This window comes from Triturus cristatus, chromosome 3_1 (assembly GCF_964204655.1).
Source record: "Triturus cristatus chromosome 3_1, aTriCri1.1, whole genome shotgun sequence".
Classification (NCBI taxonomy): domain Eukaryota; kingdom Metazoa; phylum Chordata; class Amphibia; order Caudata; family Salamandridae; genus Triturus; species Triturus cristatus.
Genome location: NC_140583.1, coordinates 189,012,736 through 189,084,824, shown reverse-complemented (window position 1 = coordinate 189,084,824; position 72,089 = coordinate 189,012,736).

The window sequence follows — 72,089 nt, the reverse complement described above, 5'->3', positions numbered from 1 at the left end:
CAGGGGCTACTCCCTGCCCTGCCGATGTATGGCTTCCAAGTACCACCACTTCCAGCTGGCAACCCATTTTGGTACCCAGTATTTACAGGACACCAGACTTATCCACCATTCTTACAAAACCCTATCCCTCAACCTTTTCGGGGCAGAGGCGGGGCAGAGGCAGAGGAAAAAGTAGAGGAACCGACAAACATGTCCAGTGGCAGGGAACGGACAACCAAAGTAAAACACAGAGCCAAACATACAACTGTACCTGATAGTCAATCTCTCAGATAAGACACTGGATGATGACGAGAGGGCAGCTCTACAACTGGGTTTGGGCTTTTTCCCCACCCCACGAGAGGATTCTTTCCACCTCACAAGCAAGCTACACCAGTTCTTCTGAAAAGTGAGACCCCACTCCTTCCAGAATGAGATATCTTCAACCACCACAGTCTCAGGTTTTAGACCCAAGTCCACCTTCCCTCCAACTGCAGCCATGACTCCCAGTGAAATGCTCACCTTCGAAATAGCAGTCCTGAAGGATGTGAGAGCTTTGAAAAAGAATAACAAATATCACAACCTCCCCAACAGATTGAAGATTGCCCTTAACAAACTTACTCAGAACGAATCCATTGCCCTAAAACCTGCTGATAAAGGTGGAGCAACAGTAATTATGAACGAAGAAAAATATAATCGTGAGTGCCAACGACAACTGGCCAATACTACCCACTATGCAAAAATGAACACAGACACTACTAGCAACCTCCTGGGAAGGATACAAAATCTAGCTCACTCAGCTGAACATCAAGACTGGATTTCGAAGTAAAAAGACAGCATTTCTGCTAAACGAAAAACCCATGATCCCGTACTTCTATGTACTACATAAGATTCACAAAGAGACACGCCCACCGCCGGGAAGACCTATCGTGTCAGGAATAGGTTCCATCCTAGAACCACTTAGCCAATTCTGTGACTTCTTCCTTCGACCCATAGTCCAGACTACACCATCCTACTTGAAGGATACAAAAGATGTGCTGAAGCTCATTGAAAAAATCGAGAATCCAGGAGAAATCACCTTTCACATGACTTTGGATGTGGAGGCTCTCTATACCAACATCCATCAGGATTCCACCTTGGAGGTAGTGGAGAGCCTCCTCAGAATAACCAATCTCCCTACCGAAACACCGGCAGAGTTCATCATGGAATGTGACACCCTTGCACTCAAGAACAACTTTTTCGGATACAAGACCCAGCTCTACCACCAGATACAGGGGACATCAATGGGCAGCACATTTACTCCCAGTTTGGCCTGCCTGTACATGGCAGACTTTGAAGCAAGATACATTCTCTGCACCACCAACCCCTTCATGATAAACATTCTGCTGTTGAAGCGATATATAGATGATGTCTTGGTCCTCTGGAAGAAAGATTCTGAGAGTTGTGCCTCCTTCACAGAATGGATTAAAACTCTTAACCCTTATCTCAAGTTCACGAGCCATGTTTTCAACTCAAAAATCCCTTTCTTGGACCTCCAGATCAGCCTCAAACAAGGCCAACTGTGAACTAAAACCTACCGAAAAAGCACGGACTCTAAGAGCCTTCTCTCATTCACGAGCTACCATCCTAAGGCCCTCCAGGAGAATCTCCCTTATGGACAGTTCCTCCACCTCCTACGGAACTGCGGTAACCTTACAGACTACCGAGAACAGGCCAAAGGTACTCAGGCACAATCTTCTGGAAAGACAATATCCACCAAGGATAGTGAGCTTTCCAGAAAAGAGGGCCAGCAGAAAAAACTGAGAAACTCTCCTGGAAGATACTGTGTGCACCAAAGAGACCATCATGATGTGCGTCAACTCTTTCACTCCTCTCTCCAGCAAAGTGAAATCTATCATTTTAAAACACTGGAGGATCCCAAATGCGGGAAACCTGACACTGGAATGTCCATGCTTCGCATTCAAGAGAACACAAACCTGAGGGACCAACTAGTACACACTAGGCCACGGACAAAAAAACAAAACACTCTCTGGAACCTCCCACCAGTCACAGGACATCATCCATGTGGGAGTTGTACTGCATGTAACTCCACCAGCCACTCGAATGCCCTACAGATGGGCAGCTTTAGATGGATACAAAGGCAACATACAAATTGTAACACAAAAAACTGTATCTATCTGCTTGCGTGTCCATGCACTTTGTACTATGTTGGCATGACCACAAGACCAGTCAAGATAAGAATGGGGGAACATACGAGTACCATCAGATGTGGCTACCACTTTAAAGAGGCTAATCACTCCACCGCCGACCTGAGGTGGACTGTGTTGGAGTCGAATCCGTCCTGGAGCACAAGCACTATCTTCAGACGTGAACAACGGTGGGTGATCTGCCTCCAGACCAATAAAAATGGGCTCAATGAAGAGATCCCTGGACTGAGATATAGACACCCTCACTTAATGTCATCTGTTCCCTCATAACACTCTGGGGTTCAGTATTGGCCACATCACTACTCAGGGGCATATCTACAAGGCGGCGATATAAAATTATCGCTGCTTTTGCGGCCGTTTTCGGGTGAAAAGCGGCGATAATTTTATCGCTATATCAGCAAAGTCATGCTATTGTGTGAAACCTTGCCTTAGCGCCTGAATTCCTAATGCCCATCTTTGCATCTTTAATGAGATGCAAAGTGGGCGTTCCTCCCTAGGATAATGGGAGAAATGTTGCAAAGCGACATTTCTCCTATTATCAAGCCTCACTCAAAGCAGCATAGCGACAAGAAAAGTAGCGATAACCTCTGTTATCGCTACTTTCTTTACGCCTGCTTTGAAACTGACTTAGCCATGATATTCTATGTAAGGTGGCTATCATGGCTAAGTATATGAGGCCCTATCAGCAAGCTATCGCCAAACTTCGTGGGATTATCGCTGGGTTTCCAGCGATAATCTCACGTTTGGCAGTTAGCGCTAGGATTTTTATCACTTTTGAGATAAGCATTGCTAATAGCACGCTATCTCAGCGATAAAAATCCACGCTAGCCGGCGATAATTATCCTAGCGCTAAGTGCGCTTAGCGATAATTATCGTCGGTTGTTGCTGATATTCCCCTCAGTTTGGTACTTATATTGAATAACCCACAGCTCATCCCTGAACCTTACCCCCACCACTATATATGTAAATTTATCTGATCTTGCTAAGTCTCTGTTTATTAGACATCAATGGAATGTTTATTTTATTTATTGTTCATACTGTGCTTTTTTATTTTATTAAATTTTTTATTGAAAACAACAGAGATCTACATGTACAATTTGCCTTCTCAATATCACTTCTTTACATTTAATCGATACACTTGCATACACATTAATTCACATATGCCTTCCCACCATCACATGTCATCAGGTCACTCTCTTATTCTGGGGGTGTGCAGATGTCTCCCCTATATGTGTACAATTTTCCCCAGATTCTTCTCCATTTTTTGGGGCATTTCCTATAAATAAATACAGCCTTCTCCGCTACCATGACTATATCCATATCATTACCCCATTGCATTACAGAACGTATATTCTCAATCCCCCACTTTTGCGCAATGTTTCTCTTGGCTATTATCATGCCTGTCGTTGCCCATTGCCATTCGGCGTGAGTAAGATCCGTACACATTAAGAAGACAGCATTCAGGCTCTAGCGGGACACGTTTCCCCGTAACCTCTGTAATGGTTCTTACCACTGTCTCCCAGTATGGTACAAGTTTCACGCAGCCCCATAAGGTGTGGTTAAAAGGTACCTATGTCACCACACTGTCGTAGGCAACCTGGATCAGGCGTCCTCCCCATTTTGGGTAAAACCACCCTGATATTATAGGTCCTATGTAATATTTTGAACTGCACAAGTCGTAGTCTAGAGGAGATTGCCACCTCCTTTGGCGATGCTATGGCTTCTCGCCAGTCAGGGTCATCCATATCTCCAACCTCTAACTGCCAGGACTCCCTGAGTCCTGGCTCTGCCCGGGTATTGATGATTTTCTTATATATTAGTGAAGTTGCTCGTTTACACAAATAGTCTGTGAGCAATCGGTCCTCTAGAGGTGATGACTCCGGGAGAGTCTCGGCAGGAGGAAGGACCGCCTCTATTGCATGTTTAATTTGCATATACCTGAACTGCCCTCTTGGGGCCATTGTGTATTGTTCTTGCAGATAGGCGAAACTGACTACCTCTCCATTACGCCAAAGGTCCCGCAGTCGGGAGATACCGATCAGGTCCCAGTTTTGAAATCCTTTACTGTTGCATAATGTTCCTAGCCGGCCTGTGTCCCATAAGCGTGTGTGTTGTGTAAATGTGCCTGCCAACCCCAGGTGTCTGTTGACCGTATGCCATATGCGAATAGTGTGCATCGCTGGGCCCATGAAGTCACAGGCTCTTTTTGGGTTGTAGAGTGCTTGGTTAATCCCTCCGCTCCCCAGGGTTATTCTGTCTAAGTGATATGTGGGGTCTGTGTCTGGTACATGCAGCCATTGGTTGATTACTGTGAGCTGCGAGGCCCAGTAATACGCCTTTACATCCGGCAGGGCTCTCCCGCCATCGTACCAACTTTGCATTAATTTATGCGCAGCTACCCTGGCCGGTTTGCTGTCCCGCAGAATGGCTGCAACCTCTGAGTTCACTGCTTTAAAATATGCGTCAGGGACTAGATATGGTGTATTATGCAGGGCATATAGGAATCTGGGCAGAGCCATCATTTTAAAAAGGGCCGCCCTACCAAGCAGCGTGAGCGGCAGTGCCTTCCAATGTTTAATATCCCATTTCAGTTTTTGCACAGGAGGCTGAAGGTTAAGGGCAAAAAATGAGTCTTGATCCAAGGTGACATGTATGCCCAGGTATTTAAAGCTATCCATGACTACCTTAACCGTGCAGCCTCTCGGTAACCGTGGGGCTGCTCCATGAAGGACATATAATACTGATTTGTCCCAGTTGATGGCATATCCCGATACTGAGCTGAACACAGCACAGATATTAAGTATTGCATGGAAGGATCACGTGGGTGAGGTGATATATAGTAATACATCATCGGCATAGAGGGAGATACGATCCTCCCATTCCTCCCGCCACTTTAAACCTCGGATCATGGGGTCCTACCTTATCCAAGCTGCTAATGGTTCTAGGACCAATGCAAATAGTAAGGGCGATAATGGACAGCCCTGTCTCGTCCCTCTACCCAGGGTGATTTCCTTTGAGATGTGACCATAAGCAACTACGGGCGCTATGGGGTTGGTGTAGAGTAAGTGTATCCATGAACAGAATTTCGGTCCAAATCCTAAATGTTGGAGGACCGCGAATAGGAAGGCCCATTCGACTGAATCGAAGGCCATCTTCGCATCCAGAGAGAGGAGAGCGGCATTCTCCAGTATAGTGTCTTTTCTGCACAACATACCGTGCAGGCGTCTAAGATTTAGGGCAGTGTTTCTACCGGGCATACAACCAGACTGGTCTGGGTGAATCAGTTTGGTGAGATATGGCGCAAGTCGAAGTGCCAGCGTTTTGGCTAATATTTTCCCTTCCACATTAATTAATGAAATCGGACGATAAGATGTGCATTCCTCCACTGGTTTACCCAGCTTATGTTTGGAGACAATAGTAGCCAGCTGTTGAACTCTAGGGAGTGTCCCTATGTCCCGACTTGTTTCATACATACGTAACAGGTATGGGGCTATTTTGTATGCTATGTATTTATATAGTTCTATTGGAATACCATTTGGACCGGTGGCCTTTCCAGATTGTATTTTGGTGATAGCTACCATGAGTTCGTCCACTGTAATGTTGACTTCTAAACTGCCAGTTTCTTGGGGTGTGAGACGCGGCATATGAATATCCTGAAGGAAGGCAAGTGCTTCCTGTACAGTGGTGGTATTCGTGGAAGTGTAAACTCGTTCATAGTGTCATGCTAGTGTATTAACTATGAGTTGTGGGTCAGATTTAGTCTCGCCTCCATCCGTTTTAATCTGCGCTATCCATCTATGTGCTTGTTCCCTTTTGTCGGGCCATGCTTAGAGCTTGCCCGCTTTATCTCCAGATTCGTAGATCCGGTGTTAGGTAGATGTCATACGGGACATGGCATCATTCCAGAGATATTTTCGATATTCCTGTCTTTTTATGCGTAGTGTGTGACTGTTCCCATCTGTGGGGTTTGCTGCCTGTTGGGATTCCAAGTGTATACTGTGCTTTTTAATCAACTCCTGTAATCTTCTTTTTTCGCACATGTAAAGCGCTCTGATACCCCCGGGTCTAGCCAGCTCTATATAAAACCTTTCAAATAAATAAATAAATAAATAAAATAAGATCTGTAACAGTCCCACCCTTACACCACCTGGGATTGACCATGCCCAATAAATTGCCCTTATAGGACCTATAGTTCATCATAGCTATGACCAATGTTTAGGGGAAACCCTGCTGATGTACTTTCTGTGCCAATTATCGTACTAGTTGTACCAACTCATTGAGCCACTCCTACTATACATCAAACTATGCTGAGATCCTTTCTCTGCTTATTTTAGCAGGGATAAGGATGAATTAACACTAGGATTTTAACATTTGCATAAGTTATGTTAGTATGGTCTTAGCCCATTTGCTAAGGGGCCTGTGAGAATTTTGTACCAGTCTTTATGATTAGGATGCTCTTTCTCTCTTTTCTCTTAGTCTTCTTCACGGTACACATCACTACAAACAACCCCCACCACTCTAAGATGGCCGCTAGACATGCACAGTACCGTCAATTTGACAGGTCATCGCTCTAATCTCTCCACAGTCGGAACGAGTCTAAAGCTAACCGCATCTCCTGTGGTATTAATTCTTCCGGGGACTCGGAGGAGAGTAGGTGTTGTCGATCTGGCTACATACCGAAACCATGAGTACAGACCAAGTCGGCCTCTACACGGACGAACATGCTCCTCTGTCGGATATAATTACTGACGTGTTGTAAACTATATAAATACTTTCAGGTAGCACCCATATCACGCGGCACCTCCGCGTCACCCGATGATGCTGGAGTCTACCGAACTTTAGGTAAGTTCGATACTCCTGACTCCTTTTTGGGACCATCCTTATTCCCACTATGATTAATGACATCTGATATTGTTTTGTAAACACAGTGTGTTTGGGCTCACAGCCATGGTGATAATTTGACATAGCTATATCATTCACCAACAGCCTCCACAGCTATTATCATGCATATATTGAGGGGGCACTGGTTCTGTGTTTGTAAGTCCATGTATATATGTCCATGTTTGCCCACACTGCAACGTTACACTGTACGATTACGATGTATACCTCATGCAACAACAATACCGTCATATCATTCAATCGAAATCCCCAAATGGGGTAAGATGCGATATGACATTGACCATGGATATTCAAAACAACCAGGATTTTATGCTAAATACAAGTAACATATACCATCTTGAAACATTTTTGGGAGCTTTTGTCTGAAGGTTATATAATATATATACCACTCAGCTAGACTGTACAAAAACTGTACAGATGGCAACACTTGAGTCAGCATCGATATATGTTTTAGATTTCCCTGATGCCTTTCCAACAAGATACATATAGATTTTAAGCTCCAGACCACAGCATCAGTGTCATCTATGGACTGCACTATGCCTACTCACTCCTGTGGGTTCCATACAATGACCATCATTCTGAGTCTTACTGTTAATCATGTTTTAATTCACTTGTACATAATTTTGTTTTTATACTTCCACCTTAGTCAATACTACACATGATTGGGGTACAATGGGAGAGTCTTTCGACCTTGGGATTTCACTGTTGGAACAACAGCCACTCTAGAAGTGCCTTTAATATTCCAACTACTATGCTTTCTTTCTCCCTACAGTTTGGACCTGGAACAACACAACACACACACAGTAGGTAGAACGAACAGGCACTGCTTAGTGTGGGGTAGTTTATCCACAATATGTTTTTATGTTTTTTTTGCCCTTAAGAAGCACCCCGGATCCTTATGACCAACACAGGCACAAACCATGTCGACATATTTATTGAGGGGTGACCACCACCAGGTCCCACTCTTGAGACAGTAAGTGCAGTTCTCTTACCTGTTCGCACACTTGTTGACTACCCGGTTTCCTTTGAAACCCAAAGGTAGCCCCAACCTACCATAGGTTTTTTATTCCTGGAAGGGTATTCCTGTCAATAAACCTTTGTGTTTGGATATTTCTTTACCAGTTTTACCCTTGCACAGTACACCCCACATCAAATCCCCCTCACTTGCACTCATTTATATAGCAGCCTCGAAAAAGATCTCCACCAAAGCGACCCATCAAGGAACACGTTGTGCACTGAAGCCCCGACCCAACGAGGAGCATCGCCCAATGATAAAGCATGACATCCTCTAGGGGATGTGTGAGGGCAACATAAACAGTCTCATTGACTGTCCGCTCCCAATACCCCTGCAGAGGCACCCTTTAAACCTTGGGAATTCGTGCCTCCCTTACTCTCTAGTTTTACTAAGGAACACTAGCCCTATGATTGAATTTTGTAATTGCCTCTAGGACCATGGGCTTTTGGACCTCTTGAACCAGCTCTCTGTTCCCCCTGAAAACCTTTCCCTTCCGAAGGGTTCCCATTTGAAATGTGGAGCAGCTACTGCACAGACTTTGAAGGACCTTTGCCACGACTTGAACCCAGGGGATTGGGTTCTTGTCAGAAAGCACATGAGGAAAAACTGTCTTGACTCTCAGTGGTGTGGATCCTACCAAGTGATACGGGTGACAAACACTGCTATGAAGTGTGGCGGGATACTGAACTGGATCCACGCTTCCCATATCCAACGAGTCACAGGTCCCTCCGGTGAAACAGTTCCTCTCCCAGAAGTATTCCCAGCCGTGACTGAGGGGTCACTGGAGAGGACAAGCCAACCTGTGGAGGTTCCTGAAGAGTCTGGAAGCACACCAGGTCGACCTGAGGGGGCGGTCAAGCTACACAAGACCCTTGTATGGAGTCTGAGGGCGACTGTAACATTGCGAGTGGTATAGAGTCTAACTCAGCAGAAGAGATTGGTGTGACAAGTGGTCATGTGCAGTCAAGGAAAGAGAGATGCTGCATATGAAACCTGGCCTGTGAGATAGAGGAGAAGGAATCTCAGACTTGCACCTGAAAGAGAACATGCACCAATAGTTGAATCTTCAGAGTCTGATATGAGTGAAGCCTAGCAAAATACAGAAGGTGCGAGAAGGTCCAGGAGAGCTTGAGTGATGTGTCAGAGATATTCCTCTCCAGAGTGGACTTATCTGGTTACAGATGCTGTGGAGGGCGAGGTCCAAGATTTTGTTCCTAATTGTCGAGATCTTGTTGAAAGATCCTGGAATCAAGGCTAATGCACTTCTGTCATTGAATGTACCTTTTCAGCCAAGGTTAAGTGGTTTACGGACTCTAATTCTGGAAGACATTATATTCCCAAGCTTCAGAGCACCACAGTCTCCTCACAAGTTTGCAGCATTGAGGGCTGAACTGTTACAACGAGTCACTGAGGAGATTGGCTCCGACCTCATAAGGGATGTAAATTGAATTTCGAACTATAGATAAGTTGCTTGAAATTAGATAACCTAGGCCTGAGTGGAAGAAGAACAAAAGTTAGGGACTTTCACCAAGAAGAAGAAAGAGGGCTAGGGAAGGCTTTTAAGCTGTGTAAATATTGTACAAGAGACTGTGAAAAGAGTTTCCAAGGTTTCAAAAGATGGTTGCTCGAAGACTATATTACACATGAATAAGAGGAGGAGAAAAGAGACTCTGGGGCATATGTACAAGGAGTTAATGCCACTGTAGCATCAATTTATTGACGCTACGGGGCTTTTTTTTATCGCCTTATTTATAAGTTGCTGCTAACTGCAGTTAGCGCAGTTTTCTTGCATAAACATGCAGTTTTCAGATCGCCACTTCTGTTAGTGAGATTTAACTAAAATGAGATGCAAGGTGGGCGTTCCCGTGTAAAATTCCCACAAAGCCTACTTCGCGATATTTACAATGATTTATCGGTCTGACAATACTTAAAAAAACTCACGTTAAAGCCAGTTAGCGGCTGGATTTTAAGACCAGAAAAAAGCTTGACTAAAAAATGGTGCAAACACACCTGTACACAAGGGAAACAATCACAGACCCTCATTTTCTCATCTAATGATGCCATGGAGGTACTACTCTTGCAGCTTGGTGCTCCAAGAAGACCACAACAACCACCACCACTGACCCGCCACCAGGACCACCACAGTGCAGTGCCACAGAAGAGAGCAGGTGTACTGTCAACTCCTCACCCTGATAGACCTCCGTCCATAGGATGTGATAGCCCACTAATCACACAGATAGCCCCAAGGCCGCATGCACCATCACACCGCTGCACAAATATCCCTCTGCAGACAAACCTACTTGCAGTACTGCACATGTTGGCCTCTGGTACCTTTCAAACAACCACTGACAGAGTGGGTGGAGTCTCACATTCATTCTTCTCCAGGTTCCTCCCCAAAGTCTTGGATGCCTGACGCCATAGCACCTACAATTCCCCAACAATGCACAGGAAAAACTTGACAACAAACAAGGCTGCTATGACATTGCTGGGTTTCCACATGTGTTTTGGGCAATTGACTGCACACATGTTCTAATTGTGCTATATATACAGGAACAGGAAGCACACACATTCCATTAACGTTCAGTCAATTGTGGACCACCTGGGCCTGTTCATCAATGTTGTTGCAAAGTTCCCTGGCAGTGTGCATGACTCATGCATATTTTGCCGATCGGTCATCAATCAGAGGTCGAGAAAGGCACTTATGGAAATGGACTGCTCGTTGGTAAGTACAAACTGAACACAGCATATACTTCAAGTACACAAACATGTAGCTCAAATATGAGACAATGCACAGGTAACCAATGTAATACAACATGCCTTGGAACATGCTCAAACTATATACACAACCACACAACGCAAATTAATCAAGAAATTTGGAAGACAGCCCAACAAGGGAAGAGCCATGAAAATATCACACAAACCAGTATGGCATACTTGTAACATAGATTAAGCAGAACTCATCGGACAAAGTTTTTATCAATCAATGCAGTACATGACACAGAACATATGCTTCTGCTCTGCCACATACATATTGAAATCAACACATGTACCATATGTACAACAAGATGACAGTTCACCCTGCTCTCACTTGGAAAGTTCACAATTAGCTGACATGCAAAAAACACAGTCAGCCATGCACCATGTAGTGGTTGTATCTGCATCATGGCTTTGCTGAATTAGAGGGGCACTAACTGCCCACAATTAAAATCAAAAGTAGCTTAGAACATCGGTCTGTGAATGGGGTATGCATAGGAAGAGCATATAAACTATACAAATCACATTCTCAACACATGTTATGCATCTACATGTATACCCTGGTGAGGTGTAGCAATCTGATGCACAAAATAAATGAATCATAATGTGTGCAGTTTGGGAACAGACACATACAAGTGTAAATTGATGTGTCATACCACAACATGCATACATGCAGAGTCTAAGTCAACTCGTGCACAAGGACATCAATGCATATGTATGTTGTCTTCAAATGTCCCAGTAAGTCAAGTCCACCAGGTAGCAGTGCCACTGTCACCTAGACACTGACCCACCTTTGTGGCAAGCTGGAAGTAAAGATTCCACAATGAGTCTAACGTGTATCAGACAAGGAATTTCACTCTCAGTTACCCTCAGCACAATGACGAACAATGATGTCCCCAGATGATATACCAACATAGTATTTAATCAAAAGTCAAGGTGGAAGCCTAATCAGGAACATTTGCCTATGGTGCACTCTCCACAATATGTGCACAGGAGACGTTCTGTTTGTGCAACAGGCCTGTTAAGAAACTATCTTGTGCCTTTTAAATGACTCATACATCCTGACAGTCACAACATGGAGGCAATACACAGGACCCGGACAATGACAACATGTTGATGTGTAGTCTGTCAGGTATAGGGAAGTTCATTTCACAGATGCTGGTAAATTGTTGGAAACTCAACATGACAAACCAGAAAGCACAAACTTGCACAATGCACACACACCAAAAAAGGCACACTGCAAACACAGCAGGCACATATAGTAATGGAACGCATACCTCTTTAATCTGTTTTAGGTGATCAAGGATATGCACTCATGCCATGGCTGATGACACACACAGGCCCAGAGAGACTACAACGTTGCACCATGACACACAAGGGCCATCATTGAGAGGACATTTGGAGTCCTCAAATCCAGGTTCCGGGGGCCTAGATGTATCGGGGGCAGACACCTGTACCGTCCTGAACTTGTTTGCAAGATCATAATGGCCTGTTGCATTCTGCACAATATTTGTGTACGCACAAACACACCATTGTATGAAGACCAGGAGGAGCAGGACAACCCATATGATGGCCAGGACGAACAGACAGATGCTAGACACACCACACAGTCTGATGCTGGAACAGCAAGAAGAGATCAAATAATATGTAATTTTGTTACTTAATCACAGGAAACAAAATCACATGTATATTTCTTTCAATAAAAAAAGATTGTCAATTTGTCTAATAAAATATCAATACACAAAAGTCGTCTATGGTTGTTTTAGTACGTCATAAGTTCATATATCTGTCAAGTGTAAGGTAACAAATAACATGTGCCACTCAGCTATCACATATCGCACGTAAACACAACATACAACAAAGTGCTCAATACCATGTGTTGATGATAGAATGCACCACATGTTTGCCTCTTGAATGGCAAGATTTGCAAGCATATCACATGTCCCATAATGTCCATGTAAAACTGTTAGGTACAAGCAGGTTTTCTGCAAGTACAACCCCTGGTCTTCCTCTCTTTCACTTACAACTATTACTAACAACTCAATACTATAGCAGGCGTCAATATAGAACACTCTCTCTGACTCACTGATTCAGCAAGCACAATCCTTGCTAAGCACAGCTGATGAAACACAGGGTATAGCATGGAATGCAAACTATGCAATTCTAAATACTGATGCAGGGGATGCAAGTGGACACTCTAATTTGCCTCATCACATGTCCCCTGCATCACAAGTCTTATAGAGCATATGGACCTGATTCTTGACTGTGACGGGCTGTGCAACATACTCTTGCTTAAATACGTTGAGATGACATCAAAGAGACAGGATGTCTAACCTGTAACATCAGTGTACTCTTTGTGTGTATCCTGCAATGTACACTAACATTTGTACATTACCAATAGCAGCCTTCAATTATGAGCACAGCAAGTTGCAACATGCATAGTTTGCATGTCACTGATCACATGAGAGGATGAATACACAGGACACCAATCATGTTGAGATCAAGATATATGCACACATCATTGAAATTGCCATTTGGCAAAATAGCTTGCCTATCATGACATACTGTACCACCCGACATCATTTTTGTTTTGTACACTTCACGTGATCAACTGGCTGACAATCTCTGTTAGTTACACAATGTGGATCAACAGCATGTCAAAGCCTGTGACATACCTGTGTGTAGTTCAAAAACAGATTTTAGCCTTAAATATCACGTCTATTGAGGTGTGATAGTAGATTTTACAATCATGAAGCAGTGGGGCAGGTCGTAGTATGTTATGTCACTCAGACCGTGTCATGGATATCCATTAGGCCACCAGTGTTAAATCGACATGTGTTGTGGGTAAGACAGGCTTAGCAGATTGCAAAATGTATCTAACGTGGCAACACATGACCATTACAATGACTGAAATTGTATCATGAAAACATCAATGATGTCTGTGATTGTTGCAAAATGTTATGCAAGTGACATTAATTGTACTTTATAACATTTTCCAACAGCAGGAAGACCCTTGATAACACAAGGAGATGTGGATGCATTCATGGACCCACACACCACAGGTGAGTGTATCACCCCTACCTTTGAATTTTATATGTTGACATATGCAAGCAATGACATAGGCCTTGTATGTTGAAGTACACAGTATGGATGTGCATCACATGAAAATCACCTCTGGTGTGATGATGCTGCATGAAGTCAAGAGTAATGTACATCAGCATCATGTGATGCTGGAGGACAGAATTGACATTTGTGACATGATGTTGCAATGCCTCATATGATTCACAACACCCTAACTATGTGCAAGCATATAGTCCATGATGTGGGTGATGTCATAGCCATGTCATAGAGCCAATCACACAGCATCACAAACATCTATGTGCCCTAACGTGATTGTGCTAGTGTACCATATCTGCAGCATCCTATTTCAAGTGGAGACTGTAGTATATGATGATAAGTTTGTTCCACTGAACATGTCACATCTGTTGCTGATTACCATTATGCAAAGTGATGTGGCATTCAGACATGAACTATTGACAAAAATACACATACAATCATCTTGAAAGCAAACTAAAATGTACTACCATCACCATATGATATTTGCCCTCAAGGCATCAACTGTGTCACCACAAAACAGTGGAGCATATGCACATGCCTCTATGTACACCACAACGTCATTTTTACCGACTTTCGGGTGGCAATGAGGGCTGCGCCTTATTTACAAGCTAGCGTTAAGCCACATAACATGGATTAACGATGCCTTGTAAATGAGACCCACTTTCACGCTGTGGTTAGCGTGAAAGGGGTGGGCAGTGGGTGTTGTGGTGGGCATTCCACGGCAACACCCATTGTATTTGACGATGCCCCCCTATGTACAAGGGTGGCATACATAGGAGGCAGGGCCAAAACTAAGACCTGGTAAAACCTGGTCTAAAGTTGGCTAAATCAGGAACAATTTATTATTTCTCCTAGATTTTGCTTTTTGCATTGATTGTTCATGTACAAGAAGGTCTGCCTTTCTGTACATGAACAATCCTCCCCTGCATGCAGACACCCTTGCAATGTTGTTTAACCTTGCTTTTCAGAAGTGGCAGAGGGAGAGACGTAAAGCCATGACGGCTAACGCCTCTCCCTGACACTTCCTTGTACATATCCCCCAGTGTTTTTACATAAGGTGTGTCTGTGTGTACTCACGACACATTCAATTTAGTATGTAATTTAGTTACAATGTTCAGACACATGTCATGTATTGGGCATGATCTGACAAAAAATTCACAATGATCCTGGCTCCTTCACATGGTGTCATGTGTACAGTTCAGTTTGTGGACTTGTTGCATGTCCACTGTTACAACATGTTTTATTGATTTCATTTGTATAGAATAGTTTTACTGATGAATATCGTAGATAGTGAGCTAATGAATGAAGAGCCCCTCAATACTAACTTTGTACATCACTCCAGACATTGTAGGTACCTCCCAGAATGTACACATTTAGAAGATAGATTTGAGTAATGATGTAAATGTGTATGAACAGACCTAGTACACTTTGATACACAGCACTGATGTGCATGTTGGCAATTGTCCTGTCTAATAGCAGTTCCAGTTGACATTGACAGTTAGTTGTTCAGAGAGCATGTCACATTACCACAATGACCCCATGATTATGTGTTACAGAGGGCTGAATGACTTGATGAAACATCAACAAGTTTATCAGGAGCACTCTTATGATATGTAACATATATTGTTAGTACATGCATCTGTCACATCACATACCTGCCTATTTGATGATGAATACTGTGAATCATTTCCATGCTGATGCAAATAAGCACACAACACACATACCAGTACTGATATCAGTTACTCATCATTTCATTTGATCACACATGACACTTGATGTGACCAAAAACATAGGGGCCGATTCCGATCCTGGAAAAACCGGATACGAACCGTCGGTCGGAGCGTTTTCTCCGTCCGACTCGTACCCGGTAAAAACACCATACAAACTTGCAAGTACGATTCGTACGGAAACACCATTTCCGTACGAGTCGGAAAAAACACCGACCGACAGCAAAATACATACGAATGTGATCCGGGACACCGCGGACGTGACGTCCGGACGGAGTTAGGCATGTTTTTACGTCCCAGCAAGTACGATTCATACCGACAGCAGTCCGGACGGCAATATTTTTACGGCACCCAAAAAGTGCCGGAAAAGCAAATTACGCCGCGATGCGAGCGGAATAGGGGGCCTGGTACGCGCCGTCCTCCCCCAGCCCCCCGTATGTAGGCGCCGTCCCCCCCCAGCCCCGCGGATGGACGTGCCATACCCCCCCAGCCCCACCCGTGTATGTACGGCATGTACCCCCACCCCTGTAGGTACGGTGCGGACCCCCACCCCCATAGGTACAGCACGTACCCTCACCCATGTATGTACGGCACGTACCTCCACCCCCGTAGGTACAGCACGTACCCCCACCCGTGTATGTACGGCGTGTACCCCCACCCCTGTAGGTATGGCACGGACCCCCACCTGTGTATGTAGGGCACGTACCCCCACCCGTGTATGTACGGCGCGTACCCCCACCCCCGTAGGTACGGTGCGGAACCCCACCCCCGCAGGTACGGCGCGTACCCCCACCCGTGTATGTACGGCGCATACCCCCACCCCCGTAGTTATGGTGCGGTGTCCGCACCATACCTACGGGGGTGGGGGTACGCGCCGTACATACACGGGTGGGGGTATGCGCCGTACATACACGGGTGGGGGTCCGCGCGCTGTACATACACAGGTGGGGGTACGCGCCGTACATACACGGGTGGGGGTCTGCGCTGTACCTACGGGGGTGGGGGTACGCACTGTACATACATGGGTGGGGGTACACGCCGTACCTACACAAGTGGGGGTCTGCGCCGTACCTACGGGGGTGGGGGTGCGCACCGTACCTACGGGGGTGGGGGTACACGCCGTACATACACGGGTGGGGGTACAAGCCGTACATACACGGGTGGGGGTCTGCACCATACACACGGGGGCTGGCTGGGGGTATGGTGCGTCCATCCGCGGGGGGGTGGGGGTACGGCGCGTCCATCCGCGGGGCTGGGGGGGGACAGCACGTCCATCCGCGGGGGGGGCTGGGGGTACGGCGCGTCCATCCGCGGGGCTGGGGGTGTTCGGCGTGTACCGGGCACCTGTTTGGACGTCTCCATGGTTGCTATAGGAGTTCGCTCCGGATGGTCTTTTTACCATACGGTTGTACAATCGGACGGACGGTACGAATCCTACTTGCGCACTCGGACTTCAGTTTTCAGATTCGTACATAAAAATGTCCGGGAACGTGTCGGACACCTTTTCCGACCCGAGGACGTGTCGGGGAATTTACCCAATGCGATTTGTTTGGACTTTTTCACATACGAATCGTACCTGCCAGTTTGTACGGGACTCGTACAATTCGTAAGGTAATAAATCCAGATACGATTTGTACGGGGAATTTTTTTCCAGGATCGGAATCGGCCTCATAGTCTTTATTTCTTTTCAATAAATTTGAGAATTCATTTCTCCTAAAAAAATCTATTTTTTAAAAGTTTAGCATCGGTTTTCACAAGGACAACATATAGAAGCAAATTTTTAACTGGCCACAAACTTGATTTTACACATAATACATGTTTTAACACCACAAAATATATCATCATACATAACACAGACATGACATATACAACAAATTCCACATAATAAATGCAATGAGCTCGAGTTCAGTACTTCAGAGGGGTCGCTTCCCTGAATAATGTTGTAACAAAACTTAGCACTAAAACCTCAACCTTTTGGGCTGCATTCTTTCATTTCATTAATTTTTTCTGTTCTTTTATGGTTTGCATTTTTTCGGAAGTACTGAACTCGAGCTCATTGCATTTGTTATGTGGAATTTGTTGTCTATGTCATGTCATGTCACATTTTCCTCCTATGATGTGTCATGTGCAACCCGTGTGCCTGATGGTGGGTCGTCTGGAGCACTTCAGGGGGGTGAGATGTGGATGTATAAGGTGCAGCAGCATTCATCTGTGCAAAAGGTTGAAGCAGCACTGCAGTGATGATTAGCTGCAGGGCTTGCAAGACTCCAGGAACATCTCTGTGGTATGAAGCCATGGCTGCCAAGTGTGAGGCCTGCATCTGCTCCATGTTCTCCATGATCATTCTCATGTGAGGCAACTCCTTGGTGACATCGCTGGAGCCACTTTGACTGAACAGTTGTTCTTGTCTCTGAGTCAGTACTCCAGCGATCTCAGCCATGGAATGCTAGAGAGCAAGGAGTGGACTGTGGGTGCCTGTGATGAACTCTAGGTGGTCCCTAATAGGACTAAGACACCCACGGACCCCATTTAGTTTGTCTGCCAGGCTGTCAAACTCCACCCGCACCTGACCAGCCATCTCCTGCTGCACCTCTACCGCACGGCATTGAAATCTTACAAGCGGGTCCTCAGGGTCTGGGGAGACAGCTGTGGTGATAGGTGCTTGCTGCTGTGTGTTTTGTGCATGGGGTGGAGCTTGCACAACGCTGCTGGATGTTCCTGCTTCTGGAGACGAGCTGCCAATGGAGTTGAGCATCTCTTGGAGGGTGTCCTGGTCCATGGTTGAGATGTCTTCTTCTTCATCATTGAAGAGTGGGACAGACTATGTACAGGTGGTGATATTTCTCTCTCTGCAATGAAAAGGTGAGATGCTGTTGTATGTGTGTCTGAAGTATGATCATGCTTTTGATCAGTTTAGAAGCAGACTGCATGACAATGTCCATTCAAAATGTTTTAACGGAGATACCTATTACATGCAGGATAGTGAATCATTGTACCACATCACTAACATGACTTTAGAGTTGTCAATTATTTTCTCACAGTTTACAAGTATGCCAAATGTGAGTGGCCAATTTCAACACCAATGCTGCACCAGTTGTGTCCTCTGTTCACTAGTGATAGTGGTGCTGGTTGTACCACTTTGTTGACAATGCACATTGGTTCAGAGTTATGTGTCTGTACACTGCATTGTGGTTGAGTCACCCTTACTCATTCCACTACAAACTTTTTGCTGATTGTTTAGTTTTGATTGTATGTATTGTATGCTACCACACCTTGATGTTGACAATGCCACATGATTGTTATTGTGGCATGAGTAGGGCTATCATGGTGTTGTGTTCAGGATTGATGTGGCGTGCCACGTGATATAGGCAAGTAAATATGCTTGATTTGCCATGATCCAAACTGTGTAGATCCATTTGAATGTTGCCAAATCACATTGACAAATTACGTTCTGATTGATGCAGGTCGATTTGCTGGAATAGTACTGCTTCTGTTTTACTGTCCCTTATTCCTTTCACACAGTGACCCTTGCACTTATGTTTATTTACAGTGGTGAGATGTTACAAGCTGAAGGGCATATAGCTCTTGGTCACGGTTGGGACACTTGTGCATTGTTGGACTGCAGACGTCTTTTTTTACATCAGGGTGTGTATGGAAACGATGCAGTGACAGAGTGAGGCCTTCTCCTTACAGGATTGACTCCGCACTCATCCACTTCGGTGACAGAGGCCTGCACCATGTTTACAAGTTTATGGTGCAGGCATGCATTTCATCATGCACTGGCACCTGACTTGTCAGTGTGGCACACAGACAGGCACCTTAGCAAGGTAGTGCCAGTGTATCTGTGTTCAGGGCAAGGATGTTTATGTTGAAGGAGGGACACCTTCAGGCAAATTGCAATGATTGACAAATTGCTGTTTCTATGTGTGCTGCACAATGCAGTACACATGTCAACAGCAAATGTTGGCAGTTGAGGGGCATTTCAGCAAGGGCCGGCGATAATTATCGCTAAGCGCACTTAGCGCTAGGATAATTATTGCCGGCTATCGTGGAATTTTATCGCTGAGATAGCGTGCTATCAGCAACGCTTATCTCAAAAGCCATAAAATTCCTTGCGCTAACAGCCAAAAGTGAGATTATCGCTGGAAATCCAGCGATAATCTCACACATTTTGGCGTTAGCTTGCTGATAAGGCAGGGCATACTTAGCCATTATATCCTCCTTACATTGGATATAATGGCTAAGTCAGGGTGAAAGCAGGCGTAAGGAAAGTAGCGTTAACTGTGGTTAGCGCTACTTTTCTTATCGCTATGCCTGTTAGCGATTCCCTTGATAATTGGAGAAATGTCGGTTAGCGACATTTCTCCAGTTATTTTAGGACAGAACGCCCACTTTGCATCTCATTAGAGATGCAAAGGTAGGAGTTATGGGAAAGGGAGCTAAAGTAAGGTATCACGCGTCAGCATGACCTTGAAGATTAAGCGATAAAATTATCGCCGCCTTTCGTCCGAAAACGGACGCTAAAGCGGCGATAATTTTTCATCGCCAGCTTGCTGATATGCCCCTGAGTTATTTTGTATGTTTGCATTTTATGGGTCATGGTTTTCCTTGCATACATTGATTACTGGACCCCTATTGGCTTCAACGTTGCAAGTATGGGGCAGTGTGTTTTTCTATGGGTGTTGCAGGGTGGACAGACAAAACAACACCCATTACCCTCACCTTTCACACCATTTGAAGTGTGTAAGTGGGGCTAGATTACATTGCTCTGTATTTACATTGGCTTCTTAGTGGTGCTATGATCCTATCAGCCCCCCAACGTCACATCAAGTGAGATTGGCATGAGGATGTGTGCTTGGGAATGTGCCACTCTAATGGACACATGGATGATACATGCTGTTCTGCTCAGGCTGATTGGATGCCCTTGTTTGTGTAAGGATGTTTACAGACATGACTTCGTATTTGTTCACTGCCACTGTTGACTTTCCGTAAGGACTGATTTCCATGCACGTCAATATGTAATGGCCATCTCACACCAGGACTGCGATCACTGTAGACTACTGTTATCTGTATGGCACATATGGAGACTTTGATGTGGGTGAGTGCATTTTGACATTTAGGGGCCGATTCTGATCCGGGTCAAAAGGGCACCGAAACCGATCCGGCTGGAAAAACTACGAGCCGTACGCGTGTTTTCGGCCCGACTCGTACAGCTGTATGAGCGAGCAAGTACGATGCGAGCTACGTGAAATTCACCGACGGAGTCGTTTCTGGGTCTGAACCGCTCCGTACGTCTTGGTCGTAAGCTAACCGTGGTGTGGAATGGATGCGATTTACAACCGAGCTAGTATGATGCGCGCGCCGGACAGCCTGTGCGAGACAGAGTGTCTGGCTCGCAAAACGTCCGGGTGGTTGCCTTTGGGGTCCGCGTCAGACCCCCTGTCACCCTCAGCCGTATGACTCGGACATGGGGGAGACCCAAGGCTCCCCCAACACAGGCATGTATAGTTCGAATGGCACCGACACATACCCACAGTAGGGGGCACCTTTGCGCGAGACGTACTCATTCAGTGAATGGGAGCCCATGTGCGCGTCATATGACCGGCTCCCATTGACTTCTATGGAGTCCGACCGAACCGAGTCTGGCAGCATACGGCCGCATTGTACTCGCGCGGTCGGACTGCAGGACTCAGGCTCGGTCGGAAAACACTCCGATCCGGCTCGGTCAGAGTGCTTTCCGACCCGGTGAGGTTCTGTAGCGATCCGAGCCCATGTATTCGGTATCGTAGTACTGACACGATTTTGGTACCAATGAACCGTAAATGATCCATTATATGCATGACAGTGTTTTCGCTGCGCTCGAGCATCAATTCACTGAGAAACAGGGCATTCTGTTGTAAAATCATGGCATCCATTTTAGATACGGCACCCATTTTGTTTCTTGCCCTCACATAGTCAATGGACAAGCGATGACCCCGGCAGAATCACCTTGTTAAGGACACGTAAGCTCAAGCCCGAGGAAGCTGACGCTGCGTGACTAGGCAGAATCAAGCTGCCTCCCCTGCCTGAGGCCAATCCTGCTATACTAGTTCTCGTGTCCATTGTCCTGATTGAGAGGCCGAATACGGTAGCCATGCCCGTTTACGATCCATAAACATCTCTTATCCTGCTTTTCTATCCCTTGCACCTGGCTCTGCTCCTCTCCTTCTGGGCTTTTACAATTGGGAGGATATGATTTTTATGATGGGGAGGATCGGTCAAAGAATGGAAAACTGACAAGGAGACGTGATCGAATACCGAAAACCTACAACTAATTATTGTTTGATGTCTGTTTATTGTCTGTTTGGGATACCGGATTGGGCATGAAAAATATTCGTGTAATGTTGCCTAAAGACATAGTTCGTGTATTTAAGGAGCAACCCACTTCTTGCAATTTGAACAGTCTCGTAGATTCTGCCTTTGTGTGGTTCCTATGACTTCTGTGTCCCTGCAGTAAATAAATCTTGGTCTTTGACGCCTCCATCGAGAAGCCCGCGTCTCTGTTTATTTGTGCACCGAGACAGGAAGGAACTCAGGGGTCTTTGGGTGTTGTTTCCCTGACACCTCTGGACTCTTAAAAGTCCGGAACCTCATTTTGGCACCCCACGTGGGGCGACGTCATCCGGTACCGGTCCAAAGCCTGAAGATTTCGAGGAGCTTCGTGTGAAGATTCCGGAGGGAGGTACCCTGCTTCATCGATCCCTGTATGTCGTAAAAGTGGCCCGACGATCTCTTCCACGAGGGTTCCCGTTTCTAGACGGCTCCCGAGGACCGCTGGCCTGACTGTCGCCCTGTCTTGGACCCGAGGTGCAGACCTTAGTACGGCGAGACGTAGACGGGTTCTCCTTGGTGACGTCTTCCATATTTCAGTTAAGTATTAAGTGGGTTGCGCTCAGTCTGGTTGTGCTTTGTTGCTCTTGTTTTGCTCTCTGGATACGTTTGTTTTTGAATTCGTAGATTATCATTGGTTGCTCTTGTTAAGATAATCTTTGTTTTGGTATTGGTTCATTTGGTAGGCCTAAAGTTCTTTGCGCATTTTGGTTGGAATCTGTTCTTAGTTTATTAATGACTAACAGTAGTAATTGTTTCCTGTCCTGGTTAAGTTGCAACGGGGATTCCCGGTTGGAGGATCCGTGTTCGGTTCCTCCGATTGGAACTCCTACATATGAGCTCTATTGTAAACACGGTGTAGGTCCTATCGCTTATAATGAAGTAAGGGTCCGTTATACCAGAAAAGATGGTGTCCTTAGTTGGCCACCGCATGGTAGCTTTGAAATTGAAATTCTAGACAATCTAGAAATGAAGTTGTTTAAAAAGAAAGCCCGGCCGGCAATGTTTGATTCTTTTCGTGTGTGGCGTAAAGAAGCCAAACAGAGAGACATTAGGAAGGCGAAGAAGGAACAGAAAGAGAAAGGGTTGACATTAATGGAGTCTGCTAGACAGTTGCATGTCAACGAGACTGAGAAAACAATAGAGATGGCGAATAGAAAACATAATTTGGCGATTGATAAATGCTACCCTGTCTTGCCATCTTGTCCTGCTAAGCCGATAGAGGACCCAGAAAAGGATCCTCTGTTGTCTTATCTGTTGAGATCACCCCCACTGTATGCACAGGGTATTACAGCACCACAGTTACTACCTGTTGTGCAGCCAGCTGCTGGTCAGCCTGGAATAGGTGCTCCACTTCCTTTGATTCAAGCTCCTGTCCTTCCTGTGGTTAATGTTCCCTCGGCACCCCCTCTTCCTGGGTCGCCTATTCCGCCTTTGCCTGCCGTTTCACAAACTGTTTTACCTGCCACTCCCACCCTTACCATTTCATCTGCTCCAGCTTCCCTGTTCCCGAACTCTGTAAACATTCTGACTCCGCTTTCCGTTCGTCGGAAAATAACCGACTCTGTAACTAACATCTTAACTCCTCTCTACAGGTCTTTAATTGGGACCCCCGTTTCTGACTCTACACAGAGACGTAGCCAGTTTCCTGGTCCCCAGGAACGAGAAATATTAGATTCGACAGCCCTTAGGTGGATGTCGAAAGCTGCGAAGTATGATGCACGAAGAGTGTCAGATACATTTATGCAATGGAATGAACCAACTCAACGTTATGTCTTTGACGTGATGTGTTCTCTTGTGCGTGAGGAATGGGACGATGATGACTTAGATTCCGTCCCCTCTGATTTGATAAATGTTCAGCAAAAGTTCGCCGCAGGAATGGTGATAGGTTCAGAAGTAAGGGAAGCGATAGAACTGATTTTATAGGGATGATTCTCCTCTTCGAGCACCAAGAGACTCTGATGGTTCACCGATTACTAGGAAAAGACGAGGTCAATATCCGATGAGGGAAGTTCCACCCATATGGCGCGATGCAGTCCAAGCTGATGCGGCTAATGGTATTGCAGCTGCCCCGGCACATTTCCATAGAGTGTGGATACACATCCCTTGGAATCGGGCCGAAGTATTAGCAGTAAAACAGGCGTTGCCGGACCCGCGTAAAAATCCTGCTGGTTATTATAAAGAGTTAACGCAGACAGTTCAAGCATGTGTCATGAATTTAGCAGACATCGAAATGCTATTTGGTAATGTAGTGCCACAACCCATATGGGCCAAGATCCGGCAAGAGAACCACCCAGTCGCCTTAGGAGGTGATTGGCCAGCTATTATAGCGGCAGACGCGCAACAAGTTGGTGGTGCTAAACCTGAGCCTCTGATTGCTGCTTTACCTGGCAGAATAATTAATTTGATGAGAACGCTGATGCCAGCGTTACGGGTCAATTGGGATAAACTATCAGCATGCAAGCAAAAGAAGGACGAAAGCGTCTCTGACTTTTTCACTAGATTTGAAGAGACCTTCGTAGACCACAGCGGGCAAGATATGAGTACTGAGGGAGGTCAGAGGTTGTTTGTCGACAAGTTTGTGTTTAATTTACTGCCTGAGCTTAGTAACAAGTTAAAGGATTCTGAGAGTGCATGGGCAGTGTCGACGACAGCACAGATACTTGCAACTGCTCAGTATTACCAGAATAGAGAGAAAGAAGAGAAGGAAAAGTCAGAAAAGAAGACAAAAGATTTAAAAACTAAAGTTCTTTTGCAACAGGCGTATCCGCCTCGCTCGAATCAATCAGATTCACAGCAGCGACCCCAGTTTCAGCAACAACCACAATTCCAGCAAGGGACGTCCCAAAGATTTAATTATGGTTTTCCCCGACAACAGTTAGCATGGAATCAGTGTGCCTATTGTAAAAAGGAGGGCCATTATAAGAACGAGTGTCCAGTACTGCACGCACAGACCAGTGGTGTCCCAGCTCAGAGAAGTAGTGGTGGGTTTATGCAAGCTCCTAGAGGTAGAGGACGTGGTACAATGACTCCACAGGCTGATCGCCCATCAAATTATTTCGATCAGCGAAATGTACAATCTACGCAACTTGGTAGATCTTCACAGTATCATGTTGAGGATTACTATGAAAATAATGAAGAGATTCATAAAAGCGAGTACTAGGACAGCCACAGGCAAAGAGAGGGAGTAGTATCAGTTCCAGTTGATCAGAGTGGACCTTATGTCGCAGTAGTTACATCAGGCGTGGTCGAACCGTTTCTGTTGGATACTGGTGCGGCAAAAAGTTCAATTATGCATGCGAAACTCCCTGGCGCACCTTTGTCTGGCTTAACGAACACTTCAGTAGGTTTCTCAGGCGCCCCTGTTCACAATCCTGTTTCTAGTCCTTTGTCAATTTCTGTTGGGCCATGCGAACTAGAAGCACCGCTTATTCTAACAACCGGTTGTAATGAGAATCTGCTTGGTTTAGATCTGTTGAAACGCCTGCATGCGACACTGTACTGTTCTCCTTCGGGAGTACAGCTCAAATTGGGTAAGAGAGTTATTTCTCCAATGTACATGTCGATGGATAAGCTCCCACCGGAGCTGCGTTCTCTCCCTGATACTCTTTGGGCGACTGGTCCTAATGATGTAGGTCTTTTGGAAATTCCCCCTTATGTGGTAAGTCTGAAAGCGAATGTTAGATTCCCACGAATCCCACAGTATCGGATTTCGAATGAAGGTGAACGTGCACTTTTACTGATCGTAAAAGACTTAATACAGAAAGATGTGATAGAGGAAACTAGAGGAAATGTTTGCAATAGTCCTGTTCTGCCGATTTTGAAACGCACGGACCCTTCCAAACCTCCGATCTATAGATTTGTGATTGACCTCAGAGAAGTTAACAAAATAGTGATTCTGCAGTTTCCTGTGGTCCCGGATATCACGGCATTATTGACGTTGATTCCTGCCTCAGCCTCATGGTTTACAGTGATCGACTTGAAGAATGCCTTTTTCAGCATTCCGATAGCCGAGGAAAGTAGAGACATTTTTGGTTTCTCCTTAGGTGGTCGCAGTTTCAGGTTCAAGCGCGCTCCACAAGGTTATTGTGAGAGCCCTTCAATTTACAGCCAAGCATTAAAAGGTCATTTGGATGCTCTTGTACTTCCTCCTGGTGTTGCTCTGATCCAATACGTAGATGATCTTTTACTGGCTGCTGATGACAAGGAAACTTGCAAAACAGCTACAATTTCTTTATTACGTCATTTATCAGACTTACATCACAAGGTTTCACCTTCTAAACTGCAATATTGTTGCCAAGAAGTGACCTACTTAGGTCATCTTTTGTCAAAGGAGGGAAGAAGGTTGACCCCAGAGAGAATCAAAGCAATTTCGCAGATGACTGTACCAAGCACACAGAGAGAAGTGCGTGCGTTTTTGGGTATTACGTCATACTGCAGACAATGGATCCCAAATTTTTCTCTCATGGCAAAACCATTGGTAGCCCTTACTGGAAAAGGTGTTCCGAGCCCCTTGCCATGGTCTGATGGATGTCAACAGAGCTTCTCCGACTTACGTGATGCGCTGTGTTCAGCTCCTGTGTTGGGTACTCCTGACTACAGTAAGCCGTTTACTTTATATGTCCATGAAAGAGAAGGTTGTGCGTTGAGTGTTTTAACGCAACAATTTGGTGACAAACAACGGCCTTGTGCATATTTCTCATCCACATTAGATCCGGTAGCCAGAGCATTGCCAAGTTGTTTGAGAGCTACAGCAGCAGCTGCAGTGTCTATTCGACAGTCTGCTGGACTAGTCATGAACCACATGTTAGTAGTCATGGTTCCACATGCTGTGGATACACTCATGAATCGAACGAAAACTCAGCACCTCACCAATGCTAGACTATCAGGCTATGAGCTGACACTTTTGGCAAGTCACATTCAGATCAAGCGATGCAACATATTGAATCCAGCAACGCTATTGCCGACTACTCAAGAGTCGAGTGATTCAGAGCCCCATGATTGTTGTTTTAGAACTGAGGAAGAGACAAAAGGTAGGATTGATTTAAAAGATACTCCGTTACTTGATCCAGATGGCACTTTGTACGTCGATGGGTCATGTTTTAAACTACAGAATGGTGATGTGACGGCCGCATATGCAGTTACGACCTTGAGTACGATTGTTGAGACCGCAAGAGTAAGCCAGAATTCTGCCCAAGCTGCAGAATTAATTGCATTAACAAGAGCATGTGTTTTAGCTGAGGGAAAGAGAGTGAATGTGTTTACTGATAGCCAATACGCCTTCGGCTAGCACATAGTTTTGGACGTCTGTGGAAAGAAAGAGGTTTTTTCACGTCCCATGGGACTAAGATCCAACATGGACAGTTAGTCAACGACCTGTTGGAATCTCTAACCCTACCGAATGAAGTTGCGATTGTGAAATGCAGTGCACATCGAAAGATTACGGATGATGTTGGCCGTGGAAATGCGTTTGCTGATGAGGTCGCCAAAGAAACGGCCAAGAACACGATGAGTCGAATGTACGTTGCAACGTCTGCAAGATGGATTGCTGAATCAGGAATGTGTGAGAATACGATTGAAAGTGTGAAAGCAATCCAGAATGAAGCAACTAAAAATGAGAAGAATGAATGGAAGGAGAAAACGGGTAAAATGGATTCAAGTGGATGTTGGGTTGATTTGTCTGAACAGCAGCGTTGGATGTTACCTGATGCGTATGTACTCGCGGTAGTCACGATGGCGCATGGAGCGGCGCACATTAGTTCGAAAGGGATCTGTAAAATGTTAGCTCCAGTATGGAAGAACGATGGAATTACTAAGTGTGCGGAAAGAGTGGTGAAAAATTGTATGATATGCCTGATGCATAATCCTGGCAAGGGAACCCCAACCCCAACTGGTCATTTTGCTCCCCCTTCTTGTCCCTTTGAAGTGATTCAGTTGGATTTTATCCACATGGACAGGTGTAATAATCTCAAATATGTCCTAGTGGTAGTCTGTGCTTTTTGAAGATGGATTGAGGCATATCCGTTAAAGGATAACACTGCTATGTCTACTGCCAAAATCCTCCTCAAAGAGTACTTCCCCAGATATGGTATGCCACGGATTGTTTGGTTGGACAATGGAAGTGAGTTTGTAGGGAAAGTTATGAAGAGTGTGTGTGCGGGTCTGGGAATTACCCAGAAATTCCACAGTGCGAATCACCCACAGTCAGCAGGTTTGGTTGAAGGGTACAATGGTACCTTGAAGCTGAAACTTGCTATAATTCAAGCTTCCACTGGTCTATCTTGGCCAGATGCACTGCCTTTAGCTTTACTGTCCACCAGAGCGACAGTACACTCTCGAGTAGGGCTTAGCCCATATGAGATTGTGTTTGGTCGTCCTGCTAATGTTTGGGGAGTCCCCAGGCCAAAGGAATTCAAACAGATCGAATATCCAATGTTGATTGATTACCTTTTTGACCTGACTGCTAAATTGAGCCTTATTCATCAACAGGTATTCGAATCCTTGCCTAAACTGCCAGAGAGTCCAGGCCACACATTGAAACCCGGTGATCAAGTTGTGGTGCGGAATTTTGAACGAACCCGGAACCTCCAGCCAAGATTCGTGGGCCCGTTTCAAGTGCTCCTGGCCACAAGAACTGCTGTACGCCTAGCTGGAAGAAAGAATTGGGTGCATGCTAGCCATACAAAGCGTGTCCCTCTCCCACTCCCCTACGACAACTGGGTTAGACAGGGATTTGGTGTATCCGAGACAGAACCTGTTCCTAGGCTCATCCCCTTCAGTGATGCAGAGTATGTAACGGACAAACGAACTAAAACGCAGAACTCTGATACCCCACCAGGAACTGTGCCTTCGAACCCTGAACAGAGTGTTATACAAGGCGAACATTTGTTACCTGTGGACTCGAACATTACTGTACCTGTAGAACAATTGTTTCAAGATCAAACAAGACCCGGAAAGTACAGATATAACCTACATTCTCACTCTATGAACCAATAACATTGCATAATTACCTTTCTATTTGAAAACTGTTTTGATCTGATCACATTCCATTCAGTCAGGAAGTTCGCTCTATAATTTTTATCCTTTTTGTCCTTGTTGTTCTCTCACCTTGCCATCTGGGTTACCGTAGGGTCGTAACGTGTGCCTTGTTTTAACTTGCAGGGAACCAGACACAAGGTCGGTTTCTTCTGTTTATTTTGGGAACTCCCAGGGTAGACAGAGGCAATTTTTTAACAGGTACAAACCATCCGTTGCCAACGGTTGTAGAAGATGGAGCTTCCTGAACTGCGACGGGCTAACGTCATAAATGCTCGCAAGACGAGACTGTATGAAATATTGTATAGCAAATGTTTCCTAATGCAATGTGCTCTGACATTTCTGATTGTTTTAATAACTCTGGTAGGCGGAATTATTTTTGGTATTCAACTGATCTTTGCACCTGTTACATCTACAGTATCTTCCCATGTTTCTGTTTCTCCGACTGTTGTTTCTTTTCATTCTTTCCATCCTTTTCCTGCACATGAGCAAGCTCGACACTCTGAGTTTATAAATAACACTTTCATTCAGCTCTTGCACCAACATCAACTAGTGGTAAACACAACGAACTGCTGGGTGTGTGGCTTGATACCACATACCATGGACAAAGGTATCCCGTATCTAGTTCTGCCCTTTAGTTATAATGGATCATTCTGGGCATTTCAGACCATGTTCGCCTATGCTCTAGAGACCTATCCCCCACGACCTCCGCGTTCCACTAGGTATAACTCCGCTAATAGAGCCTTGGTAAAAGGAATTACTGACATGGTTAGAGACGTCAATAACACTCCGTTTATTCCCAAGGATGAATTGCGAGTTTACATGGGTTGGAATGTTACGGAATATGCCATTACTTTGGGTGAGAACAAACGTAAAAGCTCGACTCCGATCTGGGTCGTACCCCACCAAGGTCAGGTCTGTTTGCAAGGAAATGGGAGGAATCCGAAAGCTCGACTAGGGAAGAGTGACTGTACCGAAACATACGTTTTCCCGTCACAGTTTTCCCCTGCATTCTTAGCTGCTAAGGGCACCTATTTTGTTTGCAAAGACAGAGCATATACATGGCTACCTGCTGACTTCTCAGGCTCATGTTATATCGCTCAACTATTGCCTCCGACATACACTGCTGCACCGGATTATCACAAAACTAGAGTTGTGAGAGGTGTTCTCAATAAGGAAGACACTGCTGGCCAAGAAGCAGGAGACTTCTTCAAGGGTTTCCTTCCGTTCTGGGGGCCTATGGCCAACAGTAGAAACTTACGTCAACAAACACGGGTAGTTGAATCCACTATTACCGAAACTGCGGGTGCCCTTAGTAACCTGACAGCTGAACTTCAAGCGGATCGCCTCATGACGTTACAGAATCGTATGGTCCTTGATGTATTACTTGCAGATCGAGGTGGGGTATGTAAGATGATCCAATCGAGTTGCTGTGTTTTTATCCCAGATAATGCGCCAACGGTATATAAGGCCATTTCTAAGTTACACAACATCTCTGACTCTATTCATGTAGAGGAAGGTAACTGGTCACTAATGGGATGGTTCTGGAGTCTGTTATCTGCATGGGGATGGAAGGTTCTGATAGTCACTGGTGTTGCGTTGGTATTTTTATTCTCATGCTGTCTCATTGTTCAGTGTGGTCCTGCCTTATGTGGCCTTTGTGTTTCAACATGCGTAAGAAGACCACCTGTTTTTGGAGATACGCCACAAGATAGAATAATGCTCCAGCAACATATCAGTGACCTGATGAACATAGAGATGGACTCTGATATAGAGTAAGTTATTGCCTATGTAAGGGCAAAAGGACGGTCTGAGGTTCTGTAGCGATCCGAGCCCGTGTATTCGGTATCGTAGTACTGACACGATTTTGGTACCAATGAACCGTAAATGATCCATTATATGCATGACAGTGTTTTCGCTGCGCTCGAGCATCAATTCACTGAGAAACAGGGCATTCTGTTGTAAAATCATGGCATCCATTTTAGATACGGCACCCATTTTGTTTCTTGCCCTCACATAGTCAATGGACGAGCGATGACCCCGGCAGAATCACCTTGTTAAGGACACGTAAGCTCAAGCCCGAGGAAGCTGACGCTGCGTGACTAGGCAGAATCAAGCTGCCTCCCCTGCCTGAGGCCAATCCTGCTATACTAGTTCTCGTGTCCATTGTCCTGATTGAGAGGCCGAATACGGTAGCCATGCCCGTTTACGATCCATAAACATCTCTTATCCTGCTTTTATATCCCTTGCACCTGGCTCTGCTCCTCTTCTTCTGGGCTTTTACAATGGGGAGGATACGATTTTTATGACGGGGAGGATCGGTCAAAGAATGGAAAACTGACAAGGAGACGTGATCGAATACCGAAAACCTACAACTAATTATTGTTTGATGTCTGTTTATTGTCTGTTTGGGATACCGGATTGGGCATGAAAAATATTCGTGTAATGTTGCCTAAAGACATATTTCGTGTATTTAAGGAGTAACCCACTTCTTGCAATTTGAACAGTCTCGTAGATTCTGCCTTTGTGTGGTTCCTATGACTTCTGTGTCCCTGCAGTAAATAAATCTTGGTCTTTGACGCCACCATCGAGAAGCCCGCGTCTCTGTTTATTTGTGCACCGAGACAGGAAGGAACTCAGGGGTCTTTGGGTGTTGTTTCCCTGACACCTCTGGACTCTTAAAAGTCCGGAACCTCACCGGATCGGAATCGGCACCAAAGGGTGAAGGTGATGGTTCACTGATAGAATATCGATAGTAAAAACATTGATGGTAAAAATATCAGAAAAAAAAATTAGATTGTAAAAATATCAACTCCCTATACTTAGACAGGCAAGTAAAAAATATTGTCGTAAAAAATATAGATGTAAAAATATCGATTAAAAAATATAAATAAAATAATATATATTAAATATCTAAAATATTAATATTGCCTTTTACAAAATTTATTACATTTAGGGGCCGATTCCAATCCTGTATTTATTTTTTCCCGTCCGACTCGTATCGGTAAATTTTTCCATACAAATCGTACAAGTCCCGTCCGACCCGTGAAGTACGATTCGTATGGGAAAAATACAACTTTTCCCGATCCGATTTGTATGGATCGGCCTGATCCTTACAAATCGGATCGGGAAAAGTTATACCAGACGGACCCGGACACTTTTCCGTACAAATTGTAAAAATGCAGTCTAACCGTACTAGTACGATCCGGACCGGCTTTCTGATTTACTATTTGTACGGAAAACGTCCCGTACATGGGGAATGCCATTACCCGCTACGAAGCGAACTTTGTACGACTCGTATCCCGGGAAAAGTTGTCCCCGGGGTATGAGTCGTACAGGGTTACGAGTCGTACAGTCATCACCACCGTACGTTGTGTATGTACGGTGCGTACCCCAACATCGCGTATGTACTGTGCGTACCCCCAACATCGCATACCCCAACATCACATACCCCAACATCACGTACCCCAACATCGCATACCCCAACATCGCGTACCGCAACATCGCGTACCCCAACATCGCGTATGTACGGTGCATTGGGGTATGCGATGTTGGGGTACGCGATGTTGGGGTATTCGATGTTGGGGTACGCACAGTACATACACGATGTTGGGGTACCCACCGTACATACACAACGCACGGAGGTGTATGCCTGTACAACTCGTACCCCTGGGGACTCTGCTTTTACAGCTGTTTTTGGCTCCCGTAAGAAAAGAGCCGTACGGAGTGCCGTAGGGACGAATCGTACTTGCTGGGCTGGAAACCGCTGGTTAAATACATACAGACGTCGCGTGCAAGCTGTTCCGGATCAGAATCGTTGGTTTATTTGAGCTGTATGGTCTTTTGTACGATTTATATGGAAAGAGGCTCTCTGTACGAATCGTACTTCCTAGGTTGTAAGAAAAGTTTACCGGGTACGAGTTGTACAGGAAAAACGCTCCATACAACGATTTGTACAGCCTTTTTTCAGAGTTGGAATCGGCCCCTTAATATACATTTTAACTAAATATAAAATTTAAAGTTAATTAAAAAAAATATAAACACGCAAACATAATAATTTATACATATACATATATTTACTTTAAAAAATAATTTATTAACTATTATCTTTCTTTAATTTTTAAACTTTTAAATTATGTAAAATTAAAATATATACATATATCAATAATTTAAAATTGAAATAATATATTCTATAATTAATTAAAACATTAAACCATTAAAAGAAAATTAAAACGTACATTTCGTAATAAAATAAGTACAACAGTAGGGAAAATGTTGGCAAGCGAATAATTAAATTTACTATTCCAACTGCAATGAGTGCAACATTAGGGAAATTTTGGATAGCGGAGGTGACAAACTTACTATTGCCCCTCCAGTGAGTGCAACAGTAGGGAAAGTGTTAATTAGCAGAGGGGTAAAAATTACTATTCCCACTCCAGTGATTGCAACAGTAGGGAAAGCGCTGGCTAGCAAAGGGGTAAAAATTACTATTCCCACTTCAAAAAGTACAACAGTAGAGAAAGTGTTGGATATCGGAGTGGTAAAAATTACTATTCCCACTCCAGTGAGTGCAACAGTAGGGAAAGTATTGGATAGTGGACGGGTAAAAATTACTATTCCCACTCCAGTGATTGCAACAGTAGGGAAAGTGCTGGATAGCAAAGGGGTCAAAATAACTATTCCCACTTCAAAAAGCGCAACAGTAGGGAAAGTGTTGGATAGTAGAGGAGTAAAAATTACTATTCCCACTCCAGTGAATGCAACAGTAGGAAAAGTATTGGATAGCGGAGAGGTAAAAATTACTGTTCCCACTCCAATGAGTGCAACAGAACGGAAAGTTTTGGATAGCGGAGGGGTAAAAATTACTATTCCCACTCCAGTGAGTGCAACAGTAGGGAAAGTATTGGATAGCAGAGGGGTAAAAGGTACTATTCTCACTCCAGTGAGTACAACAGTACAGAAAGTGTTGTATAGCAGAGAAACAAAAATTACTAATAACATTTAAACATAAAAAAAAATGATCTTAAAAATAAATAAACAATATTTAAAAAATATACAATTATATAAATTACACATATAAAAAGAACACGTTATAATGATAATTACATATAACAAAAAGGTACAAATATTATATAAAATAAATTAATAAATATATTTATAAACAATATTTATTCAAAAGGATCGAATATTAACAAACAAACAAATTATTTAAAACATAAATGCATTTGTTTTATTTCCACCCATTAACACCATACAAAAAAAAGACATCAACATTTTTATTTAAATGTATTTCCATAGTTAACATAGTTAATAATGAATTTAAAATATATTAATAATAAAAAAGATAATAAACGTTCATTGAGTACACATTTTTTAACACTATATTATCCACAACACACACCTAAAATTAATTACACAATTACCATAGTTAATTACTAATTAAGAAATGTAAATTAATTAACAAATTATTAATAACTCATCTTTAAAAAATAAATTACTTCCCACCCTTCACGCCATTTATACCTATAAGCACCACAAAACACACCTAAAATTAAATACACAATTACCATAATTAATTACTAATTAATTAATTTAAATCAATTAACAACTTATTATTAAACAATTATTAATACATTAATTTACACATTTAACACTATAACATCACAACTAAACAAATAATAATAAATAAAAATTATTCAATACATTTTATATAATTAAATTACTTCCCACCCTTTTCCCCTATAAACCCACAACCCACTCCGGAACTAAAAACGCAAAATTCTATTTAAAAAAATTAATACCTTCTATAAATATTTAATACATTTTCTATAATTAAATTAATTCTCACCCTATTCCCCTATAAACCCACAACTCGCTATGGTACTAAAAATGCAAAATTTAATTGAAAACAATGTAATAACTACTAACATTTTAAACCATATAATAAAAATACAAACAATTCTTACAAAAAACAAAAATCACACACATATAAAATATATACTAAAATCCATAACATTAATAAAAAATCAATATTTTTACCAACTATATTTTTACAAATGATATTAAACACTTCGATATTTTTTAAATTGATATTACGTACTTAAAATCGATATGACCACAAGGATTTTTCTGTCGATATTCCTGACCCACGATATTTTTATCACAATATTTATGCAATTCGATATTTCTTCCTTGATATTCTTGCTCTGCACCGAAGGTGACATGTAGCAATTTGATGCATTGGTGCTACATTGTTATTCTTGTTCGGTGTCACACTTTACTTGACATGCACCTTGACAGGGACTGTATGGTTCTGTGAGCAAGGCACACAAACGAGACATTAAGATAGTTTTTATGGAACACTTTCCTGATATGCAAAGTCATCATCATCATCAAAATCTTTATTCGGTCTTGCGAGCAAAAGACCATAAAAGTACATAAGAAATATTGCACATAACTGTGGACACACGTTAAAATTTGGATGATACAAATCTAAAAAATATTTAAAATACTGGTAAAGGACATACAGTGTGCAAAACAAGACACAAAATCAGCCGGTCAAGTGTCCAGGGTGACATAAAATTGTGACCATGTAATTACATAAAAATATTGCACACGAAATACATCAGGCATCAGAAATTTAAAAAGAACCTAGGGTATAAAAAACATATTTTGAATAAAGTGCACTTTTATGGACTAAGGGGTGAGAACGCGGTTATAGCACCAAGAACCAAGAACAGAGAATGGAGAGATGGCAAAGACCTCAAAAGGGTCCGCCATGCGCTCCTTCTACCTCCCGTTAATGAGAAAACCCCGCTCACCTACCGAGATCAGTGTACTTTACTAAGCTACCCATAAAAGATTTTGTCGGATTAATCCAGCATAGTTTGTCTGGTTTTGAGTGCAGCTTTCAAGAAGGCACAGACGTGAAAAACAATTTTGGGGGAACTGAGAGATTGTAAGTGAAGGAGTGCAGGATTGTTGTGACAGAGACCTAACCTCCTTAATAAGGGAATTAGAAAGTCTTGATGTGCTAATCTGTGCAAATTGCGGAAAAACATAAAATCCAACAAAGATTGGCCAGAGTTGTTGTCACACGGGCATAAAGAGACCTTACTACCCTCTGAATATAAATAATGTTTAAAAGATAAAGACCAGTAGATTAAACCAGCTCTAAAGCGAAAAAGTATAGATCGCTCCCATCTGGTCAGCTCCAAGGCCAAGTACTGCAGAGGCTCAATGGTATAAAAAAGACTGTAATATTGCTGCACCAGGCATTTGGATAGTTCGGTTTTCAGCCTAATTTTTGCATGATGAGCCTTGAATGATAATTTCACCTCGGACTTGGCGTTATTGGGGATACAATTATGTTCAGTGTACCAAGGGAGCCAAAAGTTTCATGTAAATAGCTCAGCCAAGGTATGGCGGAAACGTTATCCAACTTCATACAGTCGGAAATAATGTCCTTACAAAGTTTAGCGGCTGGATTCAACCAGATGCTAACCCATAGTAGGAGTGGCGCCATCTGGATCATATCCTCAATAAAGCCCTGGTTTAGCTCCAGGTGCAGTGTGAGTGTAGGGGTAAATGGGGGTTCACTTAATATCCTGCGGAGGAAATGGTTTTCCTCTGTCTGAACGCAGCCGCGTTTGCTAAAACCCCACACTCCTGCTCCGTGAGTGACCACACCAATGCATTGGCAATTAAACACTTTCAGAGGAGGTGTCAACATCCCTCTAATTTGCGGTCTGATGAGATTACTTACTATCCCTGTGCATTTACTTAACTTGGAACAGACCAGAGCACAGTGGGGATTCTATGATCCAGAGGAACTAAAGTTTAGTCCAAGGTAACAAAAGGTCTTGACAGATGTCAAAACATGGCCTTTAAAACTAATTTTGTTAGTTCTTAGTTTGCCTGGGCCACAGGAAATAATATGTGATTTGGAGTAATTAGTGCTAAGGCTCAAATTGTGCATAGAAGAAACAAAAACATTCCACCTGGTGTCTTAGGGCTTTTGGGATAATGCAGAGTCCTTACCCTGTACTTTTTTTTTATAGAATATCCCTTCTGCTCATAGTTTAAAATCACATTGGCCCTCCAGCATGCTACATTTTGGCATTGTGGAATATGCAAGGCACAAGGGTGCCTATTCACTTTGTGGTGGCAATGCATATGTTGATGTTACTGAGACTCACTACATGCTTTGTCACTTTGAGAACACAGGTCTGCATCTCATGAGCAAGCAACGTGGCATATTTCCTGGAGAGGTGACAGAGTGTCACATTGGCCTCCTTGCCTCATCACCACGCTCATACAAATTGGCTACACAGGGCTGCATCTCATTGACAATAATATGATGCAACCCCACAAACCAGACTGCTCTGTGACTAAAGTTAGCAGGCCACCACTGATGATGGCACACATGTACCCTTGTACAGGGGTGCCTGTGTTGTGTGGAAAAATGTTCATGTGCAGTAAGGTCCCCCTCCATGCACACGTAAAATCGTCAACTCAACTCAGACACCCCATGGTACATGTGTGCCGTCATCGGTGGTGGCCTGCTAACTTTAGTCACAAAATAGTCTGGTTCACGAGGCTGCATCATATTGTTGTCAATGAGATGCAGTCCTGTGTAGCCAATTTGTATGAGAGTGGTGTTGACGCAAGGAGGCCAATGTGACACTCTGCCACCTCTCTAGGAAATATGCACCTTTGCTTGTTCATGTTCTCCTTAGTTTGTAACCAACAAACAATACAGTTCAAAAAGGGGGGTCTAAGGGAAAATGTAATGACCACCACAAGACTTATTCCCCATAACATATATCAAAAAACAGTATGAAATCTTGGGGTCAATGGACAAACTATTAAACAAAGTATGTAGGTACTATTCAAAATTGTAACAACCTTACAGATATAGACCAATGACTACACCTCACAGAAATAAAACTGTGGGCATATCCCTTTAGAGGACGAATTCCCTCACTCACCATAGGTGACATGCTTCATCATTTGGGAATCTCCTCCCAGAGGAAAAACCTAGTTCCTCCGGGGGCTACAACCTCCTCTCTAAGAGGAAGGAGCTCAGGGATGTTTTCTTCTTTACGTATAAGTGGAATGGACTAAATCCACAAATGATGAGCCTAGTGCATGTGAGGATAGACGCAGCGCAAAAAATAACAGAATGTGCAGGGAGTGCAATTAAAACTAGTTAGAGAATGTAAAACGGAAACTTTATTCTAATACATCCCTACTAGGATTAAGAAAAACAGTGCACCAGCAGTTTAATTTTAAACTGCTTCGGTGGAATAGAAAATAGTGGTCGACATGTTTCAGCCTAACGCCCTTTGGTGGGCAAAGCTTTCATCAGGACCTATTAATGGTGCTGCTGCGTAAATGTGTAAGTGATATCAACTGAAAAGGATATACGAACAGGAACTTGAAGCAGTCTATCTGTTATTCTAAAAACCAATACCTACATAGGAGACAATAAATAATGTACAGCATCATATACAAAACATCTCTTGTTCTATTATCAAATGCCAAAGGTCTAAACACTGAAAGTGCTGCTACAGATAGAAAACAAGGCTTACCCGCATTCCGCTGGGTAACCATTTCACCTCAACCTGGCAACAGCTCAGGATGGGGCACCGCTCTAAAAAGAAACAATGTGAAGAACATTATTAAATCAACCTACATAAAGGTCTTGGAAACACATTCTTCCTATTTTAAACCTCATGTGGTGGGTAGTGTAAAAGTAAGGGAGAGAAACACGCAAATGCCAAATTAAAAAATCCAAACACACTCCATCCAACTAGTGGCATTGTGTGTCTATGAGTAGGCAGAAAAAAACAATTAATGTACATAAAAGAGCGCTAGAGATTAATGTGCATCTCAATAGAGTATTCTTTTCTTGACAATGTGGAGGAACCACTCTAAAGAGATTATGTATAGTGGCCACATGCATATAACAAGGATTACTTCAACGTTATGCCCGGTAACCTTTTCACATATTATCAACCCCAAACGGAGCCAAAGGTCCCGTAGTTTGCTACATGACGTATGCATTAGATGGCTAATAAGCAGATGGACAACCAAAACCTTAACCTTACTGAGGGGCCACTCACCTCTCCGTCGGTACTCCGGGCTTTACATGAGCCTGTAACCGGAGGTGAGTGCCTCGTGGTACGCAGTGCTTATATATCGGAAGTAATCTCATTTATCAGGAACCGGTGTGTTAGATTTTAAATCACAGTATCAGCGCGCATGCGGCGCGATGGTGACACTTCCCCGTAGCGCATGCTCTGTGCACAAACAACGGGTTCTAGCACAGCGCATGCGCAGATTGAAAACATGCTCAAATGTCACGAAATAACAAAAAACAGCGTAAGAGCTGCAAAGGACAAATGAAACGCTAGAAATAGATAAAGCACCAAATGTATTTTGGAGCTGAAGCAACTAACTGAAAACTTCATCAGAGCCATAAGGCTCACAATCAACGTGGTACTACCAAATGATTAAGATGATCTTAGAGTCCTACCAACAAACATGCCCTGCATAGGTAGGTTGTCGCCTGATCAAGCAATAGGCTATTGTCTCAACACTGGAACCAGTCCAAAGCATCAAGAACAGGGACCTCACAAACAGCGTGAGATTGGCATCTGATTAAGACAATCTCTGAGTTCATCAAACACTCATAACCTTCAGAGGTAGGTTATCGTCTACTCGATCAACATGTTCATAACTCAAAACATGGATCATAGAGAAACCCATGGAATATCATCATTAAGACCCACCAGGTCTGTCTTAAGTTTATGTACCCACCATTGTTCACGCCTGAATAGAAAGGAGGATACATCGACAATATGTCTTGGGATAGAGGGTTTCTCTAAGACCAACCAACGCAGATCTTGTGGGCCATGTTGGACCGTTAGGAAATGGTTGGTCAGCCTCGTTGCGCTTTTTTTACATCTGATCGTGCTCTTGTGCTCCAAGATGCGGGTCTTGACCTTACGTGTGGTCATCCCTACATAACGGAGGGAACAAGGGCATGTAATCAAGTAAATCAAATTCTCACTGTTGCAATTAGTGTGAGTCATCAATATCCAGGGCCTGGAGGAACCAATATCAACTTCAGAGGTGTGCGACGTCTGAGAGCAGACTGAACAGGAGCCACAAGGAAAATGGCCTTGCACCAGCGGTAAATCCCATAGGGTACCCTGTGCGTCTCCTCTTTTGTAACGTGGACGGGTGTGTACTATCCGATCCTTTACATTGGAACTTCGCTTGAAAGCGAAAAGTGGATGGGGTAGTGGTCTCGTATCGATGTTGAGGATCTTCCAATTTGACAAAATGCTTTTCTTAATCTTATGTGAAAAGCTACAAAACGCGTTGACACAAGTAATCCTATCAGAAGAAACTCTAGGGACGATAGGATAGGATAGGATAGGATAGGATAGGATAGGATAGGATAGGATAGCCATTTGTTAAGCGCGAACGAATGCCGAAGCGTCTTGGCGCTGGTAAGTAGAGAGATACAGCCCCATCTTAACCCCTGATCACATCAAAAAGCCGTGTTTTTAACAGTTTTCTGAAAATTTGATGACTGTCTATTAGTTTCAGAGAGCAAGGAAGCTTTTTCCAGAGACTGGCGGTATTAAACGAAAAAGCTCTGCCGCCCCATCTGGCTTTCCTGACACGGTTTAGCTTAAGAAGGCGTCGAGAGGAGGACCTAAGTGCTCGACCCGGGGAATAGGGAGTAAAAAGCTTCTGGACCTCCTTGGCTCCCCCCCCAAACACAGCCTTGTGTACTAGGCATAAAGCCTTAAAATCTATACGCTGCTGGACTGGGAGCCAGTGCAGTGCCTTGATTCCTTCGGCGACAGACTGATCTCTAGGAACGTCTAGCAAGAGTCTGGCTGCCGCATTCTGCAGAACCTGCAATCTCCTCATCAAGGTCTTGTTAATTCCTAGTAGTAGTCCATTACAATAGTCCATTCTGGAGAGGACTAAGGCCACCACCACGTTCCTGCGCAGATCAGGTTTGATAAAAGGGAAGTTCTTCCGCAACGTCCTGACTAAATATGAGCAGGAGGAGGCAAGATTACTGACATGGGCAGAAACATTGAGCTGCTTGTCAAACACCACTCCCAAGTTCTTGACCTTAGGTACAGGGCAGGGACATTCGCCAGCTTCTGCCGGCCACCAAGAGTTATTCCACACGTGTCCCCAGCCGAACTCTATTATCTAGGTTTTCTCCGTATTGATTTTCAGACAGTTTTCTCGCATCCATCTCATGATTTCAGACATGCAGCTATGGAACTTAATAGCCGTGTCCTTTGCTTCTTCACCAGCGGACACAATAAGCTGGGAATCATCAGCATAGGAAATGATAGTGAAACCATGCGCCCTAATGAGGCTGGCCAAAGGGGCTACATAGATGTTGAAGAGAGTAGGAGAGAGAGCAGAGCCCTGTGGCACTCCACATGGTAAGTGAAACGGGTCGGACTATAGACCATTCCATAACAGGCTCTGCTCCCTACCCTCCAAGAAAGAGGCTAGTAGGGCCAATGCTGTCCCCTGGACACCAAACTCCTGGAGCTGTCGAATCAGCATCTTATGATTAACGGTATCGAAGGCAGCCGAGAGATCTAACATCACCAGGACTGCCTGCCCTCCCCCATCAACAATGGTACGAACATTTTCCGCTGCCATCAAAAGTGCTGACTCTGTGGAGTGCTGGGCGCGGAAACCATGCTGAGAAGAGTCGAGTAAATCGTGGGACACCAAGTATGCCATCAAGGAGTGATTTAGCTCCTTCTCCAAAATCTTAGCCGCCATGGGCAAAGCGGCAATGGGCCGATAATTTTTTAGGACGAGGGGGTCTAGTGTAGGGTTTTTTTAGCAGTGGCTTGATTATTGCCCTCTTCCAGCTTGCAGGATAGCAACCGGACTGCATTGCTATATTAATTAGTTGAGATAACTCCTCTGCAATCACATCAGCAGCCAAATGAAAGACTGATGGTGGACAAGGATCTAGGGGTGATCCTGAATTAATTAAGAGGATCAACCTACGAGTTTGCTCCACCGTAATCGGAGCAAACTCTCTGAGAACCGTAGAGCCCATAGAGCCAAGTTCCTGGCTCTGCTCGCCCCACTCTGCACTAGGGGACATACTACTGAACTCATTGTAGATAGTCTGCACCTTCTCCTGGAAATATACCGCCAACTTTTGGCAGGTTTCCAGGTCAGGTCGGTAGGTGTTATCCTGCGGCGGTTTGGCAAGAGATGTTATAGTTTTGAAAAGCTCCTTGGCCGAGTTGCCAGCCCTCCTAATTTGAGTTGCAAAATAGTCGCTTTTAGTTGCCACTATTGCATGCCTATAGGCTACAAGGGTGGAACTATACAGTAATTTGGCCTCAACACTATAATCCCTTCTCCACAGCCGCTCGGCTCTCCTACATGCCCCCTTCAAGATCTTAAGCTCGCTGTTATACCATGGCGCGGATGGTTTGGCTCTCCTAGACCCAAACAGCTTCTGAGGAGCTACTATCTCTACCGCAGCCGCCAACCAGTCCTTAAAGAGCAGCGAGTCCTCTGTAATATCATTAGTGTAGGAAGGACATGAGCATCCCAGGATAGGGAGGAGCTTATTAGTGGTCACCTGCGACCATGGTCTGATCATATGTTTCTCTACCCTATGGCCTGGGGGAGTAACCGATATCCCGGTCATGACAGTAAAATTCACTGCCATATGATCGGACCAGGGAAGCGGCAAGGTATTGGCCACCTTTAAATCCATATTATCAATAAAAATGCCGTCTAATGTGTGTCCCAAACTATGAGTGGGGCTCGTGACCATTTGAATAAAATCCATTGCTGCAAGATTGTCAATTAGCACGGCCACCTCAGACTGATCTACGTGTTCTAGGTGATAATTAAAATCACCGAGGATCATAAAAGGATGGTGATCCATCCGGGATTCTAAAAACTGCATAAGTATTACAGGGAAAGTGGACTTGGGACCTGGCGGGCGATAAAGTAGAAATCCTTGGAATTTGTACAAATTAACAACATAAATAGTAAAAAACAATGCTTCTGCGGGGAGATCAAGGTGAGTTTCCACACGAATTTTGAGCCGTGTAGAATGAACAACTGCTATTCCCCCTCCTTTTTTATCTAGTCTGTCCTGGGAGGAGACCACATACCCACTGGGTAAAGCAATATTCCAGTCTGGACCGGATGTATTATCAGTCCATGTTTCAGTCAAAAAGATTAAATCATACGCCCCTTTCTCAATCAAGTCATAGATTTGATAGCTGTGTTTGTGAAGCGACCGAACGTTCAGCAAAACACAACTGAGCGATTGGGGTGGTCGAGACCTCATCAATGGAAGGGACCTTGTCAGATTCATATTCGCTGGCACTCCCCCATGCTGCCTATCCGGTATAGTCTCGCCACCCATCTCCCTGTAATACTTCCGGGACTGGACATTACACTCAGAGCATGATCTTAGCCCTGACGCCTCGCGACACAGATCCCAGTCATGGGGCCTGCATGGGGCGTTGTCCAGAGCCAACAGCTCCGATCTGCTATATGAGTACCGGTGCCGAGAGGCAGGGGTCCTGGCGCTGGGCGTGGATCGGGCGCGGACGGGCTCGCCTTTGGCGCGCCTCTGGCGCGCCCGCTGCGCTCGCCTGCTGCGCAGCCGTCTCAGCGCCATTTTTCAATAGAAAGTAGCCACGCCCCCCAGCTGACGCGTCGAACCCAGGTGCAATGCGGGCCCGCCTACAGCCGGGTCCGCTTGGGTCGACCGTCAGGAGCTACGCAGGGAAAGCGTGAACAACGAGTATTCCCCCGGTGAGCCTAAAACTGTGCAAATAGCAATGTGCAAAATAGTGATGGCAGCTAAATTAAAATGAGGCAAAGTAGTTGTTATTTTAAAAAATTCAAATAGCAGCAATAACAAGATTAAGACTTCCGCAGTGTCCAAAAACAGCACAAACTGAATGAGGCTACGTGCAGCCTAGAGGCCAAACAGAGATGCCTCTCTACAGACCGCTGCGCGGCCGTCTCAGCGCCATTTTCAATAGAAAGTAGCCACGCCCCCCAGCTGACGCGTCGAACCCAGGTGCAATGCGGGCCCGCCTACAGCCGGGTCCGCTTGGGTTGACCGTCAGGAGCTACGCAGGGAAAGCGTGAACAACGAGTATTCCCCCGGTGAGCCTAAAACTGTGCAAATAGCAATGTGCAAAATAGTGATGGCAGCTAAATAAAAATGAGGCAAAGTAGTTGTTATTTTTAAAAATTCAAATAGCAGCAATAACAAGATTAAGATTTCCGCAGTGTCCAAAAACAGCACAAACTGAATGAGGCTACGTGCAGCCTAGAGGCCAAACAGAGATGCCTCTCTACAGACCCTATAGACTCTAGTAGTGCAGCCCTGTTGTAATTAGCTGCACGTTTCATGGAGTACTTGATAAGTCTTTTCGGATACTTTGTGGTTTCAAGTTGGACCAACAGGTTTGCGGCATGCTCTTTGTATTTGGCCATAGTGAAACAATTCCTTTTTACTCGCAGAAATTGTCCGAAAGGTAAATTTGCTTTCAGGGCTTGTGGATGGAAGCTATCGTAAGCCAAAAGGGAGTTCCTAGCCATTGGTTTCTTAAAGAGCTCAGTGCTCAAACCTCCTGCTCAAGGGGAAATCATGATATCCAAGAATGGTAAATTGGTCTTGCTGTATTCGCAAGTAAACTTCAGGTAAGCATTCCTTCCATTCAGCCATTCTTTGAACTCAATGATGGAAAGAAGATTTCCTCTCCAAATCACCAACACGTCGTCAATATATCATCTCCATAGACGAATATGATCTCTGTGTGGATTATTGATGTTAAAGATATGTTCCTGCTCAAAAATGTGCACATACAAATTAGCTAGACTGGGAGCGAAAACGCTCCCCATTGAAGTTCCAGACACCTGCAAATAAAGTTGATCTTCGAACTTAAAAAAGTTTTCTTTCATAGCTAATCTAGCACAGTTGATGATGAATGAAACAGGAGTAATGGAGTCTGGAGTCCTCTCTCGTAGCAAATTTTCAACGGCTGCCAAAGTCTCATCCTGAGCAATACACGTATAAAGAGATTCCACATCAAAAGAGACGAGGAAATCCCTTTCAGTGTCAAACTCAATGTTGTCAAGTAAAAGAAGAACATCTTTCGTGTCTTTCAAGTAGGTGGGCATCTCCACTACCAGAGGTCTTAAAAAATAGTCAACAAAGGTGGAAAGTGGTTCCAACAGAGAACCCAGTCCCGGTTTTTGTGCACCTTAGGGAGCGTATAGAAATAAGGTACAACTGGGTAAGACTTGATCAAAAAGGTGGATTCGTGTGACGTTATCCACCCATTGGTAAATGCTTCTTCTACTGCAATTTTGATCTCTAATTCGAGCCTCTTTGTTGGATCCACATCCAATAGTTTGTAACAGCGAGTGTCTCCTAGTTGCCTGAGACATTCTGTGCGATAAGCTATGGTGTCCACGATCACAATCGCTCCCCCTTTGTCAGCGGGTTTGATTGTGACAGTATCATCAGAGGCTAGGTACCGCATCGCTAGCCTTTCGTTTTTATTGAGGTTCTGAAATTGTCTACTCTCATTGGCACAGATCTTGTTAACTTGTGCATTGACGGCCTTTTCAAAAGTGAGTACTTGTGGAGGAACTTGATTTGCAAGAGGACAAAAAGTGGATTTATTCCTAAGGCCTGTGTTTTTATCAGGTAATTCAATCACATCTGGACTATTGTCCCTGAAGAAAAAATTGAGACGGATTTTACGGAAGAATTGAGCAAGTTCCTGCTTGATCGTAAAAGTGTCACCTCGATATGAGGGTACAAAGCCAAGTCCTTTGTTGAGTAAGGAAAGTTTGTCTACACTCAATATTCTTCCGCTCAGGTTAATTACTAAGTCATCAGGTTGCTTGGACCTGCTTGGGGGTCCGTTGTGCTCCGGGTCGAGCGTGCGGGTGGATTGTCTGCCCAATGTACCTGTGCCTGCTGGTTCCTGCATCTGCCTCTGGATCTGCCCCGGCCAAACCCTAAAAAGGACTGATTAGGATACATCGGGGTCTGTGGCTGATAGGGAAAAATATGCCCCGGTGTTTGTAATGGTGGATAGCCAAAAAGTCCTGGGGGCCACCATTGGGGATGCGATTGAGGAGGAAATCCCCCTCCGTACCCACCCCAATTACCTCTACTTCTCCGGCCACGTCCTTTAAAAGTTTGATCTCCTTGATTTGGAGTGTCAGAGTCGCTGGACCACTCATCGCTTCCCGATGATGAGTAGTTAGACCCACATCTACGGCCTTGCCGATTGTATTGAGGAGGCACATATTGTGCACTTGTATAAGGATAGATCTTCTCCATGGAGAAGCGAGCCATGTTTTGGGTTATGAACATGTTGCTCGAGTAGACGATAACCTACCTCTGAAGGTTATGAGTGTTTGATGAACTCAGAGATCGTCTTAATCAGATGCCAATGTCACGCTGTTTGTGAGGTCCCTGTTCTTGATGCTTTGGACTGGTTCCAGTGTTGAGACAATAGCCTATTGCTTGATCAGGCGACAACCTACCTATGCAGGGCATGTTTGTTGGTAGGACTCTAAGATCATCTTAATCATTTGGTAGTACCATGTTGATTGTGAGCCCTATGGCTCTGATGAAGTTTTCAGTTAGTTGCTTCAGCTCCAAAATACATTTGGTGCTTTATCTATTTCTAGCGTTACATTTGTCCTTTACAGCTCTTATGCTGTTTTTTGTTATTTCGTGACTTTTGAGCATGTTTTCAATCTGCGCATGCGCTGTGCTAGAACCCGTTGTTTGTGCACAGCGCATGCGCTACGGGGAAGTGTCACCATCGCGCCGCATGCGCGCTGATTCTGTGATTACTACCGATATATAAGCACTGTGTACCACGAGGCACTCACCTCCGGTTACAGGCTCATGTAAAGCCCGGAGTACTGACGGAGAGGTGAGTGTCCCCTCAGTAAGGTTAAGGTTTTGGTTGTCCATCTGCTTATTAGCCATCTAATGCATACGGCATGTAGCAAACTACGGGACCTTTGGCTCCGTTTGGGGTTGATAATATGTGAAAAGGTTACCGGGCATAACGTTGAAGTAATCCTTGTTATATGCATGTCTTTCAGACACATGCGTTGTGGTTATTAGCCAGTTGAAAGCGATTTGTGTAACAGCCTTTATCTTTCTTGCTTGTGGCCACTATACATAATCTCTTTGGAGTGGTTCCTCCACATTGTCAAGAAAAGAATACTCTATTGAGATGCACATTAATCTCTAGCGCTCTTTTATGTACATTAATTGTTTTTTTCTGCCTACTCATAGACACACAATGCCACTAGTTGGATGGAGTGTGTTTTGATTTTTTAATTTGGCATTTGCGTGTTTCTCTCCCTTACTTTTACACTACCCACCACATGAGGTTTAAAATAGGAAGAATGTTTTTCCAAGACCTTCATGTAGGTTGATTTAATAATGTTCTTCACATCGTTTCTTTTTAGAGCGGTGCCCCATCCTGAGCTGTTGCCAGGTTTAGGTGAAATGGTTACCCAGCGGAATGCGGGTAAGCCTTGTTTTCTATCTGTAGCAGCACTTTCAGTGTTTAGACCTTTGGCATTTGATAATAGAACAAGAGATGTTTTGTATATGATGCTGTACATTATTTATTGTCTCCTATGTAGGTATTGGTTTTTAGAAGAACAGATAGACTGCTTCAAGTTCCTGTTCGTATATCCTTTTCAGTTGATATCACTTACACATTTACGCAGCAGCACCATTAATAGGTCCTGATGAAAGCTTTGCCCACCAAAGGGCGTTAGGCTGAAACATGTCGACCACTATTTTCTATTCCACCGAAGCAGTTTAAAATTATACTGCTGGTGCACTGTTTTTCTTCATCCTAGTAGGGATGTATTAGAATAAAGTTTCCGTTTTACAATCTCTAACTAGTATTAATTGCACTACCTGCACATTCTGTTATTTTTTGCGCTGCGTCTATCCTCACATGCACTAGGCTCATCATTTGTGGGTTTAGTCCATTCCACTTATACGTAAAGAAGAAAACATCCCTGAGCTCCTTCCTCAGGGTTGTAGCCCCCGGAGGAACTAGGTTTTTCCTCTGGGAGGAGATTCCCAAATGATGAAGCATGTCACTTATGGTGAGTGAGGGCATTCGTCCTCTAAAGAGATATGCCCACAGTTTTATTTCTGTGAGGTGTTGTCATTGGTCTATATCTGTAAGGTTGTTACAATTTTGAATAGTACCTACATACTTTGTTTAATAGTTTGTCCATTGACCCCAAGATTTCATACTGTCCTTAGTTTGTAGTCTGATGTATATTATTTTTGCTCTATATTGTATTGTTTTAATGTGCATCTTTACAAGTCTGTAACACCACCATTATTTGTTTTTAACATTTACTCAATGACTAAAGTGATATGTGGCTATACCCCCAGGGACCATTGTGTCTAGAAAGAGATCAGCAGTCAGTGTGGGTGTGCACTGAGAGATATTTGTTTGGACATGAGTAACATTGGTGTCCGCCCCTCCTTCCCCAATTCCTGGTTGTTACTTACCCTTTTGATGATGTAGCTGGTCATGTTCAGTACTATCCTGCCCCTGGACTCCAACCACTGACTCCACTCAGATGACCGCAGACTCCTGTTCCTCCAAGGCATCCAGCTCCTCCTGTGACACTGGACTCCCACCTCCGGTCTGCAGTGCTGCCTGGAGATTGTTGGACAGTTTCTGCTTGGTCTTGCGCTTAGCATCATGCCAGCGCTTCTTGCAGTCGATCACTGTCCTCTTGAACTCTGCTGCTGCATTCACCTTGGCTACAATGGACTGCCATATTCCATTTTTGGTCCCCAATGACACTGTAGAGCTGACAAAAAGCTGGTGTTTTTTGGTGTCACCTCCGCAATCAGGATCTCATTTTCCTGCTGGCTGAACCTTTTTTCCTCTTCCTCTTCCCCTGGGTCTCTGACTAGTTCCCCTGGCTGTTTGAGGGATAAGGGGGTTGTTCTCTCCTGCATTACTGGGTCCAGCTTCCTCCATGTTTCCTCTGGTTTTTTTTTTTAGTGTTTTGTGAACTTTGCTGGCGTTTTGTAGTTAATTTTCCCACAAAACGTGAAAAAAGTGATGTTGCACCGATTAGCGTGCAGTTTCTGGCCGCTGAGTGGCCGGCCGCCACTTTTTTCATGTTTGCGGCAAGATTTGTATCGCTGTGACACAGGTCTTAACATTTACAATACCTGCCGCGAAGAGAAACTATCGCCATGTAGCAACGTATTGTAAATACCTCAGTCCCATGGCGATAGATTTCAGCGGTACAAGGTGGTATATAAATTGTAACATTAGCGTTAGTTAGCAGAAATTCTTGTATATATAACCTCTGTGTGTTGATCCTCCTACAAGCTGTAATCCGAGCCACTTTGAAAATAGAGTCTAGAAATTAAAATCATAGGCACAAGTGTATTATAGCTACACTCATTGTAGGAGTAATCATAGTAATAGCCGTAGTCATTACCGAGTCCTGTTTAAGCGCACACAAGGGTGAGGAACATGGAGTGAGGGTACATGGGACATCCACACCTACTACTGCCATCTCAAAAGAGGGTATACTAGTATCTGAAAAAGGCTTAATAGAACAACCTAGTCAAATCAAATCAAATCAAAATCAGCTTTATTCGGTGCAATAAATCTCACCATAAAAGCATACTATTATAAAAACATTCCTACATTTACATTGTCATTTCTAGTTCACACAAATACAATAATTTTAAAATACATTTATAAGATGTTTAAAATCCATGGAGCAGTCATTAAACATGCTTAGAGGGCTAGAGACAATAAAACATTATAGGCTAATCAGGGAACATTACATCCAGTCTTGGGAGGTAAAGTGTTGGTGCATAAAGGTACATAGTAATTCCTAAAGTGCAGAGTGTCACATCTTAACAAGAGTACATAATTTAAAAAACAGTACTAAGGGTAGTCAAATTCAAATTCAAATTCAGATCAAACCTTTATTCGATATCTACAAAAATACCATAAAAGTGCAAAAAAGACAAAAGTACCCACATTCAATTCAGTGCATTTACGGATTAAAACATTTTCATTAAATACATTCAGCCCTTTTTAATCCAAACTGCCCTCTAGTGTTTCTTAATCTAAATGCAACATTTAAAAAATTTGTTATACATGCAAGGGTCAGTGGGTCCTCAGCCCTTTGTAAATATAATAAGGCAACCTTGACTTGTCTAAACTTGCCGTTTTTTAATATTCTTACTAGGAAGCGACGCCTAGGGGAAGAATAAAAAGGGCATAATAAAACAAAATGAAGGGTATCCTGCGGAGATTTATTATCGCAGCCGCAGGTACCCTTCTGCTCAACTGTGGCGGTAAAACCAGAAGGGTCCGCCAATAGATGGTGTATAAGGTTGAGCCTAAAACGAGTAAACAGAAACCTATTTTGTGCATTATGCATGAGAGTAAGGTATGGTTCCATGCCATCTACTGTTTTTACCGTACTGTAAGCACAGAATGTGGGCTTCCTATCTTCAATGTAGGCTCTGCGCTCAACAGCCTTTGCCAGGAGCAAGCTTTGATTCTATTCTTGTCTTGGGGAATAATTGTAATAGGGTTGGTGAAGAGATCCATGCATCCAATTCCCTCCAGGGTGGTTTTTACATATTTGAACCACGGGATATACATCCCCTTGTCCCTACTACTGCAGTCTCTGATAATTTGCCTACTCAGATCTGCATCAGTGTTGGACCAGATCCTAAGCCAAGCCATAATAGGTCTGGCCTTGATCAGGTCCTCAAGGTATGTCCTCCCTAATTCAGCATGAATAATGTGGGCCAGAGAACTTTGAGGGGTTTTGAGTATCTTTCTCAAGAATTTATTTTCCTCGGTCTGTATTTGCCGAGTCCCGGCAAAGCCCCAAACTTCTGCCCCATACATTACTTTGGAGCAGCAAATAGAGCCATACAGGTGCATAACCTGTTCTGGTGACCACCGACCCAGCCTTCGTCCATAATTCATTATAGCCCCTGATGACGAGACCAATTTTGTGCTCCGTTCTTCAATTAAAAATTAAAAATTTAAAAGCCCGTCAAATAAAAGACCCAGGTAAGAAAAGGTTTTCACTTGTTCTAATGTGTGTGTGCCTATTCTATAGATACATTTTTTACAGGGTTTAGTTCCTGCTAGCAAGACATAAGATTTGGATAAATTGGCTGACAGGTCTAGTGTGTCCATAAAATCAACAAAACCGTCTATTAGACACTGCAGACCTTTCGGTGTTCGTGCCAATAGGACCGCGTCATCGGCGTATAACAACACCGGGATTGAACGGGGGCCCACCCTTGGAGTATCTGCATTCAGCTTACATAATGCCTGTTCCAATTCATTAATATACAAAGAGAACAGGAACGGGGCCAATATACAGCCCTGTCTCACTCCACTGGTACAACAAAAAGGTGCAGTTGTATCTCCAGCCAAGTTAAAACGTACTTTGGCGGAGCTGTTCCAATGGAGTGCTCTCATGATGTTTACTAAGCCTGGATCTACCCCTAATCTAATCATAAGGTCCCATCATTTTTCTCTGTTCACGCGATCAAATGCGGCCGAGAGATCCATAAACCCCAAATATACTGCTTGGTCGCTTGCTATGGTACCTTTGGCCACTAATAAATAGAGATTCAGACACTGGTCTGTTGTTGATCTACCAGTCCTGAATCGATATTGAAGATCTGAGATTATGTGATGTTCTTCCGCCCAGTCTAACAAACGGTTTAATATTACTCTACTCCGGACTTTCGCCGTCACATCAATTAAAGATATGGGGCGATAGCACTGCGGGTCGTCCTTTTTGCCTTTTTTAAAAACTGGCACTATTATTGCCGATGCCCATGACCGTGGTATGCCTACGGCAATGGCTACATTAATTACCCGTGTCAGTATAGGAGCCCATAATTCTATTTTATTTAAAAAAAGATCTGGGGGAATCCCGTCTGGACCTGGTGCTTTATTGTGTGTTAGCACCTGAATACCCACTGTAACTTCTTCAAGGGTAAATTCAATATCTGCCTGCCAAGGGCACATCTCCTCTTCGACCTGAGGGTTCTCAATTGAATAATTATATAAGCTTTTAAAATGATTAAACCAACGCTCGGGGAGAATAGATGTGCCAACTACCAGGGCTGCAATGTCCTGAAAACAGGGATTATTTATAATTTCCCAGAAGGCACTTATGTCCCTCCTGTCCGCTGCTTCCCTTAAATCTCCCCAGGTTTGGAACTGTAGGGCAAATTTCCTACATTTGATAGCCTTTTTATAGGCAATCCTACACTGTATTATACGTAATTTATCTCTTGGTCTTGATTTCAGACTTTCTTTAAGATCTTTCTGTGCCCGTGAGCAGTCTTTGTTGAACCATCTCGGGGCATTATTTTGTTTCCGGGGCCGAGTAGATTTTAACAACCTGTCTATTAAGCTGGCCATTGTTTCAAATGCTTTGGTCACAGCCGGGCCATCTACCAGGGGGTCGGTGCACACCTCAATCTCTTTTTTACCTTTCTCAATTAAGGACTTATAAAAGGCATCTCCGTCTATTCTAGACCATCTTAAACGCCTCCCCTGATCCATTACCTTTTCTAAGCTACGTATCTGTACACCTCTTGTTACTTCCTGGGGGGACCAATTTTTTTATCAATAATGCAAGCGGATTATGATCGCTAAATATACCCCAATCAATAGTAGCCCCTCTTATCCAATCCCGGAATAGGTTGGAAACTAGTATGAAATCTATGATGGAGCTACACCCTCTCCCCTTAAATGTTGGGGTGACCCCACTTCCTTCTTCTAAACCCACCAAATCAAGTGTGTGTCTTAATGTGTGGATTTTCATGATTTTCTCTAATTCCCGCCCCTCTTCGGTGTGTTCGAGGTGCAATCCCTTTGTCACAGTGCACTCGGACCAGTCACCCATGCTAGGTTTTAGGTTTGGACACAAATGGCAATTTAAATCGCCCACTAGCACTACACATGGGGCCACTGTTGATTTACTCTGATCAATCTCAGCAGTCAGATGGTTATGTAAATCACATATTATTGAACCTTCCCTGCTCGAAGCTATGGCATTATAAAAGTTGATCAGAATAATGCTTAATCTATTTATCTGAAGCCCTAGGGCTTGGAAATAGTTCGAGTTCCAGTTCAAATTGGTCCATACTCCTTCCAGTTGCAGGTCCACGTAAATGATTAATCATCCTTTTGCTCTACCTGATGCTAGTTTCTGTGCGGGGACGGTGAACCACCCATAACCTTCTAACTGGAAAGGGTCATGATCTACCGCCCACGTTTCCTGCAGGCAAATAACATGAAACCTGGTTATGTATTCCCTCCATTCGTGATTGTCAAACTTGGAGGACAGGCCAGCTATATTCCAGGACATTAATCCAATTCCATATGTCAGTTGTTTCTCCTTAGGGATGTGTTTGCTGGGAAGTGGGGTAGAGGGTCAATCTACCCCCTCCAGTCCACAGAGAGAGGCAAAACGGTTGGAGGTAGCAATATTAAACGTGGGACATCCACACCTACTACTGCCATCTCAAAAGAGGGTATACTAGTATCTGAAAAAGGCTTAATAGAACAACCTAGTCAAATCAAATCAAATCAAAATCAGCTTTATTCGGTGCAATAAATCTCACCATAAAAGCATACTATTATAAAAACATTCCTACATTTACATTGTCATTTCTAGTTCACACAAATACAATAATTTTAAAATACATTTATAAGATGTTTAAAATCCATGGAGCAGTCATTAAACATGCTTAGAGGGCTAGAGACAATAAAACATTATAGGCTAATCAGGGAACATTACATCCAGTCTTGGGAGGTAAAGTGTTGGTGCATAAAGGTACATAGTAATTCCTAAAGTGCAGAGTGTCACATCTTAACAAGAGTACATAATTTAAAAAACAGTACTAAGGGTAGTCAAATTCAAATTCAAATTCAGATCAAACCTTTATTCGATATCTACAAAAATACCATAAAAGTGCAAAAAAGACAAAAGTACCCACATTCAATTCAGTGCATTTACGGATTAAAACATTTTCATTAAATACATTCAGCCCTTTTTAATCCAAACTGCCCTCTAGTGTTTCTTAATCTAAATGCAACATTTAAAAAATTTGTTATACATGCAAGGGTCAGTGGGTCCTCAGCCCTTTGTAAATATAATAAGGCAACCTTGACTTGTCTAAACTTGCCGTTTTTTAATATTCTTACTAGGAAGCGACGCCTAGGGGAAGAATAAAAAGGGCATAATAAAACAAAATGAAGGGTATCCTGCGGAGATTTATTATCGCAGCCGCAGGTACCCTTCTGCTCAACTGTGGCGGTAAAACCAGAAGGGTCCGCCAATAGATGGTGTATAAGGTTGAGCCTAAAACGAGTAAACAGAAACCTATTTTGTGCATTATGCATGAGAGTAAGGTATGGTTCCATGCCATCTACTGTTTTTACCGTACTGTAAGCACAGAATGTGGGCTTCCTATCTTCAATGTAGGCTCTGCGCTCAACAGCCTTTGCCAGGAGCAAGCTTTGATTCTATTCTTGTCTTGGGGAATAATTGTAATAGGGTTGGTGAAGAGATCCATGCATCCAATTCCCTCCAGGGTGGTTTTTACATATTTGAACCACGGGATATACATCCCCTTGTCCCTACTACTGCAGTCTCTGATAATTTGCCTACTCAGATCTGCATCAGTGTTGGACCAGATCCTAAGCCAAGCCATAATAGGTCTGGCCTTGATCAGGTCCTCAAGGTATGTCCTCCCTAATTCAGCATGAATAATGTGGGCCAGAGAACTTTGAGGGGTTTTGAGTATCTTTCTCAAGAATTTATTTTCCTCGGTCTGTATTTGCCGAGTCCCGGCAAAGCCCCAAACTTCTGCCCCATACATTACTTTGGAGCAGCAAATAGAGCCATACAGGTGCATAACCTGTTCTGGTGACCACCGACCCAGCCTTCGTCCATAATTCATTATAGCCCCTGATGACGAGACCAATTTTGTGCTCCGTTCTTCAATTAAAAATTAAAAATTTAAAAGCCCGTCAAATAAAAGACCCAGGTAAGAAAAGGTTTTCACTTGTTCTAATGTGTGTGTGCCTATTCTATAGATACATTTTTTACAGGGTTTAGTTCCTGCTAGCAAGACATAAGGACATATGGCTGCTCAACCCTCTCGGGCTTACCCAAGATCTCCCTGGCACCTCTAAAAGCCTGCCTCAACGCGGCTGCCAGACTACTGACTGGCACTAGGAAATATGATCATATTTCCCCACTCCTGAAAGCTCTCAACTGGCTTCCCTTGGAGGCAAGAATACAGCTCAAACTAGCATGCATCACGCACAAAGCTTTACACTCTAACTCCCCCGCATACCTGACACAGAAACTCATGATCTCCGGAGGAACCAGAAACTCCAGATCCGCCAGGGATTTCCTGCTCCAACCTGCACGTTTTCGGAAAAATAAAACGTACAATCGGGCCTTCTCAGGGGCTGCTCCACGAATATGGAACTCTCTCCCACCCCACATCAGAAGAATCCCCTCACTGTCTCACTTCAAAAAGGATGCCAAAATCTTCCTTATGGGCAAATTTCTCGTCTAACACTACCTCAACTACTTCTTTGGCATAGCCTATGACGGCCCACTACCTCCCCCCTACCTACCGGGTCTCCCGAAACACCAGAATCTTGGGACCGGGTTAGAATTATTGAAAATGTACTCTGTAAATATGGTTTGTCGCTCTTTGTAATCGGTTATGTAAAATGTAAATACATACGTTGTGTATATATATTCCTGCACTATACTGCTACTTGAGCTGTAACTGGTTGACTCTAAATCTGTCTGTATATTGCTTTGCTCCCCTGTAAAGCGCTCTGATACCCTAACGGGTCAAGTTCGCGCTCTATAAAACACATAAAATAAATAAATAAATAAATAAGATTTGGATAAATTGGCTGACAGGTCTAGTGTGTCCATAAAATCAACAAAACCGTCTATTAGACACTGCAGACCTTTCGGTGTTCGTGCCAATAGGACCGCGTCATCGGCGTATAACAACACCGGGATTGAACGGGGGCCCACCCTTGGAGTATCTGCATTCAGCTTACATAATGCCTGTTCCAATTCATTAATATACAAAGAGAACAGGAACGGGGCCAATATACAGCCCTGTCTCACTCCACTGGTACAACAAAAAGGTGCAGTTGTATCTCCAGCCAAGTTAAAACGTACTTTGGCGGAGGTGTTCCAATGGAGTGCTCTCATGATGTTTACTAAGCCTGGATCTACCCCTAATCTAATCATAAGGTCCCATCATTTTTCTCTGTTCACGCGATCAAATGCGGCCGAGAGATCCATAAACCCCAAATATACTGCTTGGTCGCTTGCTATGGTACCTTTGGCCACTAATAAATAGAGATTCAGACACTGGTCTGTTGTTGATCTACCAGTCCTGAATCGATATTGAAGATCTGAGATTATGTGATGTTCTTCCGCCCAGTCTAACAAACGGTTTAATAATACTCTACTCCGGACTTTCGCCGTCACATCAATTAAAGATATGGGGCGATAGCACTGCGGGTCGTCCTTTTTGCCTTTTTTAAAAACTGGCACTATTATTGCCGATGCCCATGACCGTGGTATGCCTACGGCAATGGCTACATTAATTACCCGTGTCAGTATAGGAGCCCATAATTCTATTTTATTTAAAAAAAGATCTGGGGGTATCCCGTCTGGACCTGGTGCTTTATTGTGTGTTAGCACCTGAATACCCACTGTAACTTCTTCAAGGGTAAATTCAATATCTGCCTGCCAAGGGCACATCTCCTCTTCGACCTGAGGGTTCTCAATTGAATAATTATATAAGCTTTTAAAATGATTAAACCAACGCTCGGGGAGAATAGATGTGCCAACTACCAGGGCTGCAATGTCCTGAAAACAGGGATTATTTATAATTTCCCAGAAGGCACTTATGTCCCTCCTGTCCGCTGCTTCCCTTAAATCTCCCCAGGTTTGGAACTGTAGGGCAAATTTCCTACATTTGATAGCCTTTTTATAGGCAATCCTACACTGTATTATACGTAATTTATCTCTTGGTCTTGATTTCAGACTTTCTTTAAGATCTTTCTGTGCCCGTGAGCAGTCTTTGTTGAACCATCTCGGGGCATTATTTTGTTTCCGGGGCCGAGTAGATTTTAACAACCTGTCTATTAAGCTGGCCATTGTTTCAAATGCTTTGGTCACAGCCGGGCCATCTACCAGGGGGTCGGTGCACACCTCAATCTCTTTTTTACCTTTCTCAATTAAGGACTTATAAAAGGCATCTCTGTCTATTCTAGACCATCTTAAACGCCTCCCCTGATCCATTACCTTTTCTAAGCTACGTATCTGTACACCTCTTGTTACTTCCTGGGGGGACCAATTTTTTTATCAATAATGCAAGCGGATTATGATCGCTAAATATACCCCAATCAATAGTAGCCCCTCTTATCCAATCCCGGAATAGGTTGGAAACTAGTATGAAATCTATGATGGAGCTACACCCTCTCCCCTTAAATGTTGGGGTGACCCCACTTCCTTCTTCTAAACCCACCAAATCAAGTGTGTGTCTTAATGTGTGGATTTTCATGATTTTCTCTAATTCCCGCCCCTCTTCGGTGTGTTCGAGGTGCAATCCCTTTGTCACAGTGCACTCGGACCAGTCACCCATGCTAGGTTTTAGGTTTGGACACAAATGGCAATTTAAATCGCCCACTAGCACTACACATGGGGCCACTGTTGATTTACTCTGATCAATCTCAGCAGTCAGATGGTTATGTAAATCACATATTATTGAACCTTCCCTGCTCGAAGCTATGGCATTATAAAAGTTGATCAGAATAATGCTTAATCTATTTATCTGAAGCCCTAGGGCTTGGAAATAGTTCGAGTTCCAGTTCAAATTGGTCCATACTCCTTCCAGTTGCAGGTCCACGTAAATGATTAATCCTCCTTTTGCTCTACCTGATGCTAGTTTCTGTGCGGGGACGGTGAACCACCCATAACCTTCTAACTGGAAAGGGTCATGATCTACCGCCCACGTTTCCTGCAGGCAAATAACATGAAACCTGGTTATGTATTCCCTCCATTCGTGATTGTCAAACTTGGAGGACAGGCCAGCTATATTCCAGGACATTAATCCAATTCCATATGTCAGTTGTTTCTCCTTAGGGATGTGTTTGCTGGGAAGTGGGGTAGAGGGTCAATCTACCCCCTCCAGTCCACAGAGAGAGGCAAAACGGTTGGAGGTAGCAATATTAAACGTGGGGCCTACCGTTGTCCGGGTATTTGTATGTCGTGATCTCAGAGAATTTCCTACTAGGGTCTTTGGGTAAAAATAACTTAAATCACGAGTGGATATACCTCCCTCATAGCCCTCAGGATACCAATCTCTGATATGATTGGTCGCCCTGTAATCCCTAAAATTGATAACTCTGGTACCCCAGTGAGTACAATAACATAAGGTTCTGCCTCCGGTGGAAGATCTATATGCTGAGGGAATCCTTTTGAGTTTTATCCATATAGAGTCTCCCCCCAATTTTACTATGTTCATGACTTTGCTTATTTGGAGGCCCCTGTCTCTTACCTCCCTGGGGACTGTATTCATAATCTGTGTAGCCAAGATGTTTTCATTGGTAGGGGGTGACGGCTTAGCGCTATTTACAAGGTTAGTTGGTTTCAACACTGACACCTACACCGGGCCAGGATGGTTCGAGGTGCACCTTTTAACTGATAGTTCCTTTAGTAAGTTTGTGTTAACCATACCAATATCTTGAATAGACCCCAATTGCTCCGCCATTCTCTTTACCCTTTCAACAAGAGGTAATAATAAAGACTTAACCAGTTGCTCTATGCTTCTCATTAGGTCTTGATGGAAGTGTGTTGTCAGATTATCTAGATCAGACTTACGTTCTGCTGAGTTTTTAGTTATCATGGGGCTCGTGGCAACTTTTGAGGTTTTCGCTCGACTTCCTTTATGCTTACACCACGCTTTCTTTTTGTTGGGAGGCCTGGCCCTGGTCCTTGTGTTTTTGCTGTACTATTCTTCTTAATAATAGACTTATTCAGTATCGCTGGTGGCTGCTCCTCAATAGAGGTTTCAGTTTGTGATCCTATGCTGATGTCTATAGTAGTAGGTTCCCTAGTTCTTACTTGCGAATCTGATAAGTCTTGTAACTGTGGGGGGATACCTGTGTCACTTATTTGTTCTATGCCTGTACTATGATGAGATGGGGTAGTTGCTAGCTGGATGGCCCCCAAAGAGGAGCATTTCTTCTGTAATTCAGAGGATAGGCGCCGCTCAGTGAGTACGATTTCACGTTCTAACATTGAGGCAGCCCTTATAATAAACTGATCTGAGGTCCCTCTGACAGACCCCCCCGCCAAAGATTTCCTGCTCATACTACGCCTAGTATTCATTATTTACAATATAACTGCAACAAAATAAACAGGCAACCATATACCTTTCTATTAACACCTCCGGTATAAAATAGTAGAATGATATTACTTAAGTGTCCGGGATAGTAATTAAAGACCAAAGGGAGTGGCCCAGCCCAGCCTCCTTCAACCTCTGACAGCCCTCAGGCGGACTCGCTTTTTATCCTGCGTGTCCCGCACCGCAAGAGCAGCAAGAGCAGCGAGGTCCTAAGGTAGCCGATTGGCACAGGTAAGGGAATGTCACAAAGGATCCTGGGACTTAAAGTCTCATAGAGCTTGGCGACGTTGATACTACACAGTGAGCAAAGCGGCTCCAAGTGACAACGGGCTGCAAGCAGAGTCAAACAAACAAATCACACATCCACAGTCGCAACAGTACTTACAGATGTGTACTCCTGCTGCGGATGTTAGAGAGCTTACCCAGCCCGGCCTCTTCCGGCCCCTGACGGGCAAGGACGGGCCCGCCCTTGGCCCGGGCTTCGCCCGGGCGCTGCTCCCGCGCGTCCCGCGCTGCGGTGCGGTGCCACTGCGGCTCTTAAGTGAGACCCGGGCGCTGCCTGATGATGTCGGCGGCAGGCGCCCGGGGCTTTGGGTGCTGGGAAGTGTAGTTTGCCTGTGGCTGTTCCCCTCATGGCAGCGATGTTAGTTTTCCTGTACTGGAGTAAGGTGAGGACCCTCAGTGATGGCCATTTCCCTCACGGTAGGCTCCTGATGCAATAATGTAGCACCGGTTCAAAGGCGCGCGTCCCGCGCTGCGGTGCAACTGCGGCCCTTAAGTGAGACCCGGGCGCTGCCTGATGACGTCGGCGGCAGGCGCCCGGGGCTTAGGGTGCTGGGAAGTGTAGTTTGCCTGTGGCCGTTCCCCTCACGGCAGCGATGTTAGTTTTTCTGTACTGGAGTAAGGTGAGGACCCTCAGTGATGGCCGTTTCCCTCACGGCAGGCTCCTGATGCAATAATGTAGCACCGGTTCAAAGGCGCGCGTCCCCAACAACCTAGTCACTTTTTGCATGTAGATTTGCCCAAAGGTAATTATACGCTGAATGCTTATGCTAAGTTGCTGTATGAGTACGTTGACACTATGGAAATGAAAAATCGCTATGTGTGCAGGCAATTACCTGCTTCAGTTTAGGGGGGGATTCGCTAATATCACCTACCCTTGACATACGGCATTAGTTGTAGTTTACTTCTTAGTGTGTTCTAATGGAAAGGTCCTTATGAGTACTACTTCTCAAATTATGATGTGGTACTTTCAGAAATACCAGTCTAATGAACAAATATGATTATTATAAGCAAATAAAGGGAATGGAGAATCATTTTGCACCCACAGTAACATTAGACAATGCTTACACACAAAGACATAACCTAACTTGCATATAAACAGACATAGAAAAGAAATCCATAGATGAAGTAAAAGATAGACGTAGATGGTTAGTCATTAAATCTGAAAACAAGGATAAAAATTCTGAGTGGACCAAGGAGGAGTTAGCTCACAAGGCTAAAGGAAGTTCTGGTCCAATAGCTTTAGATAGGGAAAAATGAGGCAAGCTTTGCATATGTCAAGTTCAGAGCTGTTATGTTACTGTATGTGTGTGACCATATCTTTCTAGTGAATGGTCCATGGAAAAAATGTCAGCAAGAGTCGGTTCAAATGATACTAAGAGTGTATTTGGTATGTGGAATGGATGCATATGTTCGACTTCTGACTTCTGAGCAAACGGTATTTCCAAAGATCTACCATGTGGAGGATTTGGAGGGTTTGTAAGGAAAATCGAACCAAAGAGAAAAACGTGGACTAAGTGCTGGGTACGTTGTAGGAGATATATTTAGTGCGATTATACCCAGTTTAGGAGTGGTATTGAATGAAATCAAGATTAGGATGCTTTCTACTATTGTGTACTATTCTGTCAACACAGCTCAATCTTTGCTACTCATAGATGGGGAGATAGTTTCGATAAGGGCGATGGTGATGCAGACCCTTCTAGCTTTAGATGTGTTATTGGCAAAGGAAGATGGAGTCTGTCGGATGCTGAAAGTCTAACAGGGCTGTACTTGTATCCCTGATAGAAATAAAGATCTGAGGGGATATAGTAATAACATCACTGAGATATATCATGAGATCCAAGATCTAGCAGCTGAAGGAATTTGGGATAAGATTGGAAAAGGATTGGGTGCAGTAGGAAGTTGGTTTGCAAACTGAGAAAGCAGAATCGTTGGATACATCTTGAAGCCAATGATAATTGTTGTGATCTGTGTTGTTATCTTGGCAGGGATGATAAGGGCATACAAGTGGCGCGAGGCAGGTGGAGAACTTCTTAAGATAAAAGGAAAGAAGGGTGGAAAGACTGTAGGACAGTCATTACGAGAATTTAATGCAATTGGAGGAGTTCAGACAGAGGAGATTAGCTAGGACATCTGTTTTGATCGGTCTACTCTGCGGGGAGTTTGGAGTGTTTTATGATGACTCAACATCATCAGAGGGGGTAACTGATGAAGAGGAAATTTTATTTCAATTGTAGGGGTGCATCATAACGACACGTAGAGCGCACTGGCATATAATCATTCGTTGTATTAATGTGAAGTGTTAGAATTGTAAAATGTATTAACATGTAACATGCTAGCTGAAATTCGTATGCCTGAAATGCAAGTCCCTGAAAAGTCTCGCTTTAGAATTAACAGTTATGAATTTCATGTGTGCTGTGGAATTTGTTCTGTCTCATGCTTAATGTTGCAGGTGAAAGAAGCGCTCTCACTAGATAGAAAAATGTCTTTGTTTTACTAGTTAGGCCAGGAGAGAAGTTACAATCATGTGGTTTGAGTCAATTATGGAAGGTCGTTGTGTTTCACATAGGAGAAGGTATGGGAACCAAGGACAAATTGTATCAAGGAAAGTGTACCGTTGTCCTTGGAAAGTCACCTTCAGGATTGTACCCAGAGCAGATGGTGTGACTTGCACTGCGGGAATAGCATCTATGGATAACTTGTTGTTGAATTTAGGAAAAGTGCGCCTCTTCTTCCTTGAACTCAGAGAAAAAGCATCTTAGAATGAGCTCTGTCTTTGTAAAAAACTCTCCAGAAAGCTGCAGATCATTCTAAACTCAGTGGCCTGAAAAACTCTCAGCCTCTCACGTTGTACTCACATCACACCACACATGAAGAAGCTCACTTACTCCCCGTGGGCAAACAAGCACAATCCAAACTCCTCACCCACACTTTAAAGGCACTACATGATATGAGCCTCCTGCTAACTTCTTGAATACTGCAAGAAGCTGAAGACCTGGCTTTTCGAGTAGTCCCCATGGCCCTGGGTTTGGCTGGACTCGTGCCTGCTCAGCACTAGGATACACTCCCAGGTGATAGTACACTTTACAAATCTGCATAACATAAACCTGGGGAAAATGCAAGAAAAATGATTCAACGGTATTTCTTACTTAATTTTCAGAATCAGATGTTGAAATCAGCTTTCTAATAACGTAAGTGAAAATGTAACTGTGTAACAATGTACTTTGTGCTGTCTAACCCAAAACTGGTCTCAAAATAGTTTTGTCTCTCAGCTACTTCAAATTTAGAATTCTGATCCTTGCCTGGGAGAGCTGACAACTCTGGATCAGAGGATAATGGCCTGCGCCTGAGAAGAGATAGATAAAATGGCTGCAAATTGCTCACCACATAGCATGGATTAGCTATCTGTGAGGGACAGGTGCAGTTGGCAGAACAATGGACCACTTTAGCACTAACTATTTAATCTTGGAGATCAAGAAGACACTCATATCAACATTTAAAAGGGATTATTGTATTTTCGCTTTCCTAGACCCGTGTGACTTTACAGCTCAGTGCCTTATAAGTCCTAGCCAAATAGCAACTCGTTGACCTCAAAGTAAGCACAACTGCACTCCTATGACATATGGCACACAATATGATGCGCAAAATATTCTAGTCAGTATTTTCTGGCTCTGGTTAATTCACTCCTCTGTCTGCAACTATGCAAACCGATGCTCTGTGCATGATATGCTTCTTTTTAAACCCTGTTCTGCTAACCTTTGCAAGCTTGGCGTTACTTCTATCATGGCTACCCTATGTAGGTGATAAATCAGGCTAGATGGATTATAAACATGGTGATTGTTCCAATCCTAATTATTTTACAAGCGACTTGATTGCTCGGTTCACTGCAGGTCTATATTTTAAAGGTACAAATCTATGAGATATTTGTATTATAATTCTGTTGCCTTTTAAATGTTTATAGTAGGGTCCTTCATCTTCATTCAAAAATACAGTCCTGAAGATTACCTTGTAGATGCGCAACAACTGAGACCGAATCGTCAACGCATAAACCAACTTTCTTTTGAAATTTGATAACCCCTATTGAAAGTTTTGTGTCTTCTTAAAACAGTCTGTAATTGTATGTAAAAAAGTGGGCACAAAGTACATCGGCATATGTTAAAAAAATTGAAAATACACTGTAACAAACATAGTCAATGTACTACGGGATTTTTGTTTTGAAACTCTGTCATTACTTGTTAGAATATCTGTTTTCTCCAGTACACTCCACATGAAGTCAGGTGGGAGAGAACTTGGTAGCCTATTGGCTAGTTGGTCACCACATCCCTCTAGGCTCGTAGTGGGTATAAAAGAGGCAACCCAGACCAAAATCACGTCTGAACTGGACAGCGGACCGAAGAAGAACTGCCCTGCTGATCACTGGACCGAGCAAAGAGTGGCTGCACCAAAGGCCGGACTTCACCTGCTGGATCTTGGTCTAGCAGTGAAAGAACTCTGCCTATTGTGTCCAGAACAAGGAAAAGTCCTCACTGAACAGCAGACAAAGAAGATGACTGAAATAGTCACTTGGCTGTGGCTACCTGTTACATCCACAGGGATGGCCATATAAGATGAAAAGACTGCTCCTTGAGTGTCCAGCGCCAAGAAGCCTGATCTCTGCTAGACACTAAGGTGCAGCATGGGAGAACGAGTGCCAGTCCGCAAAAGTTGCACTTGAATCTGCTGGACCTGGGAGTGCTGTTGGAGTACAGTTTGGTCGCCCAGGATGGTAACACTGCAAGTTAAAGGAAATTGCTGACAACTGGTTTTGCACTGGCCTTCACACGGATTTTGTAGCACATCGTCCCCTAACGCCAAAGTCACTGCTTCGTGTTTGTGGATAAAGGGCTGGTCACAGGAAGAACCCTGACACTGGATCAGCATTTATGAGCATCTTCAGCAACCTTCATTCCTGCATCAGTACCACTCCATTGACTTTTATGGCAGTTCACCTATAGAACCTGAAACTGGACTGGAGGCTGCTTAAACTGTGAGGTAACAGATCAACTGGACCTGAGTGGTCCCTCTAACTGGCTCCCTGTCTGAGTAGGTCCGCACAAGAGTGCCCATATAGCCATTTTCGAATCACTTGTTGTAACTAACCTTAGAGTACGAGTCTCTGTTTATTACAATGATTTATAGCTTTTATTGTAAAACTGTGATTTTTTGATTCTATGAAAATGTATATCCCTGAACCCCTCTAGGGGATATTTTTCATTGCAGTCTCTTTCTAAAGATAAAAATACAACCTATTTTAATAAATTGTTGGCAGATTTTGTTTATGCTGCGATTTCTTATTATTCAACTGTTTTGGTATGTCTAAATGCTTTGCTTTCCAATTCCACTAGAACAGGCCACGACTGGTGAAAATTATAATAAATTAATGCAATTAATTGCACATAACATGTCAGACAATCTTACCTTTGGGCTGGGAAGAGAAACCGTCAGCTCTGAGAGAGATCTAAAAAAACTGGAAGTCTTATACTGAGTTCCTCTTTTGAGTATCGCTGGGTGTTGGGCATTTATTGATAGTAATTTTTAGGCTGGGGTACGCAAATAATTTCTAAGAAACTGGGGATTTACTCATTTTATAAGGACTGGAAGAGGCAGACTGACATGTGACATGGAGGTAATGTCGGGTTTTTCTACTGTGTAATAAAGTGTAATTTGACCTTTGCACTGTAGAAATAAATATGTGAATTTTCGTTTATTAGAACAGTTGCTCAAAATACCGCGTTATTGGGCGACATTTTATTTTAAGGCTGTTGAATGGAAGGCTTTTTATTATTCATCTCAATTGTACTCACTTTTTTTATTCTGATACAAATTAAACAATGAATAATCTAGCTCACCAGTACCTCAATGCTCACAGTTTTCCTGCACCTGATCAATGTTGCCATTGGTCTTCAGTTTATGAAAAGCAGTATGGCGTCGACTTGTATACCAACATTTATGAGATTAAAGTTCCCATTGAAGGTTCAGGATGATCCATCGATGATTGAACTTTCCCAAACATTGAACAAAAAATGGATGGTAGCAGTCACGGCCAGTATGACTCATTGAGTCGCGCAGGGAGGGGGTCACGCGGGGGAGGTTTAATTAAAAAAGATAAGTTAACTGACCTTCGCCAGCCTGGTCCCGAGTCGTCGGTCTGCGTCGTCCTCTCTGCAACAGGAAGCAGCCGCAGGCAGCCTCCTTCCCCTCAGCCAATCACAATGCTGCAATGGCCGCGTTGTGATTGGATGGGACGCCGACCACACTGGCTTCTATCGGGAGGCCATTTTCTCCATGTAGGCTGCATGCAGCCTACATGGAGAAAAGGGAGAGTGCCTATGACTGGTTTGGTCGGCCCTGGGGCCGACCAAACAGTCAGTACCTTCAGAGGGGGCAAGCCACTCCTCTCCTGCCCTACAGCAGGACCGCACACCCACATGCCCTTAACTAAACCCTTCTGCTTTCTCGCAGTGCGAGAAGCAGAAACATCAAATGGTATTTATAACGCCATTTTATGGTTCTGCTTCTCATACTGCGAAAAAGTAATTGGGCGACGCTACCCGTTCACATGGAGGAGCCGCCACTGGATGGTAGGTTCTTCCCGTAGACACAGCATCTCTCTCGCTCATTTTTGACAGCTCCTGAATCTCTTGGTGCTTTCCAAAATATGGCGCCTCCTTGACCTGGCAAGCATGAGATCTTAGAGAACAAAAACACAAAGCGTCCAACCTTGTGGGTATCTGAGAAAAAAGAAAGCAAGTACATGACATGACAAATGAATTTAAGACCAGAGATTACAAATAATTTATTGTATCATGAGTAGTGGCTAAGGTAGTATGTGATGCTGGCAAGGCAGGAAGAAATATAATAACAAAGCTTTCATGGCTCATGCCTGATGCACTAGACTAGGGCACGGTTCACTTGCTTTCTTGCCCAATATTTATTACATCTTCGGTTTATTAGTGTTAGACTTGTCATCTACAGAGTAGTCTTCCCCCGAACCTTTTGCTTGCTTAACTCCTCTCGTTGCAGTATCTTTTTGTTGGCCTTAGGACTCTGAGCACTTTACCACTGATAACCAGTGTTAAAGTGCATGCGCTTCTCCCCTAAACATGGTGACATTGGTGTAAACCCAATTTACATATTTAGTTTACTTAAAAGTCCCTTGTAAAGGATTACACCATATACACAGGGCCTGTAGCCTAAATGCTAGTAGTGGGTTTGCAGCACTGATTGTGCACCCACACTGACTAACTGGTGCTCAGGAAGAACTGTGTTTCTGCTTTTCTGTTCTGCCCTGCTGCTTTTTGATGTTAAGGACAAGGACTGGACCCATCTTACTTAAACCCAGAGTGACTCCAAGGGCTTGCTGGCTTGCCCCCTGTTCTGAGCTCTCATGACCATCAAAGGCTTCCTTCATTCCTACAAAAGCATCTGGACTCTGCCATCTGTGACTCTTGCCCTGCCAATCAAGCTGTAGGCCCTTGAAAGGTGACTTCTGCTGTTCAGAACCATCAAAATCAACGCCATGACAACTTTGGGGTCATCGGAACCAACACATTAACCTTCGATGTCGCTGCAGGAGCAGATCGACATTTCTTCTACGGACTGCGCAGCTGGCCAACAACAGACAGTGCGGCTTGATGGCGATGTAGAGCCTGCATCGTAAAGGAATCCGTTGACAAAGACTTCATCGCCTCGCGGATCGTAACCAACGCATCGAGTCTTCGACGTCGATGCTTTCTATATCAATGGTACTTTTTCAGTGGGACCTGCATAAGTCCTGTAGCAAGCATGCCCTCCATCGCGGTCAGACTGAACTTAAGATTTTCCTCCTTTCAGTGCAACCTCTATTAACCCCTAAGTGCTATATGTTTCTAAGCACTACTTTTTGATCTATTCTTTAAAAAATCATGATTCTGGTTCTACTCATTGGATTCTTGTCCTTTTGGTCTTGTTTTACTAATAAAAATGTATTCTAGTTTTCAAACCTGTGTGAAGTATTTTTGTGGCGTTTTCATTGTGCTATTGTGTGTGTTGCACAAAAGCTTTACAGATTGCCTTTTTAGATAAGCCTGACTGCTCTGTGCCGAGCTTCCGGAGGGTGAGCACAGGTTACCTTTTAGTGTGTATCTAGCTTATCCTGACTAGAGTGGTGATTTCTCTGACAATTCAGAAACCCCAGTTCTAACAACGGTGATTAGCTGTGAGGATAGGTCTTGTATTTGTGCAATACTATATATTAGGTCATTATTCACGACAACTCTGTATTAAGATGAATTTAAACCTTTTTCCATTCTCCCTAAACTAGCACCTTGTTAGACGGCGACCTCAGAGGAGCCCGGGAAGGGAGTCCTGACTACCCTGAGACCCACCCCCAAGTATCGTAGCCGGGCACTGGCGGGGGACTCCTCAGGAGGAGAAGTCTCGTATCGAGGATCGTACTTCGGGCACCACACGACACAGAAACAACACACCGTGCGTTCTCAGGAACCAATCTTTATCAAATAGGTTAGCACTGCAAATATGTACAAGGAGAGCGCGGGCTCAATGAGTCTCAGAAGGGATAGGGGGTAGCGGGACAGTCTTTGGCACAAAAGTTCAAGGTAAGGATGTACCCGGCGCACAGCTCACAATCCTCGAGCTGGGGGGTAGGCTGGTTGTCGTGGGGTCCGGCGGGACCAGTGGAGTCTGTGGAAGCCACGAGTCACTCAGCGGGCTCAGGTACAAGTTCGGAGGTCTTACGATCTGCAGGGAGCCGCGAGTCACTCAGCAGGGCTCAGGTACAAGTTCGGAGGTCTTACGATCTGCAGGGAGCCGCGAGTCACTCAGCAGGGCTCAGGTACAAGTTCGGAGGTCTTACAATCTGCAGGGAGCCGCGAGTCACTCAGCAGGGCTCAGGTACAAGTTCGGAGGTCTTACGATCTGCAGGGAGCCGCGAGTCACTCAGCAGGGCTCAGGTACAAGTTCGGAGGTCTTACGATCTTCGGGGAGCCGCGAGTCACTCAGCAGGGCTCAGGTAGTTCTAAGTTCCAGGAGCCGCGACCGCGTCAGCGGGCTCTCGTTGTTCCAGCGTCGAATCTGCCGGATAGTCCCAGAGCACCCCTTGTTATAGGTCGACCCCTCTTTGATGTCCGGAGTCTGTCCAGGCAGGGGTCTTGTCACCTGGGGGTCGCTTGTCGGGGTTTTCCTGCCATTGTCTTGTGATCTTTTCATGGCCGGGTCGGGAGGAGTCCCAGACACCCAGCAGGCGTGGAGCCAGCCTTCAGGGAGGCCGGAGGGCCGATCGAAACCCATCATCTCAGGGGAGTTCAGAGGTGCGATAGAAACTGCTCCTCCCTCTCTCACCCCTGGAAGCGTGATGTCCTCCAGCCGGAGTGGCGCCTCTAGGCCCGGGTCGCGCTGGGGCCGGGCGGCCATCTTGGTGCATGAAGTGGGCACGCGGGCCCGGGGTGGCCGAAAGGGGAGAGGCCATGGACGAGGATGTCCGGGTCGAGTGCGTGTGTTCTGGTGGAGAGGCTTGGTGAGGCCGGGGGATCGGGGCTGCCGGCACCAGGTTAGGTGGTGTGGGGACCAGTAGAGCCATGTTATGAGGCCGGGTCCAACACGCGTCCCCCCAGCTGAAAGCCGGAGAGAACTGCCCATCATCTTGGGGGGTTCTCTTCGCTGAGGCGGAAGAACCGGGAGAGGCCATCGGCGTTGGCGTGGTCCGTCCCAGGACGGTGTTCCACGGTGAAATCCATCCCCTGAAGGGAGATTGACCACCGCAGTAGCTTGGGGTTTTCTCCCCGCATCTGCATGAGCCATCGCAAGGGCCGATGGTCGGTTTGGACTTTGAAATGTGTGCCGAACAGATAAGGGCATAGTTTCTTGAGTGCCCAGACCACGGCAAAGGCTTCGCGCTCAATGGTACTCCATCGCTGTTCTCTGGGCAACAGCCGCCGACTGAGGAAGGCGACGGGCTGGTCCAGGCCTTGGTCATTCATCTGGGACAGGACGGCCCCAATGCCATGCTCGGAGGCATCGGTCTGGACTACAAACTCCTTGGAGTAGTCGGGAGCCTGGAGGACGGGGGCCGTGCACATGGCCTTCTTTAGGGCATCGAACGCCTCCTGGCAGGCAGTTGTCCACTGAACCCTTTTTGGCTGTTTTTTGGATGTGAGTTCTGTGAGGGGGCCGACAAGGCTGCCATACCCCTTGATGAATCTGCGGTAGTAGCCAGTGAGGCCCAGAAAGGCTCGGACCTCCGTTTGGGTGGTGGGGGGTTCCCAGGCCACGATGGCGTCGATTTTTGGTTGTAGAGGGGCGACCTGGCCACTCCCGACCTGGTGCCCCAGGTAGACTACTGATCCTTGTCCAATTTGGCACTTGCTGGCTTTTACGGTCAGGCCTGCCTGGCGCAGGGCGGTTAGCACCCTCCGGAGGTGCTGGAGGTGCTCACTCCATCTGGAACTGAAAACGGCGATGTCGTCCAGATAGGCCGCGCTGAACTGTTCTAGCCCGGCCAGGACTCTATTTACCAGTCGCTGGAAGGTGGCCGGGGCATTCTTCATTCCGAAGGGCATTACGCGGAAGCGGTAATGCCCATCTGGGGTGGAGAAGGCCGATCGCTCCTTGGCCCCCTCGGTGAGCGCAATCTGCCAGTATCCGCAGGTGAGGTCGAAGGTGCTAAGGAACCGTGCTGCCCCGAGTCGGTCAATGAGCTCGTCGGCCCGTGGAATGGGGTGGGCATCGGCTCGGGTGACGTCATTGAGCCCCCGGTAGTCCACACAGAACCGGAGCTCGGGGGCGACACCGGGGGCCGCTGCCTTCGGGACCAGGACCACGGGGCTGGCCCAGGGACTGTCAGATGGCTCGATCACTCCCATGGTCAACATCTTTGAGACTTCAGCTTGAATGCAGGACCGGACCCGGTCGGGGACCCGGTAGGCTCGGTGTCTCACCGGCGGGCTATCCCCGGTGTCCACGTCATGGACACACCAGTTGGTAACTCGGGGGATCAGGGAGAAGAGGTCGGCAAATTGTCCTAGTAGCTGGCGGCAGTCCTCTTGTTGCTGGGCAGTGAGAGCTGGGGAGAGATTCACTCCCTCCACGGAGCCATCCTGCTCCTTGACACACAGGAGGTCCGGGAGGGGATCGGACTCATCTTCGGCCCTGTCATCGGTGGCCAGCAGGAGGCTTAGTTCGGTCCGCACGAAGTGAGGCTTGAGGCGGTTCACTTGAAGGCCCCGGAGGGGATCCCGGGGCGACTGGACGTCCACCAAGTATGTGACTGGGCTCTTCCGCTCAATCACCTTGTAGGGCCCGGTCCACCTGTCCTGGAGGGCGCCTGGCTTCACAGGAGCCATGACCCATACTTGTTGGCCCGGCTGGAACTCGACCAGAGTGGCATTCTGGTCGTACCAGCGCTTCATCTCTTCTTGGCTTGTCTCTAGGTTGGCCTCGGCCAGCGCTCGGAACTTCCTGGTCTGGTTCCGGAGGGTCAGAACATAGTGGAACACATCTCGTGGGGTGGTCTGGGGTGCCGCCTCCCACCCTTCCTTAACCAAGCTGAGGGGACCTCGAACGGGGTGTCCATAGAGCAACTCAAACGGGCTGAATCCTAGGGACTTCTGTGGGACCTCTCGGTAAGCGAACAAGAGACAGGGGAGCAGGACGTCCCACTTACGCCGGAGGGGCACTTCTAGGCCGGTGATCATCCCTTTCAGGGTCCGGTTAAACCTCTCTACTAGGCCGTTCCCTTGGGGATGGTACGGGGTAGTGAATTTGTAGGACACTCCACATTGTTGCCACAGGGACGTCATGTACCTCGAGATAAAATTAGTGTCGCGATCGCTCACGACCTCGTGGGGGAACCCTACCCGGGAAAAGATCCCCATCAGGGCCCGGCCCACTACGGGGGCCGTGACGGTGCGTAGGGGGATCGCCTCAGGGTATCGGGTGGCGTGATCCACCAGGACCAGGATGAACCGGTGACCTTGGGAGGTAGGGGGGTCCAGGGGCCCCACGATGTCGATCCAGACTCGTTCAAAGGGGGTACTGACGACCGGGAAGGG